The sequence below is a fragment of the Hoplias malabaricus genome, chromosome X2 (assembly GCF_029633855.1).
Source record: "Hoplias malabaricus isolate fHopMal1 chromosome X2, fHopMal1.hap1, whole genome shotgun sequence".
NCBI lineage: Eukaryota > Metazoa > Chordata > Actinopteri > Characiformes > Erythrinidae > Hoplias > Hoplias malabaricus.
In genome coordinates, this window is record NC_089819.1 from 37,219,615 (window position 1) to 37,291,703 (window position 72,089).

At 37.5% G+C, this 72,089-nt stretch overlaps 1 protein-coding gene across 2 annotated transcripts; it reads left to right on the forward strand.

Annotated features, from left to right (window-relative positions):
- The first annotated feature begins 245 nt into the window (after positions 1-245).
- On the forward strand, positions 246-35,524 carry LOC136676970 (max-interacting protein 1-like). Of its 2 annotated transcripts, none has more exons than XM_066654294.1 (6): positions 246-578; positions 3,186-3,288; positions 8,447-8,476; positions 28,889-29,003; positions 31,508-31,688; positions 32,234-35,524. In XM_066654294.1, the coding sequence occupies exons 1-6, from the start codon at positions 374-376 to the stop codon at positions 32,395-32,397; spliced, it is 798 nt and encodes a 265-aa protein (XP_066510391.1). In that variant the 5' UTR covers positions 246-373; the 3' UTR covers positions 32,398-35,524. The 2 variants fall into 2 exon arrangements, with proteins under 2 accessions (XP_066510391.1, XP_066510392.1); XM_066654295.1 differs by lacking the exon at positions 246-578 and adding an exon at positions 2,563-2,985.
- Positions 35,525-72,089: the final 36,565 nt, after the last annotated feature.

A 72,089-nucleotide genomic window follows, 5' to 3' on the forward strand; every position in this document is an offset into this window, starting at 1 on the left:
GCAAGATTTTGAAATATGACACTTTCTTACAGTGATAATATTTAGATTAAAGTGTGAATACCTATTTAATAATAATAGAAAATAATTTAAAAGCACACTGTGCATTGCTGTTGTTTGCAGTATTATAGAAGACAGTGCATTCCAGCTCAGTCGGTTCTAATGATTCACTGATTCAGAGCAGAGTGACTCCTCTTAGGCTGTAAGTATGAGGGGAGGGGCACTAGGACCGCGCGGATGTTCGGGGCTCTTTACCTCCTCCTCATCCCCAGGAGCTGATTCTCCTCATTCACACCGAGAGAGCAGAACTCCTCAGATTCAGCTCAGAGAATTGCAGGACAACCCCAGCTAAAACTACCGGGAAACAGCGGTAAACATGGTGAGAAGTGAGCGGCAGAGGCGCGAAGTGAAGGTGGAGGACGTGTCGGTGCGCGCGGACTCTCCGGTTAACGGCTGCCTGTTCAATGACGTCTTCGGCTCAGGAGACTCTCCCATGGAGGACATAGACACTTTCCTCAAAAACGTCCAGGTACTTCTGGAGGCGGCTAGCTACATCGAGAGCGCCGAGAGGAAGGATGGAAGTAAGTGAGACACCTCTTCTTGGTCCCGCTGCTGAGTTTATTCACTTCCATTTCACACCGGGTCCCATTCACTCCAGCAGCTTCATTGTCAACAGACTCAGACAACAAAGGAGCTGAGACTTCACCCCGAGATAAACACCCGCTTGTAACTGAGGGTACATAGTGTTTCATTGGGTTTTAATGCTTAGATTACCCCGAGGTATCTTTGTGAAGGTGTAACTTTGTGCATGGGAGGGCTTTTTGGAGCAGAATTAGTCCTCTCAGCACTTCTTCCTCCAGTGGGATGCAGCTGGGTTTAAGCCTGAGCAGCTTGTCCTCCCTCTCCCCCTCCCTCTCTCTCTCCCCCCCTCTCTCTCTCCCCCCCTCTCTCTCTCCCCCACCTCTCCTCCCTCTGTCCCAGTTAAAAACTGCCCCAGCACAAAGATCCAGACTTCTTTAAAACTAAAAATAATGATAGTGCATGGACACAACTTATTAAAGTGTGGAAACAAAAGAGATGAGCATGACCTGTAGGGCATGAGACTGGGTAGTTAATTTCTAGTAAGAAAGTCATAACCACGACGAGGCAGGGGAACAAGATAGTCAAGTTCTGTTCATGACTTACTAAGACTGGGGAATGAGATCGGCCTAAGCGATGATAATCAAGTCATGAGAATGGAGTGAGATCATTTGGGAGATAGGTGTAACTAGTTGTTTGTTAACTCAACTCCATGCCTTACTAAATCATAGCTAGAACGGAAGTAATCCTGTGTTCTGGTACTTTCTAAGGAGATGTATGCAAGGGGTTGTGTAGACGATATTTTCCAGGTCTGTTGCCTTTTTGTGCGCACCCAATCTTATTGCAGTCCCCTTATCAGTAGGCTTTTTGGACCAGGCGGGTGTTCAATAACTGTTAAGAAGTTTAAGGTTATGAATTGTTTAACTGGATCAGCTCCACATCAAGGCCAGTGAATACAGTGACTGTATTAAGGCAAGTTGGGGCGTCAAAAAGTAGTTTATTAATGTTAATAATAGGCTACATTGCTCATTTCTGAGGGTTAATGTTTGCAATGAGGCCAGAAACGACTAATATCGTTTGTTAGACGTTAGACAGGGGATGCTGGCTTGCGTTCTTGTCTTTATTAAGCTAATTCAATGACTCCAAGAGAGGCTGCGGTGCAGGTGGTGCTTTTACAAATGTTAAATAAAGTCGTTTGAGAAGTATTAAAGTGAGTGATTTCGCTGCTGAAAGTGTTTTAATGCAAGTAACTTTGGCTGAATTAGGCTTTTCAGCGTTATAAACACTAATCGAAGTGTATGATCCAGATTCTGTAACTTTCCCATGTTTGTTTCCTGCTGACGGTGGCGGGGGGGTGGGGGGGAGAGCTCTCACATGGTTTCCACATGGACACCGCTCTCGATTCTGATTGGTCCAATCTGTCGGCGTTGGCACGGCTGGCCGTGCTGTACTCCAATTAATCACGAGCTTGTCCGTGACGTCACTTGTTGCTGGGCCTGGCTTCACAGTGGCCGTTGAAACCTCAAAGAGTGAGGGCTTATGGGAGTTGAAGTAATTTTTGTTCAAAGATCATCTTAAGCCCCGCGGCTTTTCGTCATTTAAAGTGCGATTGCGTATCTACTGTGTCATGTAAAATTAAAATTTAAAGTATTGTAATAAGCACCCAGTAAAGAACTAACAAATAGATGCAGATATTTTGAGGTTTTTGATTTAATGAACAGTAGCTCATTTGTAACGTAAAACTGATCATTTGTTAGTGATTTTAACATTGTGCATTGAGTCACTGTGCAATAACATTTAGTCTTTGTGTATCAGAATATGCAGATGTGTGTTATCATATTTGTGTGAAAAAGAACCTGCACTGTCACGGGATCTGTCTAGTTAATTAAAAAAAAACTACATCTCCCACATGTCATTGCGTGCGTGGTTTTTCGTGCATGCGCACTGCACTACTCGGTGCTCGGCACTCAGCTGGGTAAACAAACTGGGGGAGGAGAGAGCAGAGAGAGACTTTTCGGCCGCTTTTCGGGGCGTTTTTCTACACTTTCTATTCATTTTATACACTTTTTAGTCGCTCGTTTTCGTAGCTATTTTACTACTTTACTATTCAGGCGTGGGCGGGTTTATTTTTTAACCTGACCGCTCTGCTGTTAAACCGGTTTAAGGAGGAGGAAAAATAAAACAGAATAGTACAGTGTTCCAGAGCGACACTCGCTTCGTCAGAACCAGCAAATATTTAAATATAGGTCGTTTATACGTTGTGTATCACTTTAAACGTACTGCGTAGAAGCAATATCTGCAAAACCCATTTCGGCTATTTAATCTGCTCTTTAAAACCAGTTATGACCGCGGTGCTAAATATCCAGAGGTTACTGGACGCTGCCGAATATATAGAGAGGAGGGAAAGAGGTAGAAATAGCCAGTTTTAAATCTGTTTTATTTGTCCGAGTTGTGATGTAATGACTTGTCCTCTTTGTATTGAACGTGTTTGTGAAATTATTGTCACCCTTCATGCATTATATGTTTATTATGTTTGTTATGTTCAGTATACTTCGTTTTCATATCCATTCTATTGAGCCCCGTTCTTGTTGTGTTTGTGCTTGGCGCAGAGTGTGAGCACGGATATGCCTCGACGTTTCCGTCTATTCAGAGCTCGTCCTACCAGAGACAAAGGAAATTCCGAAATAAAAAGTACAGCAACAGTCACAACAGGTAAGCAAAGCTATTTCTACGACATTTACTAAATTATGTACGCTATGACGAGTGCTGTCCATCGATTAAGACATTATTAACCTGCACTTATCCTTTTATAGCAGAGGGCACAAAACCGTGCTGCGTTATCAGCCTGTCTGCCATAAGAAAGCTTTCACATTTATTGTTTGGACGTGTTGTGGTCATATTTGAAGAAAAACATGCTTGCAGGTGTAAATGTTGGTCTCTTTGACTGTTTTGAGGGGGAGGGGAGTACAGCTCTCATCAGCTGATTGTCAAACGGCTCTGCTGCAGCATGGCGATTAGGGACCGTCTCAAAATTCACAATCTCTTTTCATAGAGTCAAGGGCATATATCTTAGTATTTTGTCCATTTCTTTGCTGCTAATTATTTTACATCTCACAAAAATATAATTGATATGTAATTATACATTTTACGTTCCTTATTCTATGGTACAAATTTGTTGATTATAATCACAAGTCTGTCGTTTTGAGGAAAGGGTACATTTGACCACCTTCCCTAAAGGCGTTTTATTTACAGCCTGCCTAGTATTCAGGCTGCCAAGGTGAATAGACAAAATTAATATTACTGTCTTTGTTATGAAAATAATAAATTAATTTAGTATATTGTACTATCCATATCTACTAGAGTTTACTGATGATGTGACAATTAATGTATATATGCTTATTTGTCATGCCTTTTCCAGCAGGCAGTTGTGCATTTTTATAGCTTTTATTTTACCACAATCTGTAAGGGCATTTTATTTACAGCAGTAATTGTTTTCTTGTTGTCTTGCTGCTGAGACAAATTGACTGCATATTATTGCCTTAATATTAAAGGTTAATATTTACATATCTCACATCAGCATTGATTATTGATGATATTATTACACCGGAAGCCAAGGTATGAATCTCTGTACACTTGTCCTGCCACTACATACACCATGTTTAGAGAGTCTTTGTATCCAAATCATATATATATAAATTGCAAAAACAGAGCTACATTACTGCAGCTGTTTTGCTTGCGATTGCAGCATTGGGTTGTTTTATGTGTGCATGCATGTCTGTGTGGAGGCAGGGCTTCCTTGCTTTGGTTTGTTCTGCATTTGTCTGTCAGACATCTTGATGACTGATTGTAGGCTGAGCACAGAGACGTTCAGAGAGAGAGGGTGAGACAGAGAAAGAATGCATGGCTGCAGTATGATATCTGATCTGCTGGCATACCTGTCTGAGTGTGCTCCAGAGGAGGCTTTAGCTGAAGCTTCCATTCAACGCTACTCACCACAATAGGTCTATAGCCCTCCTAGGTAAACAGCATGATTATAATGATGATACCATTTATTACCCTCTCTCTGCAACGCATGGCCATTCAGGGCTGTCATCGCAAACTGCGTGTGGCATTTTAATCTTCTGTTCTTTTTGATTCTGTCTTTTGCAGACATGCATTCAAACCTCCCTGCTTGCAATCTGTCTATGCATGTTTATCCTCGAATATGTTTAACACCCACCCATACAAACACCTTAGGGTGCTTAATTTTTTAATAGAAGCTAAATGAATAATTAATCGATCAGTATTTCATATCCAGAGTTACTCCTGGATTCTGTACAACCTCACGTAAATTCCCTCGACATCGCACTTCCTGTCACATGATGTTTGGAGCTGGAAAAATAAAACTACCTTCTTTTCTCTGTTTATTTCCACTCCTTTCATCCCTTTTTCTCAACCAGACTTGCAGAAGCACCCAGGTCATTAGTCAAGCTGAATTAGAGGTAGTCAGTAATGGTGGTACAAGATTGGTAATGCAGTTAAATGACACCATATCTCAAAGGTCATAAACATAAACAAGCTACCTGAACTGGTTTATAATAGCTGGAGAAACTGCATAGCAACAAGCAGCGCATTGAATGCTGTCTTTTCCTCATGTTATTACTTTTATTTTCTACTTTTAAATGTGGAACTTCTGGTTTTGTCTGGTCTGATCATTTTGCAAGATTATAAGAAAAATCACAATCAAGTACTTTCCCTCCCTTCAACTCTTATTTGCTTCAAGAAGTGCAGAAGTACACAGGCTATTGGGTAATCCACCTTTGAGGTTAGCCATGCAACGATACATTGTTTTTATTGCATTAAACATTTCTGTTAAGACACGTTGCTGATAATTTGCATTAAGATATACATTTCTCAGTATTGCATGTACATCCTCAATAATTTTAGAACAGTGAGCAACTTCACATATAACACAGTCTGTAAATAACAACAACCACAAGTGTACAGTAACCTAGTAAAGCTCATAAAAACAAGCACCTGATTTGGGTGCATTTTTTTTCTTTTCCCTTGCTGTTGCTTCTTATCTAGTTTATTTTTGGCCAAATACATTATTGTATCTTAGTCCTTTTTAAATGTGGTGTTCCATTCCAGTATGTTCTCAAATTTAAAGAAAAATTATACACTAATTATCCACTAATTATAATATGTCATGAAAATATCTAAAATATTATCAGAATGAAGGATGATCAGGGAAAAAAAAATCTTATTGTGATTTTTCTGAAAACGACTCAGCTTTAAAATATCTATTGCTTGGTCAAGGAGACCATCATATCTGATTTATGGCGGAACGCTGGGCTTGTTGTGCCTGCTAGTTTGTCATGTTTGTGATGTCACGTCACAAGCTGCTTCAGATTGGCTCCACTTACATAGTCAGGTTACAAGCTAAGTTTTACTGAGTTAAATATCTACTGCAAAAAATGTGCAGGTTTATAATTAAAATGACAGGTTTTACCATTTGAAATGTGACTTTTTTTCAGCCCTTAATGTGACGTTCTGTTTTGTGCCATATCGCCCAACACTAAGCAGCAGGATAGCAAAAAACATGAACTGGCCAATATTGCAAAGTGTCCACATGACCCTGTGGAGCAAGTGGCCCCTGCTGGGCCAACGTTTGGTCCAGTAGTTGAGCCAAAGCTGCCGTCCAGCCATTTGGAGCAGCAGCCTGGAGAAAGCCTGCTGCCCTTCAGCCTGTCGCCACACAAAGAGTCTGATTCACTTTACATTATTAACAACACACTGGTTCTCGAGAGATGGGAGGGAGATCCTATAGTGTTGTTGCTGTGGACCGAGGGAAACTCTCTCATGTGCACATATATATAGGGTACAGATTCCTCCTTTGTTTTCCTTCTCTTTTTTGCGTGCTCTCCCTCGTGTCTCCGCAGATCTCCCTGTCATTTTATTCTGCTTGTTGCAGACAAAGCATCTCGATTGTGCAGCCCTTGCGAAAGAGGCTGCAGAAAGCATGCTAATAACCAATGGTGGAATGGAGCTGGCGGGGTGGGTCTTATAGAGATGAATTAATAAATCCATGCCTTCCTTCAACTGCACTGAACGGTCATTGTGTAAATATAGAATCAACCTTTGTGTAATCCAGTGGTTACCAAACCTGCCTGCTGCATTTCTGTGTTTTTTGCTTAAACACACCAGTAAGAAGTCCTTTCTGAGTTAAAGTGGATATGCTGGATTAAGGAAAATACTGAAATATACAAAGCAAACCAAAGCAAACTAGTATCTACTGATCCTAGATCAGACTTTATGTATTGTAGGTAATTATGACCACATCTTTTCATAACTGAGGTGTCATCTCTACTTAATTACACTGATATGTGCTGCACATTTTATAAGTGGTGGACATGAGCTGGAACCTTTAGAAACACTGTTCTGGAAACTGGCACTGGATGGACTTCTGTCTTAGATTTAGAAAATGTAATATTACTTTGGTTGGGATCCTGCATGTATTTGTTTGTTATTCTGTTTTAAATTCAGTACGAAACAAAGTTTTTATTATATCCACTTTTGTTCAGCCAATGAGAAGTCTACAGCTGGGCCCCTTGGTCTCCATGGTAATGACTACTAGCTGGGTGTGTGTTTTACAAGAAAGCAACAGAAATCTCCCAGTGTTCAAAAATCAAAAAGTAGCAATTCAGTTTTGCTATCATTTCTGTGTATAATTTCTATTGCACCATCTAAAATGTTCTGCACTCCACAGATAAAGTACAATTCTGATGTAAATGGGTGAATTATTAGTGTTTATTCAATGTGTTTATGTCTGTAGTGAACATGTCCAGGCATCAAACACATACATTCATTTACATCACTCAGGAAAAAAAGTAGGCAATTGTAGTACTTCACATTCAGCCGAAGTTTGTTAATGTTATTTTCTATATTTGAGCATCTATGAAAAAATCTGTTCTGCTATTGAAATTTCCTTATTATTATTGCAGGAATTGCTCTAGAATAAAGCATTAGAGAAAATAATATGTTTTCATTTAAAATATGTCTGAACAAACATTTTATTCATGAAGAAAAATGATTTTTCAGTCAAATCTTGCCATTTATACCCTGACAATTAGAGGTTTTAAAGTAACAATATCACACCAAAAACATTATGATACATTAAATATATTCTGTATGCTAGTATTAATAAATACAATGCAAAATGTCAAATTAAAGTCATAATTTGACACACAGTGTGCTACAAAACTAAGTTAAACTAATGTTGCTTTCTTTGATTTAAAACATGCCATCTGGGCTCTTTAAGAGTTGATATTATCCAGAATTTGACTGTAAAATATTAAGTGGTAATTTATTAAAAATAAAGACTAAATATTGTCATAAAATCCAGTATTAGTTAGAAGTTAGAGGACTAAATTTGATTTAAATTGTTAGGAGATCACATACTCAAATGCCAACGTCAAAATTAATGGATATGTGTAATGTAAGGCTGACAGGATGCAAAACACCAAATTAAAGAAAAGTTTATTTTTGGCCTGATAATAACTGTACACCTTTTAAAGACATTTCCCAGGCTTAAGCTATATTTCAAATCTTAGAGAGATTGAAGCTAGGCTGAATATCAAACGGTTCATATTCTTATGGCATACATTCCTGAATGGTGCACTAAATATTGGATAGGGAGTTATGTAGCTATGAATACAAATGGCTTATTAGCATTAGAGTGCACTGTTTGAGTGTAGAAGCTGGTATTTTATGATCTACATGGTGCACTACTTTGGGAGTAGGGAGACATTTGAGATCAAATTGATTTAAGATTCATTAGTAGTTATTTCCTTGATTATTTTTTAAAGTGGCATGTTTTACTTTTTTTCAGGTCAACACACAATGAGTTGGAGAAGAATCGGTGAGTACAAACTTTTTTATTAAAGCGTATTGTTAAAAAAACAGCTCAGTCAAGTATGCTGTTGGCTAGCAGTGACCATAAAATCTCCATACCCCAATTAGCATGATGTCATTTGCATAATGCTCACTGGCAGCTATACAATTTCATTCTGTAGTATTTTTCACTGAGCTTTTTCTTTAAAAGCAAAACTTTACAAGCGCAGAAGCTATGTCCCTTCTTAATTCAGACTCGTCCATACCTCACAACAGAGACATAACACATACTTTGCCAGGATTTCCCATTTAAGCCATGCTGTATCAAGCCTTTTCCATCTTTAGTGGCTCCTTTCTCAGCAACAGGCTGCTGAAAATGAAACTAAGTGACCCACTTCTGCTAATCTAAATGCCCTTCTGCTTCCCTCAGCACCTCGAGCTCTGCCTTATGCAACACCGCCAAGGTTTCCCATTACTGCCAGGAGAGCACTTGTGTCTGAAATGTGACACTATGGGCCGTCCTACCTTGAGTAATTTAGCTTGAATTAAATTTTGTTTACATTGATTACATATTATTGCACATATAAAAGTACTTATAGATTTGAAATTTGTTTAACCTCAAAAAACAGTTTTGGCCAGATTTTGAAAGAAGAATATAACTTCACTTAGCTAAAATGGTAATAGATGGTTTCTTAAGGTCGTAATTTTATCTGTACTTAATGACAATTTCTTGTGGTATAGGAAAACACCTTTTTATTTGGGTTAAGTTTTAGATATTCACTTTTTATTTGTTTTATTTTTCTCCTCTGAAGTTTGCATGTAACTTTTGTGTCGTTTGTTAGAATTGTGGGAAACACTGCCATTCTACCCTTCCACCTCAGTTAGGAAAGGTAGACTATACTAATACGATTCCTTGGGCACTTGATTCCCTGCTTCATATGTTTTATTTAAATGGAAATGTTGGATGAGCAGTTGTCCAGAAATTTTGGCCATACAGTTTGTGTGTGCTTCAGAACAATGCCAATTTCCCGAAGTCTAAACAGCATGTTGTGTTCCTCTAGGAGGGAATGTAATGCATGGAGTCCTTTTGAACAGACAAGTGTGTTAGGGTTGCATTTAGTCCGGAACGTCTTATCTGATTTGGGTTAGACCACCGGGTGGGTGGGGGTCCCTTTGGCACGCACTCATGCACACACACACGCACACACATGCACATGTACTACAAAAGCACAACTACTCTATACTTCACTTCAAGGCACATACTATACCAGCCTTTGTAGGCCATACGGAAGCAGTCTAGTGTGTTTTTGCTGTCTAAAGTCCATGAATAATCTGAGTGCTGATCTTGCACTTCTGAACATTTTAAGTGCACTCATTAGAATAAGAAAGTCAAAATAACTGATCCAAGATCAGTACCTTCAGTTATGTAACACACACACACACAATCCTGGGACCTCTTGAGAATCTGCAGTTATCTCAGGAGCTCAGGAAAGGTGTTGTGGTTGTAATGATTCAGAAATCTGGTTATAGGATTGATGTTTTTAAATGTGAAATATTTTTAGGTTAATTGCCACCTTTGCATTTTCATATAGACTATCTAAAATAGTGTAAGACATATGAGATCACATACTTACACTTATGTTTATTGAACATGGTCTGTGTGTGTAGTGTCGAACATGTCTCATTTTACTGAAGTCAAGGTTGCAAAATTGTGTACAGTTTGATTCGCCAACAAATAGAATGTATTGTCCACGTAATGTTAGATTATTTACCTAAAGAATCAAAAGTACTATTAGACTATTGCATAGTTTATCACACTTGCATCTTTCAGTATATATATTGTGCAACAGATATCTGACCAAGCTTATACGTGTCATAGAGCCAAGAATAATAAAATAGTAAACAGAGCCTTCTGTCTGTGTGGATTGTCTTTCTTTTTACTTCCACCCAAATTCAATGGCACTCGAATAGTAAGCCTTTCATGTGTCACTGGGTGTGTACGGGAGTGCGTGCGTGTGTGTGTTTGTCTGTCTGTGTTTGTTTGCTCGGCCGACTGGTTCAGTGAGATAGTAGCCAGACGTTATGTGTCATGGGGACGGCAGGCTGGCGCTGAGACACGCTGATGTCACGATCGCTCCCACACCAGCGGCCCAAACTTCACCACCTCGCCAGCTCCACTTAAACAGGAAACTCAACAAGTTGTTATTGCTTCCTCCCACACACTCCCGATAGAGACGTGACCTTTTCTTTGAAGTCTCTGTGTCCTCTTTGAACCTTTTTGAACATTCTTCATTGGGTGCAAGTGAATCAAATTTAGCTCATCGATGTATACAAATGCAAATAGATTAACCCTTCAAACTCCAGGGTTATTGTAGGCTTCACAAGTCACTGCTCCTTCTTATAAACTGTGCATAAGTATAAAACATGTATAATGCATATTAACAATTATAATTCGATGTTAAATCTTTAAAATGCCATCACTAAATGCTTCAAGTAGTGACTGACACTTTACATTTTTAATTAATATAAATAAAAATGATGAATAACTTTAAGCACAGTTCACTATCCATATAAAAGGCATTATAATAAATAGTGACACACATGTATAACTCATTGTTTTTGTGTCAATTATAGCTCATTTTAAGAGCCTTTTAAGGCATTTTTTGGAGTTTATAAGTATGCTTAAAATCATTATTACCAAATTACAAAGAGGTATAACTGCACTTATAAATATAGGCTTTACAGAAAGTGTTACTGATCATTTTTATTAGAGCTGGACAGTAATTCAGTATCCATATATATTGCAATTTAACATGTTTCTATAAGAATTAAATGATTTTTATACACATTTTCAATATTTCACTATACATTATTTACAGCATCTGTCACTGACTGATGTTCATTACATGGCTCTGCTGTCAGTTCATTGCACTCAATTTTAAAGTTAGTTTAAAAATTTTAATATTGACAAAGCCAAGAGGTTAATGTTTTTAGGTGAACCAATCCTTAGGCTTTAGCTTTTAGCTTCTGATTTCAATTTCCCATACAATAAGGGTGAAGTTTTTGTTCTGCTGCGTCATGAAAGCCTTTGAAGTGTAAAGACAACAGGAACAACTGTTAAAAGAGGAAATTACCACCACACAGTGGTTCCACAACACAATCAGCAGACGCAAACATGCTAAAATGTGGCTTCTGGTGTCCAATCAGTCAGCTGACACACCCAGCACTCAGAAGGTTCGGACAGTTCAGGAAGCGTGACATGAAATATTTGTGCGTCAGTAGAGGTATCACGGGGGGGGGCGGGAAGTGTCACAAAGAGACAGGCTTCCCAGTATGACAAATGTGACAATTTTGCAAAATTTTTGCTAGGTGTTGCATTATGCTTTGACATTACTCCTTAAGGTTCATGTTCAGCTCTGTGGCGATTTCTGCCATCAAAGTTGAGTATATTAAAAAAATATTTTAAGTCCATTTTTGGGTATGGTAATGATGGACACTATTGTCCCATAATCAAATGGGAAATGGAAAGTGAGGAGCTACAAATGTCTGAAATGTTGTGCCCAAATAGTGTCCTACTCCTTATATAGTGCACTTCACCAGTGGAAAAAATAATACTTCTAAACACAGACTGTGCACTAAATGGGACGTGAAACTTATATCAAATACAAAGGGTTTTATTACCTGACATACAATACACCATCCCTTTTATGAGTTACACTGTGCACTACACAGTGTGGAGGAAGATATTTGTGTTTCAGCCTTTGAGGGGAAAAAAATGACAACAGCATTGCAGCTGCAGCTTGGTATGATGTGCATTGTCATAGCAACATTTCATCACATCCTGTTAGCAAGAAACAGTGTAGTGTGTCAATATATTGTGTACTAGCCTTCCCAAAAGGTTAGTACATAGCATATACCGTACAGTATTAGTGTAGTACATAACTGGAATGCAGCAATGGCCAATGCAACATGCCATGTACTTCAACAAATTTAAATAAGCAGATGTATTGGTTTTCTCCTTGTACAGTGGGTGTTTTGATATGGAGATGAAAACACATTTATAAATAAGTAACAAACACTTTGACTGGTTATTCCAGTCCATGATATAAAGTTTTTCAATAACAACACTTCAATAACAATTTATAAGCAGTGCATTGTGCACCTCATGTGGAGTAAAAAGATTTACTGCAATATCCACTGGCAGATGCTTTGTGTTTATCAAGGAATGTATTTGCTGTGTGTGTGTGTGTGTCTTATTTCTTTGTGTGTGTTTCTGTATGTGTATGATGTGAAGGAGTGGTGCAGTCATGATAGAAGAACCCTTCATAAGGCGTCAGGAAGAAGATGAAAGGCTTAAAACCACATTCCGATCGCTCACACGCCACTTCAGACACAGATAAAACACACGTGCACACTCGCAGACAGCCTTTTGATCATCTTCACCTTCTAGAAGCTTGTGTTTTAAGTCTGACCGCAGGTGTGGTATGTGAAACCCAGTCTAGTCACAAGGTGTTTTATGCTTTGGCGTTCATAAAATAAAACAAAATGTTAGCAATACGTGTGCATAGTCAAAATGTATGTAGTATTTAAAGATCTAGTGTTCAATGTAGTTTTCCACTTAATCAAAATGTAGGTGATAAGCAGGGGTGTCACTGGCTGCGACTGATGTCTAGGGTGTAGCTGACAAGATATTGAATCTCACACCTACCAATTAGAACTAAGCAAAGTGTATCTGTAAGTGTTTCTGTAAAAAAAAATAATAAATAAAAAGAATTGACCAATATAATAGGATGATACTGAGTGGGTTATACAGCCCAATCATTTGACTGAGGAGCAGAGGAAGTGGATTCTCTGCAGTGATGGATCTCCATCCAACCTCCTGAGTTGGAATATTATTTTTTTTGTTTCAGAGTTACACATCCAACATCAACACCTGACCTCACTAATTATCACATGGGTGAATATCATAAAATCCTCACATAAATGTTTCAACATGTAATTTAAAATCCATCCCAGAAGAGTAGACAGTAGTGGGTTTTCCATCCACATAGTTAATAACAAAATAATAAATAAAAAAAGAAAAAAAAAATCACAAAGATTTTGGAAAAGTTAGAATATAAAAATATCAAAATATGAAACAGAGTTGATGGAAAAGGGTATTATGAATAAACGATTGTCTTGGCCGGGCCATACATACTGTGCACGTAGTACAGCATGTGCCAGAGCCACGTACTGCGCAACCACAGGCTTTTTTACTGGACTCCCCAGAGTCGTCTTCCTGTTCTCTCCATGCTTTAGGACCACTCTGTTTTCATACCAGCACCAACTGAGCTTCTTATTTTAGTGCATGTGTAGATTATTGTACATATATACAGCACTGTGCGGAAGTCACAGACCAAAAGGCATTTATTTACGTTCCTGTCAAAACATTAAAAACAAATTTTTCTTTATCTTTATCTTTTTCCGAGCCATTCACCTTTTTTTCGAGTCCTTTACCTTTTTTCCAAGTAAACGACCGCCCACCTGTCCGGCTGGACATTGATGGATGACTGTCGAGCTCCTGCTCCACATTTCAGACCAGTTGCCCATGCTTCAGCCACCAACACTTGCCTTGGAGCTGCCTACACTATTCTACACTGAAGTTTTTATCGATTCCAAACTATTATTACCAATAGATTGACCAGAGGAGGATAGGTCTCAAATATAAATACAAATATCAGTTGTAAAAAAGCGCTATACAAATAAATTTGATTTGATTTGAAATGACAGAAAAAAATATGAATAAATAATTAAAATAAATTTAAAATCTAACTTTTTAAAGATAAAGTGTGTTTCTGATAAATATGCATGTTATAATGATTCTGATTAAAGTAAAAACCCACTCAGATCTCTCAATCCCACTTGTTTCGATGCCGCCCCTGATCATGGAGCCTATATCATCTGAAGTGTATTTACAAGATGGTAAAGGATGGAAACATGACTCATTTAGAGCTTTTTTATCTGCCAATATTTCTTTATTGCGCATAACACTTATTATGGATTATTGAATTTTTTAAATGAAATCCCAGTTTGTTACTGCATCAAAGGTGGGAAAAACTCTCTGTACACACCCTTCGTTTAAAATGAAAAGATGGATAAACAGGTGCCCGCTAGCTTTTGGTGATATACTGTAGCTTATTGTCAAATAATATTCATTTGATTTTAAGAATGCACAAATTATGCCATTGTGTTTCTCAAATGTTGAATGTGAACGTAAACTTGAGGAATGTTCCAGTAAAGTCTGTCATTCAGGATACGAAAGTTTTGTGTTTTTTAGCATTCAGTTTTGATTTCTCTGTAAACACGTGTGTAGCAGTGTGCTGGTGCGGGCGTTGGTTCTTTTGTTTAGCATGGATCAGCTGAAGATTCAGTCACAGACCTGTTGTGTTTTCCCCAAGCTTCATTCCTCATGTACTCCTCCTCTTTTGCTTTTGGAAAACCCCATGGTGTAAGCATGTTTGTGATATATATAGTAGCGTGTGGCATCTCTCTAGTTGTGGTTTAACAGGGTGATGGACATGTTTATTTGTCAGCTGCTTGCTGTATTTTGTTTTCCCAGTTTGTGGCTTGTTGGACAGGTTAAAGGAATACTAAGATTTTCAATCTGATCTCTAAATTAATCTGTTACCATGGACAAACTTGTTACCCGCTACTTAGAAAAGAACCTGCTCACTGACTTCTTTTGTAAACCTGTTTAGAGCTGACACGTTTCTTGTCTATTCAGAAGTTCAGATAGAGTTTTACATGGTTTTCAACTGTCTTCTCATCTATGTGGCAGTTTCTCTAGAACAGTAGACACTGAAATATCCAAGTAGTGTGGTGTGTCTTATGTAAAAACTACTTCAAAAAGTTGGGCCCTCATTGCTTCTAGTTCTTGCTTTATAACCTCAGTTGTTAATATACACACTAGAGAGCAATTGTTTCAGGTGTACACATTCATTTACATGCCTGTATGCAAGGAAGTACACCCTGTCCTGTAATATAGGTTTGTGTGTGTTGTTTTTGTTGTTGTTTTATTTTGCTGTGTTAAAGCAGAAGCAGCAGGAGCGTTCCATTCCTAAAGTGGTTTCTGAATGCCTACAGTAGAACTGGGGCCATTTGTTCTCGTGTGTGTGTGTGTGTGTGTGTGTGTGTGTGTGTGAGATGCTTCTTAAGCTTTTCTTTGCCAGGAAAAGCAGCTTAGGGGACTTGATCTTTGGTCCCACTAGCCTCTCTCTCTCTCTTTCTCTCTCTCTCTCACTCTCTCAAACTCACACACACACACACATGCACACCGTTGTACGTGCTAGTGCAAATTAACAACAGAAGCTCCACTCCCTGTAGCCACCAGGATGGTCACAAACACCCAGAAAGCTTCTCCCTGGTGTCTCTGAGCCTCAGAGGTAGGTCAAATAGAGTAGAGGACACTGGAGCATCAGAGGTCATTCATCCTGCATTTGCCTTGAGTTCAGGTGAAAGAACACCTTGTCTCAGACTGCTTTACCGCAACACACCCATTCTCCTGTGGATACAGTTACAGGACCAGCTGGGAACTGCGGACAGAGCAGCTCCAGCTACTCCACTTCAGTTGCCATTTTAACATTTTTTTATTATAAAAGTTGAGAGGCTTTTGTTGTCATTCCTCTGTATACACTGGAATGAAATGTGTTTCCTCAGGCCCAAAACACAACAGCAGCCCATTGCACAGGAACTACTTAAATGTAGATACACATCACTAATTAAATGAGGACAGATTAAACAATAAAAATATCACACAATAAATCCACATGTGAAGAATTAGTGAAGAATGCTAGACAATACTGCACAAAATTAGTTTGCTTTTGTGTTTTATTACATCACTATGCCCCACTATCCGCTTTTCATCATACACAGCTATTAGCTAAGAGCAGGAACACTCTTTATTACTCAGGAATATGACAAGGCATGGAAGAGGTCCCCATTCTGATTAGCTTTAAATAAATATTAATTGAGTGTCTGAAAATAGTTTTTTTTTAGTTGTTTTCGAAAGGCAAATACAATTACAGACACTAGCAGCATTTATCATGATAGACACGTCATTGATAACGTAAAGGAAATTATTTGATTGAACATTTAATGTTGAGACTAAAATGTGTTTAAACGCGAACCGACAGGAAAGCACAACAAATGCACAAATCTCTTGAACAGCCTACCTGATCCCTCCTAGAATAGAATATGCTACAAATGACATGCAAACAACCAATCACCTGTAACATTCTGTTGCATCTTGAACAGTGTGTAGTGGGACACAGTGACAGCAGAGCATGCACTCTTCCTATTAAGAGTGGGTATGAAGTGCTGTGCTCTGATTTGTAGTCAATAAATTGTGGATAAATGATGTTTTGTCAGTAGTGGAATGATCTGTCTGAAGATTTAGATGTACTAATTTAGCGGTTAGTGAATTATTAAAACATTATAACTAATATTACATGGAGGCCACATTACAGTGCTATATGCTAAATAAAGTGATTAAAATGTTTGTAACTGGCAAAGATGGGCACTCTGGACAAAAATATTATTACACAGTCTCCAGAAAGACTGCTTTAGCATAACATCTGTTTATTTATTTTCTAGTATGGAAGAAAGAGTCATAAAATGGATCTGCTTATGTTTACTGTGGAAAGTTGTTTGCTTTAAGAAAGTATTCATGACACAGGACAGAGATTGCCCTGCTTTTTTATGGGACAAGATTCATGTTACAATTTTGTCTGAGTGTCAGGTTATCATTATCTGGGCAGGAGTAGCAAAATGTACATTTTTATAGGTTTAATGAAATGTGCTTTGTGGATTTGAGTAATTTGCATCCTGTGCATGTATAATGTGTTCTGGTGAGTGTCTGAATATTTAAAATTATAATAATGGATAATACATGCATATTAACTAAAACATTAATAGCGAAGAAATTAACCAGGAATAATCAAGAGATAACTAAATGAGCTCAGGAAAAAAAACCTTAGTATTTTAGTCATCCAAGCAGCACACTACAGCAATTCACACCCAACAGCCATATTCCTGAACTGAAGTTTGTCCAATGAGACTCAATCCAGCACATTGATCTGGACCCAGCATGCATTGTCCTGCATGCCATGGCGTTTGATCTCATAATGTGTGTGTGTGTGTGTGTGTTGGGATTATCTGTCCATCAGCAGAGGCTTCTTGTGAACCAGAGGCAAACACACTGGTAACATCTGGCCTTATCTATTTTCTTAAATTTTTATTTTCCTTATTATTATATTATTTTTCTGACTTTTGCCCAGGGCTCAATTTCCCAAAATCTTGACTGGTACAGATACTGTTTTATATAGTAATGATGACCTTAATACTAAAAAAAAAAAAGATAAAACTACCTTTAGCATAGTATGTATGGGTTGGAGTGCGAAAACTAATTTCAGTACCTTACTAATTACATTATTTCATTAATGTTTATGTGGCTGAATGGTATAGAATCCTTACATTAGTGTTCCACTATGTTATAAAGCCTTTCGAGAAGAGTAAAAGCTGGCTTTTCATTAAACTACCAGTTATTACCTTCGATATCAGACAAAACATTGGGCGAGCATGTGTCTACAAATTTTTGGCAGTATTATGTATTTCTTACTGCACCGACTGTCTATTTCTGGGTGTATGAGCTTTCTCTTGTAATCTGTTTGTTTGTGTATTTGTTTTGCAATCACACTACTGTTTATTAGACTCTAATCCAGAAGCTCCTGCATCCCAGGGGTCAACACATCTTCAAAAACTGACCCCAGAGAGAGCAGTCACAGCTTTCCCAAATTTACCCCCACCCTTCTACAGGGGCTTTCATGATCACACACATACACAAACATACACTCAGCGGGCATGTGAGTGGGGTCTGCTGGTCTGGGAAGATTAGAGCTCAGCATGTGAATTAATCCATGTGTTACTGATGGGCCTCTATGGGCTGTCCTCCACCACAGCTGTTACTGTGCATGAGTATTTGTTTGTCTGCCCAATAAGCACAAAATATTTGTTTTGTCTGACGTTGCACGAGTTTGTTCATGTCGATAATCCATCTTTAATTCCCAGCCATGATAATACGATTAATACCTGAAATATTGTGCAACTTGACTAAGTGTGTTTTATTGCCCTTAGCCAGGTTTCCATCCAACTGTTGAAATATTTTCGAGCAAGTAAGTGCAATGTTACAAAATAATTATGCATGGTAACAATCTACTCTTTGTTTAAAACAACAAAACATCTATGAGAGCTAAGGAGCAAGTACAAAAATCTCCCTGCTTCCTCTCAGACGTGTGAAGCACCATCACTATATTTGTGTTGCAGCTATCACAACACCAAAGTCTCAGTTAGTGTTAGCTAACAGACACTGCCCAAAGAGGGAGGGGCAAGTTATGCTCTTTTGGCAGGGGTTGGCATTTCCTATAGTCTGGCTCTCATGCCACGTCATATTTTGGCCACTAAATATGCAAAGAAAGTGGCCATTTGGCTTGGAGATTTTTTAAAATTATTATTGCCTTTTCGTTTTGAGCAGCTCACCAGTCAAGCTTAATATTAGTACATTCAGAAATATCCACCTTTAATAACAAAATACATTCACTATGATCCCACGGAAGATCAATTACCTGTTTTATTAGACATCAAGTAATTATGTAAACGCAATTTCTGTTTCAAACTCTAAGCTTTCCACCACATGATGGTGGAAAGCTCTACAACTCACAATATTTCCACTTGCCTGCTGTGATAACTAGCTTACTGACATATGGCCAGTGAGTATGCTGACAATTAAAATGAATTGGACATCAATGATGACCAAGTAAAAACAAATTGGGAGTATCAGCGTTGAGGGAGAAGATGAATTTTTGTGGCTCGAGTGATATTGAGAAGGATGTGATTTTGTGTCGAGAATGTTGCCAGTTTCCATAACAAGCAGACACTACAAGCTCATTCTTTGTCAGGAAGTACTTGTTCTGGAAACATGATATTCAGAAACATGATTGCAGTGCTTAACCCAAGCGCTGTCACAGTGTTGTAATCTTTAATGATCCATATTAACCAACTACCGTGACCCTGAACTGGATAAGCTGTTACAGATAATGAATGAATGATATTAACCAACTGATCAGCGTCTTATAAAGATGGAGATGAATGGGATTGAATGATTAAAATATTCAAACATTCAGTCTGGCTTACAATACAATAAAAAAAGTGTGTTTTTAAATACACTTAAGCTTGTTTGTTAATTGCATATATAACCCATTCTCTGTTGATGGTAAGTCCAGCATTTAGACAGTAGATTATTAGATGATGTAGACACTAATTTACTCTGTCTCTCTCTCTCTCTCTCTCTCTCCCCCTGCTAAATCTGCTGCAACCGTTTTGGGGCAGATTACACAGAGTTGAGAACTAGCACAGTTAATGGCATTCCATCTGTGTGTGGGTGTGGGTGTGTGAGTGTGAGGGGGGGGTGGAAGCTCATGTAATCTGCCTGTATCCTACCTCCAAAACGTGACTGATTTTGTCTGTCAGTCACCTGTCTCCACATATATCTCTAATAATATTCGCCCAAAAATGTGCGCTTGCAAACCTTTATTTTTGTCATATTGTTACAAAAAAATATGCTTGGCACAAAACCATATTCACAGATTTACTCTAAATACAGTCTCGCTTGCCAGTCATATCTTCTAACCGAAGTTTGTATGTTTTGTTTATTTTTATTCAGATGCAACAAGACCTAACATAACTATCAATTAATATATGTTACTAACAAGGATATATATTAGAAATACCCTAGAAGTTGTTAAAGGGGGCATTCTAGCATACACTTGGCATTTAATTATGTTTTATCTGTTGTAATCAGCACAGCTAGCATTCCTCAGCTTCATTTGTTATTAATACATGTTATTAAAACTCCACAATTATGTATCTAGTTATTTTAAATGTTGGGGAATAAATTGTTCCTGGCTTTTAGTGGCTCATGATTTCAAAACTACATGTGATATTCTGCTTCAAATCTGTAAATCTTGTTATCTTCAATCCTCTTCCAAAACCTTATCCCAAATATTGTCCACCCTATCTCACCCTATTACACTATTATCGTCCTGATGTGTGAACAAGTGAGCAGATGTGTTGGCTACAGGTATAGCAATTTTATATATATATATATATATGTGTGTATATATGTGTATATATATATATATATATATATATATATATATATATATATATATATATATATATATATATATATATGTGTGTGTGTGTATATATATATATGTGTGTATATATAATATTATATTTTATTAGGTTTTTTTTTGGGTTCCTTCTGTAAATAATAAATAATTCAGTGATTTCCTGTGTATGTGCTGGTTTCTATCATACAGTCAGACAGTATATAAAAATGTATTTGTGTTTTTCGTTTGACCTGAAACATTGATGTTTCAAGTGGTTGAAGCTGTCAGCATGCTCTGTTGATCAGAACATTTATTGATCAGCTCCGAATTGGCTTGAGATTCCAAAGCCTGACCCCGAACCATGTCTCTCCCTCTCTCTATAATCCATGCATTAACCAAATCATGTGACCTGCAACACCAAAGCCCATCACGTGAGGAAGTGGAGGAGAAAACACACACACACACACACACACACACAAATACACAGATAAACGGGGGAAGCCGTAGTGGGAAAAAAAAGCAGCCCTCCCCATGACTATGCTGCAGCTGGAGGTGGAATCGAGGTCCATGCATATTGCATACACACACACACACACACACACACACTCCTGAATACGTGCGTTTCATCACGACCGCCTGCTGCATGTTTGATTTGTTTATAAATGAGATTGAGAGAGATTAGTAGAATGCTGCACATTGCACTAGTGTTGAGCATTGCAAAATATTAACATGTCAGGATGATTACTGCAATAAAGGACACTGATTGTTTAGAGGACTCATTTGTCTAGGCCAATATGTGAGAACAAATAACTGCATTTAAATGAACTGAAGCCTGACTTATGATAGTTTCATCAAAAAAAAGCACTACATTTAGGCCATTCCCCTCTTACCACAAATATAATCTGTTATGTGCCTAGCACTGGAGTCTGAGACTCAGAATTCAGAATCAGTAAACTAATGGAAACATATGGCCTAGAAATTTTTGTACAAACTTGTAAATGCCTAAATCAGCACACATTTGCCTCAAATACATTTTTACAGTGTACAAAGTTACGGTTTGTTGCTTGATGCCGATTGGTGGAGTATTTTTGTTACATTGTTTGTTACACGTGGCTCCAGTCCGAATCGGGATTCGGACCCTAAACATGTCTTGGTTAATTGACTACATTTGGGGTATGGGGCAGGGGGAGATTGTGTAAATCAGATTAATTCTGGCCAAGCTGTGGCCTTAACTTGTTTGTTTTTGTGCCCAAAGCTTCTGCTTTCTGTCCTGCTCTGTTTCACGTGAGCAGCAACACTCTGTTGAGGTTTCTGTTCTGCCACAAAAACATCTGGTAGGAAATGATTCCTTTGCAACGCACAGAGCATTTTTATTCTGTTTTTAGGGCTGTGCGTGTGCATGAATGTCTGTACACGTGTGTGTGTGTGTGTGTGTGTTTTTCGTGTTCACGCTTTACTGTAGATCCTGATGCTTCCCTTGCCGTGACGACGCATAGCAACAGTGAGTTCCCTCCACAGACAGGCTTCCCTATGTTCTGTTCTATAAGTAGGTCAGGGGAGGGTGTTACACTCAACAGAACGCATATGAACCACTCACAAACACACATATATACATGTCGATTCTGAAGCATCAAAAATGGTAGTTATCCATTACATTGTAAAAATTATTTGACTAATATATCCAAAAAATGTAGTTCCCTCTTATTGTCATTAACATTACATTAATGTAACTGAAGAGTTAAGAATATGCAGTTATTCTATTATAAACATATCCTTTGTGAAGTGTGTTACATCAGAAATGATGTATGCATAAACATGCACAGCAAGGAATTAGGGTTTTGGTCGGTAGGAGAAAAGCTATACCATTTCTCCATTATCCACAGAGAGAAGAGCTTTGATGGTAGAGTTTGATGGTGAGAATGCAATTTATGGACAATTACGCAAAATTCTTCTTTATCTTAATCTTCATATCCTTTCGGACTCTGTGTATTTGTTTAGATATGAAGCAACAGTGGAGCTTGATTTTCTCCTCCCTCTCAAAGATGAAAGCATCGCAAGGTTTTTATCTGAAAGTAGCGGTTGAGGTAGTCTGCGGGGTCTTACACACTTTTCTGTTGAATTCCTGTTGTGTTTTTTTTATTGTTATTAATTTTTTTTTTATATTTATAATCATGAAACTTATTTACTTAGATACTCACACAATTAACAAAATGCAACAAAATTTAGTGCCACAATTAATGACAGTCTTTGTCGTGTTCTGTATCTGTTAATAATTAAAAAAAATCCTTAAAAAAAGTTGCAGTTTGCATTTTTACATACACCAGGATAGTATGTCTGGCATGTGGAACATTTAATGTTGTCCTTTACTCGCACTCTTTCTCACCTCTCCTCGTGCTGTCACGTCCCACATTCTCCATCTCATTAATTATTCACTCATTGGTAGAACGGAATCTGGGATGAGTGAGGGTGGGTGTATTTAGATGGAGTTGGTTTTTTATATTTGATATGAAATATGTCAAAGATTAAAGAGGACTTACATTATTTTTCTTTAGCTGAGAGTTGATTGATGCATGTGGAACCTGTCTGATACATGGTTTTGCACTATGATTGTACTAAAATTGTGCAGATATATACAGATTAGTCTACCTATAGCATTTTTACATACAACCCCAATTCCAATGAAGTTGGGGCGTTGTGCAAAGCATAAATAAAAACAGAATACAGTGATTTGCAAATCCTTTTCAACCTATAGACTAAATATATTAAAAGACAAGATATTTAATGTTCAAACGGACAAACTTTATTTTTTTATTATATTTTTTTTGTTTCTCTCAAATATTCACTCATTATGAGTTTGAGGCCTGCAACACGTTCCAAAAGAATTGGGACAGGGGCACATTTTCTTTTAACAACTCTCAATAAGCATTTGGGAACTGAGGACACTAATTGTTGAAGCTATATAGCTGGAGTTCTTTCCCATACTTGCTTGATGTACAACTTCAGTTGCTCAACAGTCCAGGGTGTCCGTTGTCGTATTTTGCGTTTCATAATGTGCCACACATTTTCAATGGGAGACAGGTCTGCACTGCATACAGGTCAGTCTAGTACCCGCACTCTTTTACTATGAAGCCATGCTCTTGCAACACATGCATGTATGTGGTTAGGAATTGTCTTGCTGAAACAAGCAGGGATGTCCCTGAAAAAGACATTGCTTGGATGGCAGCATATGTTGCTCCAAAACCTGTATGTAAATTTCAGCATTAATCGTGCCTTCACAGATGTGCAAGTTACCCATGTCATAGGCACTAACACACCCCCATACCATCAGAGATGCTGGCTTTTGAACTTTGCGCTGATAACAATCCAGACAGTCCTTTTCCTCTTTGGCTCAGAGGATACAACGTCCATGATTTCCAAAAACAATTTGAAATGTGGACTCATCAGACCACAGGACACTTTTCCACTTTGCAGCAGTCCATCTCAGATGAGCTCGGGCCCAGAGAAGCTGGTGGCGTTTCTGGGTGTTGATGATATATTTCTTTTGCTTTGCATGTTGTAGACATGTAGATTGAGCGATGAACTGTGTTCACTGACTGTTCTCTTACACAGTGGTTCACTAAGTGAACGTCCTTTCTTGTGAACGACTGAGCCTTTCCGGGATGCTCCCTTTATACCAAATCATGACACTCACCTGTTTCCAATTAGCCTGTTCACTTGTGGACTATTCTAAACAGGTGTTTTTTGAGCATTCCTCAACTTTCCCAGTCTTTTCTTACCCTAACCAACTCTTTTGGAACATGTTGCAGGCCTCATTTAAAATGAGTTAATATTTGAAAATAAATAAATTAAATAAATAAAACAAAGTTTATCAATTTGAAGATTAAATATCTTCTTTTTGTAGTGTATTGAATTGAATATAGATTGAAAAGGATTTGCAAATCATCATATTCTTTTTTCATTTATGTTTTAAACAACGTCTCAACTTCTTTGGAATTGGGGTTGTAGATTCCAATAAGACGTTATTTATTAGATATTGTGTATTTTCTTTTTTGCAGTGATAAAAAACAATTCATTTTTCTTATAACAGCAAGCAACTTTGCTATGGCCCTTTTTATGGAACTTCATACCAATACAAAGCTCCAGGCATTGGATTATAATTTATGTTAATGTAGGAAGCCCGCTGTTGTGTACGGAGCATAATTTTGTAGTTATTTTACTCAAAGTTTATTATATACAATACATAGAATATATTATTATATATTAATATCATGGAATAGAGTGCACAATCTTTGGGCACAAGTTTTGGCAGCATTTTGTTATCCACAGCTAATCTGAGAACAAATTCACCCTGTTTCCCCATCAAAATAAACACCTGAAAGTACACTTTAATAAAGTAGAGTAATCATAACCATCAGCCTCACAGTTTCCTGCACGTCACACACAAAGAGTTACTGCTGTGAATCTGGTGTCTGTTCCCGTGGAAACACATGTACTCAAATGCTGAATACACCTCCCGGTGAAAATCTCTCTCTCTCTCTCTCTCTCTCTCTCTCTCTCTCTCTCTCTCTGATTGACACACACAAAAATGTAAAAATAGTGTAGTCTTGCCAGCGGGACCATTCAAAAGAGCAACGTTAAATACACACACACACACACACACAGGTTTGTATGTTAACTAGCAAGAGAGAGTTATACACACGCACATACATACAGGGTGAGTCAAAATCGCAAGACTTATTTTATCTTAGGTTACCTGTAACAAACAACAAACGTTTTGAAATTTTGTGTTGATAGCATTTGAACCAAAAGAGTCATTGCATATCTGATTGTTGTAATCTATTTCTGAGACAATTCTGGTCTTCTTTGACATGCTACATGACCAACAATCCAGTTGGACAAACGCTTAAAACACTTTTTGTCTCATTTGTCAGTTTCAGTGTCTGTTAATTCATTTAATGTCATGAGAAAAGAAAGCAAATTTCGATGTCATATGTCATGAAAATATAACATTTTGAGCTGTTAGCCAATATATCTCAATTTTTCATAAGAGAGGGTTAAACCTTTCTAGAATTCCTGATTTCTCCCTTCCAGTATATTAGGTTGTTTTGAGTGTGTGTCTGTGTGCACATGCACACACGTGTTTGAGTCACTGGAGGGATATGTCAAGACATGCAATCTGTAAACTGCTTCTTTCACCAGGTGTTTATGTATATGTGTGTGTGTAGTCACTGGACGGACGTGAGGAGGAGGTCAGAAATAGTGTGTGTGGAGTCAGCTGACAAAATATATGTGAAAACCTCACTATGTCTCTCTTCTCAGTAAATCTCTAGGTTGAGTCATATGGAGAATGTGTGAAGGAGTAACTGTTGTACTTTCAGAGGAAGGCCTTTTGGACGTGTTGTCTGTGTCCAAGATAGAAAACATGTCTGAACTTGTCTGGGCAATGAGGATGTGAGTAACTCCACCTCAAAGCATACTCTTTTACATGTCCAGGCTTAACCCGGCCTTGGACTCAGTGTCCTCTGTAAAGAACAGTACAACCCTGGTTATAGTGATAGTCAGATTTACACGAATCCTAACTTACAGTTCAGACATGTTTGGTGTCTTGAGGTTTACTTCTGTATGTACAGGAATATTTGATTAATCCTTAGGGGCAGGCTACTGAAAGTTAGCCATTTGTAGTGTACTTTTAAAGTTTAGTTCTTTTTAGTTTCCCAAGACTACATTCATGGTTCTTAAAAGTATCTTGAAAGTATTCAGACCATAGATGTAGAATTGCAGTTGCAGCTGTTGTAAAGTGTATTTAGCCTGAATATTATGGGAATCATTTCCTATTGTTTTGTTGGCCTGCATTAGAGATGGTAATTCTGTACTACATAGTAGAGTGGAATGGTTCAGCTTAGGAATAATTTGTGGACAATTTGAGCTGTAGTTCAACTGAGATAAACAAGAGGACAGAGAACAGAATGGTCCAGCATACGCCTTAATGCAGGCTGTCCCTGGTTGCATTGCATTGTGGGTAGTTTAACAGAATGTGCCTACACTTTGTGTGTGTGTGTCTGTATGTCTGTCTGTCTGTGTCTGTGTGCACATGGATTTTCGCAAACTGCAGGCCACGTATTGTGTAATCTTGCTACAGATGGAGTGTCATTCACACAGTTCCAGTAGAGGAGTGGAGGAGCTATTAATGGATTCACAATAATGCAGTGTCCCACACCCACACTTGTCACGATACTCCACACACACTCCTATTCAACCACACCATAGACTGGCACTTCCATACAACACAGCTCTTTGCATACAGCTCAAGACCGAAAGCATCCCAACACTCCCTCTAATTATGTATTCAGCTACTCTCAGGGGCATCTATTGCTAAAACTGATGTACATAGTTTGTATAATCTAAAAGTACTGGCAATAGAATGGGACACTCTGGCTCAAGTGTGGACACTTCAAAGATTTCAAAGAGTCAGTTTAACTTATTCAGTTTAATATTCATAAGCAATTTTGTGCAATATTTTGTGGCAAATGTTTAGGTTGAAAATTGCAGGCTATGAGCTTTTCAAAGAGCATTTTCACACAGGAAGTAATACCCAAAGTTGTACCGCACATTCAATTGTGCAGTATTTGTGATTGTATGTTTATTTCAGTTCTAGACAGTGTTTGTTTCCTTTTTTAACTGATCCATTTAGTTCCTGTGTAGTTTGTATCCACACACCCATGTTGAATATTTGGAAGAATTTGAACACACTGATTTGCTGTCACAGGTGTGTTCAGTTTGGTTGGTGCTAAAACTCTATAGTAGAAAACCTACATTTCGCGAGTAGTTCTCCTGCTCTTTTGTCAATTTATGGTTATGGTGGCATAGTATCAAATATGACAAAATAAAATTAACAATTAATGCATCTTTAAATCATATAAACCAAAACTCACACATACGCTTGGATATAATATTATCCTCAAGAATAGAACAAATCAGTGCACATGTTTTGCAGTGCTTTTCCAAGAATGCACAACAAATGCAGTAACGAATACATTTTTGTCATTTGCCATTTTCAAACTACTTAAATTTTAGGTTATTTTGATGAATAAAAAGAAAATAGAATTTTTTAATACTACACACCAGTTACCATAAAATGGCAGGAGCATGTTTAAATTTTGAATTACAATTTTCAAAAAACTTTTGAACTTATTGGTACTCCTAATATACAGGGGTTGGACAATGAAACTGAAACACCTGGTTTTAGACCACAATAATTTATTAGTATGGTGTAGGGCCTTCTTTTGCGGCCAATACAGCGTCAATTCATCTTGGGAATGACATATACAAGTCCTGCACAGTGGTCAGAGGGATTTTAAGCCATTCTGACTCGCTCCTCCAAAACACCCCAAAGTGGCTCAATAACATTTAGATCTGGTGACTGTGCAGGCCATTGGAGATGTTCAACTTCACTTTCATGTTCGTCAAACCAATCTTTCACCAGTCTTGCTGTGTGTATTGGTGCATTGTCATCCTGATACACGGCACCACCTTCAGGATACAATGTTTGAACCATTGGATGCACATGGTCTTACTGGTGCAATGTGCAATTAATGAAGATTGGCCACCAGGCTGGTCCAAGTTAGCCATGAAACCTCCCACACTAAAATGACAGGTGTTTCACTTTCATTGTCTAACCCCTGCATATAAATTTGTTTTATTATTGGTGCCTGTGTCTCTTTCTCTGTCTCAAAGATATATATATATATATATAGATGGATAGATAGACAGATAGACAGTACAGATACTTCTGATAAGATGAAATGACCTGATAAGATTTGTACACACAGATAACAATCTCTCTGCCGCCACCCCCCCCCTCTGTGTTTCACTCTTTCTTTCATACATTCATGCAGGGTCTTCCTGTAGTAGTGTTTGTTCATTTAAAAATATCATTGCCTTTATGCTTTCAAGATGCATCGTAGCCAAAAGCAGCAATATCCATTATAGTAAAGCCTGAACCAATCCACACAAAGTAGGCTTCCAAAAGGGTCCCAACATTTGTGTGAGGGAGATGATGTATGTAGTATTAAAAGTTTGTATCTCAGGCCTCGTGATTTAAGAAGGGACTACAGCTTATTGCACTGTGACACATAATGGATGTCATGTTTATAAACCGATTTTATTCACACCACTGTGGCATGTTTGTGGGTGCTTTATTCTAAGTGTGTGTGTGTGTGTGTGTGTGTTTATAGACGAGCACACCTCCGTCTCTGTTTGGAACGATTGAAGACTCTTATCCCGCTGGGACCAGACTGCAACCGCCACACTACATTGGGCCTGCTCAACAAAGCAAAAGCACATATAAAGGTAACATTAACATAAACACAAACACAGCGGACACTTTCTTAAAACAGAATTCTCCTTGGGTGTTCTCCACTTCCATGAATGATATATTTAAATGGAAAAATTAACATTAACATTGTCATGGAAACTGAAAATATGTCAAGTGAAATAAATGACTTTTGTTGGTGAAACTGTTACATTCCATATTCCCATTCACAAAAAACACATTTGCATACATCTGCCCATTCAAATACAGCAGGTTAGTCTCAACTATACTTGAATAGGATGAATTTTAACATGAATTACATGGCCCGATACATGACAATTAATCAGTACAGAGGTTATCTTCATATGTCAACCTTTAAGGCAGAGTAATCAAAAATCAAATCAAATCAAATCAAATTTATTTGTATAGCGCCTTTTACAACTGACGTTGTCACAAAGCAGCTTCACAGTTTCAAAACAGAACATTTAAATCAAAGCCCAATGCAAGCAAGCCGAAGGCGACAGTGGCAAGGAAAAACTCCCTCGAGGCTGGAGGAAGAAACCTTGGGAGTAAAACCTTGGTAATAAAAGCGTGAACTAATTTTTCCGCATCTTGGAGGGATAAGGAATTTCTTAACTTAGCGAGGTTCCGAAGATGTAGGAAAGCTGTTCTTGTAATGTTACCTATATGCTGATCAAATGATAGATCTGAATCAATTATAACACCCAGATTTTTAGCTGATGAGCTCGGGAGAACAGGGAAGTCAAAATTATGTATTAAGTCTGATACCTTATTTATAGCAGGTTTTGGACCTAGAAGGAGAACCTCGGTTTTGTCGCTGTTTAGCAGAAGGAAATTGTATGACATCCAATGCTTCACTTCTTTAACACAGTCCTCCATTTTCTTTAGTGTTGGTTTGTCGCCTGGTTTGGCTGATATGTATAACTGTGTGTCATCTGCATAACTGTGGAAGGTAATGCCATGCCTGCTAATAACTCTGCCCAGTGGCAGCATGTATAATATGAATAGTAAAGGTCCTAAAATGGAGCCTTGGGGAACTCCAAATCTCATTTTTGTATGAGTAGAAGAAACATTATTTACGTTTACAAACTGATAGCATGTTTAATTGTAGGGAATAAAATATATGTTGTGGAAAGGGTAATTTACACATAAACTTTAATAAGGCATATATTGTAAAAATGATTCATGTCATAAAAGTTGCCTTATTGAATATCCCCAGAATCCCCAGAAGGTGTTAATGAGAGTTGGCACATTGTGGATGTTTCTGAGGGTGTTGGGTAGCATTATGAACATCGACCTACAGCAAAATGTTACCAAACTGTAGTACTAGTACCTTATTCACTAAGCACAAGCACACACAAACACAAAGTGAAAGCTCACATAAAGAATGTGGAAGTAAGGTTCATCGTTGTTCAGAGCGGCTGTAAAGTGCCTTACTCAGTGTATGTCTGTATAAACGCAGATGCACATACACACACACACACACAAAAGCATATGCAAACACAGCTTATTTATAGTCAGTATTGATTATAAACATATTTTGTGTGTGTCTCTCTCTCCAGGGGTCATGTTCCATTACACAACTGTAATGTATTGTCACTGTTCACACTGGCAATGTGTATATATCAATCAGAATTGAACTCTTTAGTAAACACCACACACACAAATACAGAGGCGGATGGGAAAAATATTTATGTCACACTGCTATTCATGTGAAATCATATACTGATATAACCATTGACCTATATATAACCCAATTAATGTTTTATACTCTAGCAATATTCATTCATTCATTATCTGTAACCGCTTATCCAATTCAGGGTCACAGTGGGTCCAGAGCCTACCTGGAATCATTGGGCGCAAAGCGGGAATACACCCTGGAGGGGGCGCCAGTCCTTCACAGGGCAACACAGACACACACACATTCACTCACACACTCACACCTACGGAAAATTTTGAGTCACCAATCCACCTACCAACGTGTGTTTTTGGACTGTCGGAGGAAACTGGAGCACCCGGAGGAAACCCACGCAGACATGGGGAGAACACACCAACTCCTCACAGACAGTCACCCAGAGCGGGAATCAAACCCACAACCTCCAGGCCCCTGGAGCTGTGTGACTGCGACACTACCTGCTGCGCCACTGTGCCACACTCTAGCAACATATACAGTATAAATTTAAATATCGTAATCTAGATTAGCATTTTGAAAAACAATGCAAAAATACATTTTCAGTCTTAGGTGTCTACACACTCCCTGTGTAGAATTTAGAGAAAATTGATAAAAACTCTCTCACACACGCACACACTGTAGATGTTGGAGGAGGACTGAAGCATCTCTCCCTCTCATGCTGATAACAGTCCTGATAGAACTGATGTGTGCTTAAATATCTCACTCTGCCTCTATGTAGTAGTTTGAGGTGGCTGACAGGACTGATATATATCATATTCTGTCTCATTCTCTCTCTGTAGTAGTTCAAAGATTGGTAGGACTCAAATATCCACATGTGTCTCTCTGTAGAAGTTGGAGGAGACCGATAGGAAGTCTCAGTATCAGTTGGAGAGTTTGGAGCGGAAGCAGAGGCGCCTTCGCCGGCAGCTGGACTTCCTGCGAGGGACCTGTGCTGTCGGAGAAACTGAGAGGATACGCAGTGACAGTGTGGGCTCCACCCACTGCTCTGACCGCTCTGACTCTGATCAAGGTACACACAGTAATACCCATATCGCTCACATATATGGATAGTTATTGACAGAGAGTCCATATCAGTATTAGGCTTTTCACATTTCCCCTATCATTGTAATCTAACCATTATTTTAACTCTGGATCATTTTTTGGTCTGCTCTCTTCAGTAATTCCTTATGAGAAAAGATTGGCTTTGTTCTCATGTTTATTTTAACAACAGCATGAATTTTGTTTTTAGCAAAACTTTGGATTGATAAATGTTTTATAAATGTGGAGGACTAGCTGACTCCTAATTGCCCTGCTGTTAGGAGTATATGGCTAGACTTATCCTCTCTTTGTTCATAAAGTAAAAGGTTTAAATATCTATCTATTTTATCAAAGTAAATATTATGCTGTTGCAAGCTTTAGCTGTTAATGTTGGTGTGTGGAACACTGGGATTGCCATTTTATTAGAACTATTTCAGGCACATAAAAAAGATCGAATTTGCTAATGCAAATTAATGCATTGCCTTTGTATGTTTCAAAGCATTGGTAAAATATCTTTGTCTCTTTCTCCCTTTGCAGAGGAGATTGAGGTAGATGTAGAGAGCACTGAGTTCTCCCATGGAGAGCTGGACAGTGTAAGCTCGGCCAGCACCAGCGACCTGGACGACCACAGCAGCCTGCAGAGCCTGGCCAGTGATGAGGGCTATTCCTCCTGCAGCCTCAAGCTCGCCTTCAGCTCTTAAGACACGCCCACATACACACTCGCACACATACTAGTTCCCATAATAACGACTACCAACAAGTACACCCCCCAAATCCATGATTCGACTTCAACAAAAACACTGTCCCGCACACTCCACCCCTGCCTCATCACCCAAACCGTTTGCCCCCTCAGAATCTGTCACATCATTTAGGTGACCAGAGCACAAGCCTTCCAGATTCCTTTTTATTGATTGGTTTGATGTTCCAGAATGTTTTAGCCAGAGTTTTTTAGACAGTTTATAAAAATTCAGTACATTTCTTTGATATCAGATTGAGAGATTTTTTCAATCCAACATTATGTGTTATTTTAATTTCACTCCAGCTTTCAAACAATCAAATTACCTGGTGTACGAAAGGCTTGTGAACTTGTCGCCTGTCGGGACTTTCTCAAGTGACACAACAGCAATCTGAACGTATGTGAACCAATGAAATATGTACGATTTGGACTCCTACTGGAACACTGCTCCCAGCATATCAAGATCAGTGGCCCATGTCTTTAGATTGTCTTAAAATTTTTAGAAGGCTGCTCAATAATCCTGGCACGAACTACATCGACTGGTGCTACGTGAATAGCGCAGATGAGAAAAGCCCTTCAAAAATGTCTGCAGTGTTTCATCAAAGAAAAGAACGAAAAGAAAAACCGATCATTCCCATGTTTAATGGGGAGGTCAATTTTGGTGCATTTACACAGCAGAAACCAATGTTTCTGCACAGCAGCTACAAGCAACTCTGCACTGTCCCGCCATAGAGCTGAACGTAGAAACCAGGCACCATAGCCTTCGAGTAGATGTCCCGACTAGCAGTAACAAGCAATAACTCCTCTAGACCCATCTCCATGTTAGGGCCTCACACTCCCTACCTGCCCTCTTCTCTTTTTTTTTCTCCAAAGGCACTTTCAGTGTCCGTCCAAAAGAGCAAAATCCAACTTGCTTGTGTTTTTTTGTATATAATACATAAATAGTTTAATAAATTAAGACAAAAAAGAAAAAAAAAAGAAAATGGAGTTTAAAAAAGGTAGATACCCATGGGTAGAACTATTGCCTCTGTTGCTGTTTGTCTTGTGTTTTTTGTGCATTTTAAATTATATTTTTGGAAAAATTTACTATCCTATCAGATGCGCTGGCAGAGTGGCATGGAAAGTACTAATATTTTGTTCATGAATATATTATTTTTTTGTTTGTGCCCCCCCCAAAAAAAATATTTTGGAAAACATGCTCCAAGAACAAGACACATATGAGGAGAAAGCTTGTGGTGGGACCCTGAGCACGGACCTCTCGTTTAAGGAAAAAAAATTACAAAAAACAAAACAAACAAAAAGAAACAAAACAACCAACCAAACAAACAAAAAAAAAACGTTTCAGTTGTGCTCTTATTATTTATTAGATAGCTATGGTTTATTATTATTTTTGTGTGTTTTTGTTTAATGTCAAAGCTGTGAGGCATTCCACTATTGGTAAAATATGTCGGCGTTAAGGATCCTGGGGGTGGAGATTATCCACAATGCACCTGAATAGCCCCCTCTTGGTCTTCCGCCTGTTAAAACTCATTCCACTTTTATCTTTCATCAGTGGAAGGAATGAGTCTGAAGTTTTCTTTCGTATTTATTTCTCCTCCCTGATACATCATTGGAGGAGTAGCTTAATTTATTTGTCATCCTTTCTGGGGTTTTTTCCTTTTTTTTTTTTTTTTTTTTTTTTTTTGCTTTTGCTTTTTGGTATGCATTCCTCTCCCAGGCAGATTCTTCAGATCACAGAAGTGAAGGGAGAAGCAAGCAGTAAATTGAATACAGTGTAATTTTAATATATATATATATATATATTGTCGTTTCTTTTCTTTGAACTTTAACTCGTCCTCCTACTTATGGCTGTTGTTCGCCGTCAGGTTCAGTAAATGCTTGAGCAGCAGAAGTAAAGTAACATCAAAACCACAGCCGTTTCCATATGAGTGCAGCTTCAGTGACCTACCAATAGATGTGGACACTCCCCTGGAGGGTAACATTCATCTACGATGGTCATTTTTCAATGTGGAAGCAATGATTTTAAAAATGAGTTCAAGCAGACTTGCTAACTCAGAACAGAAGATAGTGAGCACAAGTTAGCATGATGCTAGCTTTGTTCACTTTCTTTTATTGTTAGTGTTAGCATTTCTTTTTCTTTTTTAGCAGAACTGGACTGAACATGGTGCTGTTTTAACACCAGGCCAAACTACAGACGAACACTGTATCACTCTTTCTCCCAATTTTTTTCTTTACCCCATTGTTGAGAAAGCAACTACCTTTTTTTTCCTTGATCTCTTTTCATAATTTGTCCATTTGTACCTTTATTTTTTCTTTAATCTGCACTTAAAGCCAGGGCCCATATTTGAAAACCAGTGCTTTTGAATACAACACTTTAAATCCCACAAAAACCATCATACTGGCTTTTGGATGGACTTTTTTGAGTGGTGCTTATCTGGGATCAGGAAACTGACCCATGAACGAACAGAGACATCCAGCTGCATCAAGCTTCTCAGAACAAATGACCCAAGAGGGCACACATTTCTAGCACTTTTGTGACATGTTTGCAGATCAGTCTCTGGAGATTAAAAGCATTAAAAAAAAACCCTGAAGGAATCTGATCTGAGATCGGCTCAACTCTGAGTATATTGAATACATGAAATAAAGGGGGTATTTTCCTTCAAGTGTTTTAGCACAGATTTCATTGTCTGCAAACACCACTTTAACTGCTCTGTAATCGTGACTGTTCTGGAAAACAGCCCAAAAGGCTTAGCACTGAGAAGCTTGATGCCTACATACCCTGCAGGCTCTCTGTACAAGTCTGTGAGAATGTGTGGGTTCAGAAAGCTTTGGTTAAGGGAGAATGGGCCTGTGTGATAAAGCTATTCCTATTCCAAGGAGAAGCGAGGTCCTGTTGAACTTTGGGGCCATGCTTTGTGAAACATGCACTCTGATAATAGCTGTAAGTCAAACTGCAATACTTACAATAAACACCAAGATTGTCAAATCTGAAGACCAAAACAAATCCTGTGTCACCCTTTGTTCATTTCAACTGTAACTGTTACCACTGAAAAGCTCTTAAAGGAATAACTGGTTGAAAAAAATAAAAATCTAATTTTCATTGTTAAAACTGTAGCAGCCATTTTGAAGTCTGTACTTTTCAAATTACATTGTGCATTGTTAGCAAGTCTAGTTGAGCTTACTTAACACAGTTTAAGGCAAGGTTGTATCATCTCTATTAAATGAATCATTAATTAATTAGCCTACCCGGAATTGTTGTGCGCACGGCAGGGATACTTGAGGGATGACCTGTCCTTCACAGGGCAACATACACACACACACACACAGCTATGGAAAATTTTCTGAGTCACAAATCCACCTACCAACATGTTTTTGCACTGTGGGAGGAAACTGAAGCACCCGGAAGAAACCCACGCGGACAGGGGGAGAATACACCAAACTCCAGACAGTCACCCGGAGCGGGACTTCAAACGACAACCTCCAGGTTCCTGGAGCTGTGTGATTGCGACACTACCTGCTGCACCACCATATGTGAGATAATGATAAAAAAAATCTGAAATACAGTTTTATTGGGGATTATGTTGCCTTGCAGCACTCTGCATATAACCTGTCATTTGTTGGGAGCTGCTATTAAGGGAACTAGGACGTCTAAGGTCACATAAGGCCTGTAGTGCAAACTTCGTGTGTATACTTCATCAGTTTTTAGTTACAGAGTGATGTTACTAAAAGATGATTTTTACTCGAAGCTATCGCTTTAGGCAAATTTAATCAAACAGGGCTAAATCTCTCTCTCTCTCTCTCTCTCTCTCTCTCTCTCGACCATTAAAGAACAGGATATATCTGAGTTTGTGTGTGTATGAGAGAGTGAGTTACTGGATTGCCCACATTAATCTGATGCAGGCAGCCCACCCGAGTCTCATGTACCAAACCACACAAAACCCAAGGTCATCCTTAAGCTATTTCAGGTCCAACCCATGTGGGGCCAACAGTACTTTGTAAAGACACACTAAAATTTGTAAATGCGCTTATGAAAAGTAGACCACATTTAAATAGTTAAAGATGCTTAACTATGAATACTTTCTGGTTATAGCTCAAGTATATATGCCTTGTTCCCACATGTAGACACAAAGCAAACGGTTAAAAAAAGCTAACAGTGAAATGGATAAAATCCTCTTCTGAACCATTCAGTAATGCCAGATCCATTTTGTTTTATATCTTAATCCACAGGCTTTGTGGGCCGAACTGTTAATGCCACCTAGAGTGCAGAAGTGGTGAAACATACTATATTAAGGAAAGTGCTCTTGTAGTTACACTGTAAGCCGTAAATTTGTATGGGGCACATTTTAGTTGCATATCTTGCGTGGAAGGTTCTAAACGTTTTAGCGTATGTTGTTTATAACCGATAGAAAGTCACACACACACACATTCTTTTCAAACATATAAGATCAAATAGATTCGTACATTTACGCAAAGCAAGAGTTGTGGTTTAGTTAACACATTAGAAATGTTATATCAACACAAGGGAAATGGAGCCCCCTATCACCCCAAAAGCAAATTGGAATGGATGTGGTTCATTTCTAATAACATTTAATCCAAATGCCCTAACAATAAGGGGAGTTCCACTGTGATATATGCATTACCACGGACTCCCCACTAGATGTCAGTGTCAGGCTATAATTTTAAAAGCGTTGTCTGTGGTGTTCCCTTCCCTGAAATATGTGGAGATGTAGGGTACAAACATAACCTCCAACGGTTCCTGTATTGTATTCAAATAGCATTTATAACAAACTAATTTTTAATTTTCTGTCTAAAACCAGATAAACAGAAGAAAGAAAAAAGTAAAAGGACTATTAATGCTCCAAACAGCTAAGTGAAGGCACTTTAAAATATTTTAAGATGTATTAATTTACAGCTTGTATAATCTCCACAGAAAGATGCATTAGATGTTATGGATTGCACAGGAGACTAACACCAACATGTTCCATGCAATGTGTGGTCTAGAGGGATAAAGCCCCCAACATTGGGCTTTAAATGCTTCAATTTTCACAAACCTGCCCATATCGATTATGTAGACACTTAAGTCAGTTATGTTTTCAGCTGTGAGTCATAACCGATAGTTTCTGGTTTGACTGACAGCTCACAGTGTGAAGCTTGCCCCCTCAGGGGCTCTTATGGTCTGTGAGTCATCAGGTGTGCCATCTGAGGATTGTTTTTGCTAGCTGAGACAAAACAGCTATCGCCAGGGTTCAGAAATGTATATGCACAAGGGGTATTCAGGAGCACATAAAATATGCTTCTGATTTCTACTTTGGGGTGCAATTTAAATAAGAAATTTTAGAATCTTAGCCAAAAAAAAGATGATAATGTACATTTGGGTAATATTATATTATAATGCTGAGCACAGAAAAGGACCAAAATAAACATGTAGTGAGGTTAGATCAATAGTAGTAGAAGTAAATATTTTCCTGTTTTACGGATGCTTAGATTTGTTAATGATGTTGAACACAGTTCTTTGAAGAGTATCTCAGTGATACATTCACTTCTATGTTTGATCCAATGGCATTGCTGGATTATGTATCACTGGGTATCACATTAAGGCATGTTTTATATATATGGATGATAACTTAGCAAGTCAAATAATTTAAATCTAATCATTCATTCAGTCATATTTAGCAATCACTTTGTCCAGTCCAGGGTGGACTACAGATACAATCGCTTAACACAAGTCAAATGATCAAGAAATCTTACAATGTGCATATTCATAAGAGGTTTAGAATTGGCAGGTATATTTGCAGTGCATTGCTTTCAAAACTCTTTTAGTTTTGCTTTAAATATCAACAAACCATGGACCAGGATGACCAAGCTTTTGTGATTCATTAACTGTGGCCTGGACACTGCTGCTCTGTGTCCTTCATCAGGGTGGCTCAGTTACTCATCATGTCCATCATCTTCAGCAATACAGCTGACCTCAGATCAGCCTAGAACACTCTTACACATTGTTGATTCACATTGTGGGGGATACAGATATAAACACAGATCCAGGGTCAGCTTGGTCAAGCTTTTATCACCTTGGGAAACTGAGAACCACTGACACCAGAGCAGCCTTTGAGACCCCCAGTGACTCAGGGCTTGGTGCGTGGACACTAAACGTTCAGTTCCTGAGAGAGAACGGAAGTGAGGCTTAACACACACCCACCAAGAAAGAAATGTGCAGCATAGAAAATAACACTTTTTCTTATGTAAATGATTCTTCATGTTATGAAATAGCCATTATATTGACACCTTGAGGCCTAGTTGCATCAGAGATTTTGCATTCAGAAAGTCAAATGAAGCATTTAACAACAGAATTAATGTTATGGATATTTTAATGTTAAAATATAAATTATTGTTATATTGATAAATACACAGATTACTGATATACTACTATTAATATTAATGACAGATGTAATACATCAGATGGGAATACAATTAATATATATGTCATTTTGATAAAACTATTTCAATTATTTGCACTTTCTGTACATGTAATGAACTTCTTTACACGTAATGATGTAAAGTATGATTCAGATTTAATAGTCACAACAAACACTGTGAAGACATAATTAGTTATATTTAATTAATAATTGGGAGATATATTTTTTGTGGTGTGGTGTCCATGATTAAAGTCCCATTGTTAGAAATTGGACACCATTAAGTGTCAGACCTGTTGTGCATCTCCAGTAACCTTGTTATTGGCTTTTTTTTCCACTCTAACTCTGGCAATAAATGAGCCTCTGCTTTAAAACCATAGTAAAATGCAGCATTGGGTGCCTTTGTTCCAGTGCAGCCACAAAATTAGAGTTTATAACTTCATTATTTCAAATGGCCGTGTTTAATCCAGAGCTGTTTAGCCTTAAAATGTTACTAGAATCCCACAGGAGAAATCTCTTTTATTCCTGTGTGTGTTGACCTTTATGATGTGAGCTGAAGGCAAGGCCTGGCTCTGTCTTTTTTACTGTTTGCCACTCCCAATTTTTTTTTGCTATAACACTTACCTTTCTAGCACTAGCGCGACCTGCTCATAAAGGTATTGTACAACCCTGGTCGTAAATGATGGGGAAGCTCAGTGAGTGATTTGTGTGTGTGTGTGTGTGTGTGTGTGTGTGAGCAATGTGAGCATCTTCTTCCTGTGTGCTACGTAAGGAGACAGATGGGTGACTATGACAAATCACACTCTCACAGCTCGAGGTATCTCTCGATTCAAACAGAACATGATACAGAGACGTCAGCATAGTTAATGCTTAATGTGCAATAACATGCCACTACTTCACACTCACACACACACACACACACACACAAACACACGAGAGAAATGCAGTGAAAAACCACCAAGTCTGGAGCGTTACACACAATGATGCCTACTTTTTCAGACTCTAACGTCTTGCTTCCTGCGTGTTAGTTTGTTTGTGTGTACATGTATGACAGACACTCTTACTGTCCACTCTTATAGACACACCTACATTGTTGCTTCACATTGTAGATGTAAAGAGAGAGAGGGCCTAGCATACCAGACTGAGACACTTTGTTTTTTTTTAGTCTTTTACTGATGCCCTTAGTGCCCCTTACTGACACAGGGGCTTTGTAAACACATTAGGCCTGTGTGTGGCTAACAGACTGGAGAGCTAGCATATGGTGAAGAAACATCTTCAGAATTGTATAAAAAAGTTTGTTTTACTTAAAAATGTGAACGCCATATTTAAGTCTGCTTTTATTTTTATTCAAGATCCATTATGTAGGACGGATTTAACAGTTTGTAGAAAGGTGTAAAATAATCTCCAATTAATATAATAATGCATAGTAGTGTAAAAAATGTGGGCGCAAATTTTGGGAAATAAGCCCAGAATGTCATATATCAAGTGATCCATATATCCATACTGGGAGAGAGAGAGAAAGAGAAAGAAAGAATAGGGATGATGTGATGAAAGGAGATATCAAAATGAATGTGAATAAATTGTGTGTGGAATGTGTGATGCACTGGCTTTCCGAGTAATAGGTTACACACCTGCATTTGCCACGAGACATGGACACACTCACTCCGTCTCCTGTAACACTCACTCATGTCTTGTTATTAGCATTAAAACAGAACTGCAGTGGGCCATGAATGTGTGTGTGTGTGCATGTGTGTGTGTGTGTGTGAGAGAGAGAGAGAGAGAGAGAGAGAGAGAGAGACTTACACACAGAGAAGATCATCAGAGCCATTGTCTAAGTGTTTAAGTCTTTAATGTGTGGTACTATACCCCCTTTGATTGGTATATGGTAGATTTGATACATTTGATTGGTGAGATGCAGTCATGTGACAGAGCCTCTGTTGGAAGTCTCAACAAAACAAAACAAAGAGATAATTCATTGGACTGATAGATATAAATAAGTAGCAGAATATAAAGAACAGGGGCGGCACTGTGGCGCAGCAGGTAGTGTCGCAGTCACACAGCTCCAGGGACCTGGAGGTTGTGGGTTCAATTCCCGATCCGGGTGACTGTCTGTGAGGAGTTGGTGTGTTCTCCCTGTGTCCGCGTGGGTTTCCTCTGGGTGCTCCAGTTTCCTCCCACAGTCCAAAAACACACGTTGTTAGGTGGATTGGCGACTCAAAAGTGTCCGTAGGTGTGAGTGAATGTGTGTGTGTGTCTGTGTTGCCCTGTGAAGGACTGGTGCCCCCTCCAGGGTGTCTTCCCGCCTTGTGGCCAATGATTCCAGGCAGGCTCTGGACCTACTGCGACCCTGAACTGGATACAGATAATGAATACAGATAATGAATGAATGAATGAATATAAAGAACAGAATGTAGCTCAATGTAACGAAGTATCACTTCTTCACAAATATACTCAAGTTAAAGTAAAGAGTATGCTAATTACTGGGTAAGTACAGAGTAAGTACTTGTTAAGTAAGCCGTAAGATAAAATAAGTACTGTGTAAGTAAAGGGTATGATACTAGAAATATGTGGTTATTACTGGGTATCTTACAAACATGTTACAAATAAGGAAGAAGACCAGAAGAGAAACACCCATTCCATCATTAGTTAGTTATGTTCCTATAATGTCTTAATACATATGGGCAAAACAGAGTAAAATATCTCAGAAGTACGTGATAATGATTATTGAGGTAAATTACATTTTCTGAACCTAATGAGTACAAAGCACCTTGAAACCAGTGGCGGATGCTGGTCTTTCAAGGAGGGGACGCTCAATTTCTGCCTACATCATAAAATATGTCGGTTTATTTATACGTAAATTCTACCCTCCGTTCCTTTTTAAGAAAATGATCTGTGACCCTGTCGTACCAACAAGACGTCTTTTCCAGGGACTTGACTAGTGTCCTCTCAATGGCCAGCAGAGCTAGCCCAGTAAACATTTAGCCGTTGATTCAACGTTGAAATAACGTAATGACTGCCGTCTAATCAACGTTCTCTTAAGGTTGAAAATGAAAGTTGAAAAGACGTCCAAACACAGACATTGAAAAGACGACTATTAGACATATTTTGGACGTCCACTGACGTTATCGATTGGTCACCACTTAACTAACTTATTAAGATGGATTTTGGACGTCCATTGATGTTTAAAATATGTCCTTGACGGACAGACTATTTTTAGACCTATTTTGAACGTCCAGGGACATTCCTTGTTTACTGGGAGGCTGCTTAAACGGCCTTGGCCCATGTGAAGTGTGTCCGCCTGTGCTCCCACGGATCTTTACACCAAAGGATCGCTGATTCGCTAATTTCGCTGCCAATCAAAAAGGAATTCAGCCTCAGACAGATCATCCAATCATCATGCAGAAGCTGAGCGTCCGGGCCAGCCGAGGCCAGCCCACTGTCCCATAGACCCCCAGAGACGCTGAGCATCCGATGGGCGGGACAAAGCCCAGCATTTATCCAATCACTCGTCTCGTTTCGCTGCCCTTCGCTATTGAACTATGTGGACCAGCACTGTAGAGCTGCGGGAATGATTGATAGGAATGCCGCGTCTCTACCAGTTATTAGAAGATGATTCTGAACAAAAGTTGAGTGCATTGTAGTGCATATTTATTCAATGACATGTACACACAACAGCATATATTTGATCTCTTATTTTTGTACATTTTAGGGGAAGCTGAGCTTCCCTTGCAGTCTTAGAGCAATCGCCACTGCTTGAAACTCTGATAGTGCCTGTAATGAATGTAATTGACCATGTCCTTCCCTGTATGTGCACTGTAAATAATTTTAAGGGATCTACAACCCCAATTCCAATGAAGTTGGGACGTTGTGTAAAACATCAATAAAAACAGAAAACGATGATTTGCAAACCTTTTTCAACATATATTCAATTGAATACACTACAAAGACAAGATATTTAATGTTCAAACTGATAAACTTCATTGCTTTTTGCAAATATTCACTCATTTTGAATTTGAGGCCTGCAACACGTTCTAAAAGAGTTGGGACAGGGGCATGTTTACCACTTTTTCTTTTAACAACTCTCAATAAGCTTTTGGGAAGTGAAGACACTAATTGTTGAATCTGTGTAGGTGGAGTTCTTTCCCATTCTTGTTTGATGTACAACTTTTGTTGCTCAACAGTCTGGTATCTCCGTTGCCTTTTTTGCGCTTCATAATGCACCACACATTTTCAATGGGAGACAGGTCTGCACTGTAGACAGGCCAGTCTAGTACCCGCACTCTTTTACTACAAAGCCACGCTGTTGTAGAACACTTGCAGAATGTGGTTTGGCATTGTCATGCTGAAACAAGCAGAGATGTCCCTGAAAAAGACGTTGCTTGGATGGCAGCATGTGTTGCTCCAAAACCTGTATGTAAATTTCAGCATTAATGGTGCCTTCACAGATGTGTAATTACCAATGCCGTGGGCACTAACACACCCCCATACCATCAGTGACGCTGGCTTTTGAACTTTGCGCTGATAACAATCCGGACAGTCCACTGACAATGGTTTCTGAAGTGTTCCTGAGCCCATGTGGTAATATCTGTTACAGAATGATGTTGGGTTTTAATGCAGTGCTGCCTGAGGGATCGAAAGTCACGTGCATTCAATATTGGTTTCCTGCCTACTTGCAGAGATTTCTCCAGATTCTCTGAATCTTTTGATGATATTATGGACTGTAGACAATGAAATCCCTTGCAATTGTATGTTGAGAAAAAATCTTCTTAAACTGCTGGATGATTTGCTCACGCAGTTGTTCGTAAAGAGGGAAACCTCACTCCATCCTTGCTTGTGAATGACTGAGCCCTTCGGGGAAGCTCTCTTAATAATCAATCATGACATTCACCTGTTTCCAATTTATCTGTTCACCTGTGGAATGTTCCATACAGGTGTTTTTTGAGTATTCCTCATCTTTGTTGCCCCTGTCCCAACTTTTTTGGAACGTGTTGCAGGCCTCAAATTCAAAATGAGTGAATATTTAAAAAAAAAAAACAATTAAGTTTCATTATTATCAGTTTGAACATTAAATATCTTGTGTTTGTAGCATATTCAACTGACTATAGGTTGAAAAGGATTTGCCAATCATTGTATTCTGTTTTTATTTGTTTTACACAACGTCCCAACTTAATGGAATTGGGGTTTTATAATTACATTCAGAAGTAATGTAAAATAGAAGCTGTATTCCTTATTTATAAAAAAAATGACAGTAATAGTCACTTGCATAAACTGTCATACTTGTAATTCAATTTTGTAATCTATAATTATGCCGAGAAGTTCAAATGATTTAGAACATAATTACGTGCCTTATTTGTAAAGTATTTGTAAGATACTTTCAACTATCATACCCTTTACTTACTCAGTCCTATTTTTATCTTACACCTTACCTAACAGGTACTTTCCCTGTACTTATAGAAACTGGAGCACCTGGAGGAAACCCACGCTGACACAGGGAGAACACACCAAACTCCTCACAGACTCCCAGAGTGGGACTTGAGCCCACAACCTCCGGGTCCCTGGAGCTGTGTGACTGTCACACTACCTGCTGCGCCACCGTTCCACTTCTTATAGGTACAATTTATCCAAAAAGTTACTCAAGTAAATGTAATGGAGTAAATGTAGTGCATTACTACACACTACTGACCAACACACATATATATCAAGCACAATGCATAGTTCATACAGCAGGAGAGAAATGGTAAGCAAGACCTCCTGCTGTCTCTGCACTATGGGTGTGTGCATGGGTGTCTTTGTGCATGCAAGAACATGTCTGTGTGTGGGCTTGTATTTGTGTTTACTGTGCTCAATATCAAGTTTTGTCTACGCCACTCAGCGTTTGATTATGGAGCAGTGCAACTATTTTTCCTCTGGTGAGATGGAGCTTCCTTTTTCATATATTTGGAATGAGTTTGAGTGGCAGAACTAATCATTCAACATTACTACCTGACCTTAGTAATGTTGATATGGTTGAATGCCATCAAGCTGTCACAGCGATGTTCTAAAAGCTATTGCAAAGAAAAGCAGACAGACAAGATCGTTATAAGACTTTATATATCATAGCTCTATTTGTGTGTGTGTGTGTGTGTGTGTGTCCATCCCCATTCAAGAAGTGTGTTTGTTTCTACTTGTCAGTCACTATCAGCATTCCAGATGAATCAGTCTTAATGCATAAGTTCGGCCTAATATCAAACATATTTCCCCTTACTCCAAGTGTAGTTGATCTTCCACAACATGTTTGGTGTCAGACATTTGATAGTGAGTGGACACAATGTCAAAAAGCTTCAGCATCACTGCTGTGTCTTCTCCACTCATACCAGCACAACACACACCAACACACCACCACAACGTCAGTCTCGCTGCAGCACTGAGAATAATCCACCACCCATTCTCATATCTGTCCTGTGGGGGTCTTGACCATTGAAGAACAGGGTGAAAGGGAGCAAACAAATTATGTAGAGCAAAACGAACTTCAGTCTGTAATTGTAGAACTACAAAGTGCTCCTGCCTGGTCAGTAGAGCTGAGAGAATGGACAATGAGTGTTGAAACAAAGAGATGATTATAATGTTATGGTGGATCAGTGTATATTTCTATATAAAGTCTGACAAATTATGTTGCATGTTTTAGCTAAGTCCATTCACAGCCTCATTAGATACTTTGAATTATAACATGCTCGTTTGTGTTCTGGCTTTAATAATCTGGAGATTATTAAATAATTAGATAATCTGGAGATTATCTCAAACGGTCAACACATTTCTGTTCTAGCATCAATCAAAACATCATAGTATTGAGCATTAGTGATGTACACAGCTGAAGAGATGCAAGGCGAAGTGTGTCCCAATTCTGATCTCAAATCTCCAACCACTTGATCACTTTAAAACTTGAACCCTCCTCTTTTGCTCATTCTTCAACGTCATTCAATGCCATCAAATACACACTTCAAGGAAGGCCTTGGGGTAAGAATTGGGATGGGGAAAAGTTTGCAGACAACAAAAGCCAAATCTAAGATATTTAGACTATTTAAGCAATTTAGAAATCCCAGCCAAAAGAGTCCCCAAGAGGAAATGTGTGGGGAGAAGAGGACATATGGTCACTCTAAATGAGGATGTCCTGGAATTTGGTTCACCATTTTTTTAAATACTGAGGCAATGCCAAACCTCTTTTTCAAGGAAGGGTTTCCAAATTTCTCAATGGTTCCAAAACGTTTTCTACAGTGCCTCCATTTTGTAGATGAGAATTTTTTCTCCCATGTCACTGGAATTTATTTTCAAAATTGTAATTCATACAAAATTGCAAAATCGCAAAATTGTTTCCTTTGTTTAAGGAGCAACGGGCAATTCATTAAATTGTAGGAAAATGTAGTGTTTATCTATTAATAAACCCATTTATCTCTCGTTTATATCCCTCGATGTTAAACGACACTGGTCTGAGATAAATACACAGCAAATGAAGCTGAAGCAGAACATGTAGCGATTTTTTCTGTAAAATATAGTTTATAGGGGAGTGCTATTGAGATCTGTTCACTTCCGAAAGCTACTATTATGGTTACTAATATAGTCTTTCAATTTTCCGCAATCACTGACTTAAATGATCACTGTTTATTTTAAAGATAACCATTATGTGTATTGGGTGTTAAATACTGTGAGGAGAGCACACCGGAGAAAAGACAAAGACGAGGAGCAGAGAGAGAATGTTTGTTTAATGAATGAAGTTCAATAAACTACTCCAATATCTACAGTCATCCTTGGGTTTTTGTGGAAAAAATTAAATGAAAGGCTGCACTGATTATTTTTACTATAAAAAATAACCAAAAGCAAGCATATAAAGGTGTTATAACAGTAAACGCAGCAGGAGAACATCCAATCAAAAAGGCTAAATATGTTTCAAATTATGATTTATTTATTTTTCACTGAAATCCACTATAATAATCCCCAGCTGTAATGAATTGAGAAAGACAATTAAATAAAGTTTCTGGCTTGGCCTTTAAGGCGCAGGAGCCGCCAGGAGGAGAAGGCCGGTACTGCAGGTCCCAAAATCCATAGGGAGGAGTTGGATGTGATCCAGCTCCTCCCTCATTCTGTTTTCATTGGCTTAGACTACAACTGGCTCCTCCCAGTAAACCTAACCCTAACCTCCTATGAAGGAGTTGGATGTGGGTGGAGCCGGATGTGATCTGACTCCGACCAAGTGGATTTCTGGTTCTACAGAGAGGAGTACTTGGGCCAGGAGGGGCTTATAGAAGTGTGTGAGGAGTTAAGCCTGTAGTCTCCTTAATGCTAAATTGCCAGGCCATACGCTTCCATTACCTGTTTTTGCTGCATTGTAGCATCAGACACCAGCTGGTCCAAACTTCCATCATTTCCATCACTTCCAGGATACTGAAGTCAGGAATGGCTGTTGTTCTGTGATTCTGAATGGGTCATTCACTTGAAATAGTTTGACGTCAAGGTGCAGCATGTTTCAAACTGTAGCCATCCCACATCACTGCATCATGCACACACACGCACACACTTCAGGAAGTGAGATAGGGCTGTTATTGTGTGTGCGTCATCTGCTTTTTTTAATAAAACCAGCTACTCATGTTGATAAAATATATGGGCACACAGCCTTTCACACTTGCACTGCACACATAAGTGTTGTATGTGTGTGTGATTTTGTTTATGTGTACTTTCACTGGCTACGTGAATGACCACACAAACAAACAGCTCTTGTAAATAGTGATTGTTCTCTAGGTTTTCTCACTAAATCTCTGTGTCACAAATTCCATGTTGTTGCATTGATGCGTTGTTTGTGTGAAAATTTTAATCAAATAATATATATACAGGGGTTGGACAATGAAACTGAAACACCTGGTTTTAGACCACAATCATTTATTAGTATGGTGTAGGGCCTCCTTTTGCGGCCAATACAGCATCAATTTGTCTTGGGAATGACATATACAAGTCCTGCACAGTGGTCAGAGGGATTTTAAGCCATTCTTCTTGCAGGATAGTGGCCAGGTCACTACGTGATGCTGGTGGAGGAAAACGTTTCCTGACTCGCTCCTCCAAAACACCCCAAAGTGGCTCAATAATATTTAGATCTGGTGACTGTGCAGGCCATGGGAGATGTTCAACTTACCCTCTGCTAATTGAACCTTCACACTCTGCTCTTACTGGTGCAATGTGCAATTAATGAAGATTGGCCACCAGGCTGGTCCAATTTAGCCAACCCCAACAAGTTTCATTGTCCAACCCCTGTATGTGTGTATATATATATATATATATATATATATATATATATATATATATCACGATGGAACGGATATGCAGCTGCTTCAAAGTGCCCTATTTTATATAATGTGCTTTAATCGGTCATAAATAATGATATAATTTGTCATAAAATGGCTGATTGCTCCTTTAAAATCTGAAACTGGCCTTCATCAAGGTGGAACTGTAAGAGAAGAGTTTCTAATGAAGTGACCTTTGAATGTATAATCATAACACATGGACTAATGTGATGTCTGAAATTTCCAAAGCATCATGTGGCTCCTTTGTAAACAAGTGTCAGCATGCAGGTGGCACATTCTAAAGAACTGATGTGTTTCTGAGCACACACACACACACACACACACACACACACCACTTCTTTCCCAGAGCCTGAGGTGAGAGGTGTTTCGGTGCTGTTATGACTGTACTAGTTTCACTCTCAGTAGACCAAAAAAACTCCAACACAGAACAGAAAACACACCAAAGCCAATAGCTAGTAGCCAGGAATAGCTTTTATCTCAATCAATATTACTACAAGACCCAAGGCATGACAGAGTAAGAGAAGCTGCTATTTCTCAACTGCCTCAGTGTGAGACCTGATTACAGACAAAATTTTAGAAACATTAATGTACTGTACATACTGTAAATTACAGTACAGACATTCACACATATGACATTTGGTAGACGCTCTTTCCAGAAGAGCTTTTACTTTAATTAGGACTGTAAACTGAGCTTGGAAGTGGTGGGTTTAGGACACTGTTGAAATTTCTGGAGGTGTTGTGGGTTTAAATCAGCGAAACAGGAGAAGGGAGGTGCCTACTCGATGACCCATGTAAAAATCTTGTGAGGTAGTGGTGCTTAATGATGTTTGGAGATAACGTGTAACACCACTAATTAAGTGCAGGATATTGTCACTCTGTATGATGTCAATTCACAAAATGTATTACTTTATTAAGTGCTGTTTATTTATTTATTTCTTTATGTATTTATTTATTTATTTATTTATTTATGTTTATGCAGTGTTCCACATACTGTCCCACTCTTTTGGGATTAGGGGGTTGTACAGTAGTAGTGTGTGAACAGTGCATGAGAGAGTGGGTAAACTTTTTGTGGTGGAGCTATTTCCTGCAGCCTGTTTCCCCTTCCTGCTCTCTTGCCGTCACAAAGCCCAGTGGGGATAGTCACTTCCTGTCCGACAGGAAACGGGAGCAGCTCTGGGCTGAGCTGGACGACAGTGCGTGGCCAAAACAATCCACATCCTTCACACAGTGTCCTGAATTCAGCTCTGATGCCAGGCAGTCGCTTTAGAGTGTTTACCTTTCCTCAAAGCCCAGGAATCCACAAAAAGTCTAAAAAGTCACTTGAGAAGGCATGTTCAGCTGTGTTTTTTTTCTGTATTTAGTTGGGGAGGTACACTCTCCATCTATTCTTTTCTGGTTAATTTCCCAAAAGAATGAGTATGATATCAACCAAAAAAATGCCTGAAGCTTAAAGAGCTTGGAGCTAATTAAAAATAGATTATCAATACTATAGGCTATTATAGATTTCCGTACTAGAAGTCTTCAGTAGTCAATAAACTATATGGAAGTCTGTTGTATATTACATAGAGTACTGTATCCTTGCCTTTATGTCACATGATTTATTTTTTTGCATGCAGTTGCCATTTTGCGGAATGTGTGTCTAGCTTTGCAAAGCAGTGCTATGATAAACCAATGTGAAAGATGGATATATTTATCTCATACACAGCTCCTCTCCCTGCACTGGAGAGGGTCTCATAGTATTTAAAATTAAAGAAGCCAACTGACACTTTGCATCAGATGTTAAAGGGATTTTGCGGTTTTATACTGAGGAGGAAATGTCGATATCCACTATTAGCCATATTAGCATTTTCATCCTAGAGTCTAATGAAAAACTGTTAACACTTTAGTCCTCAATGCATTTTTATACTCTTGTGACCCTACATGACAATTACACAAATGAACATCTTCTCTAAGCTTCAAAAATCCATTTAGTATACATGTGATTTCTTTCAGCGTGTAACAAAAGCCACTTTTTCCCTTCACCCAGTTTACAGAGTAAATATTCTGATCGTTGCTGACCCTGCACGCTTAGAATGTAAATAATTTTGTCTGCCTAAATTATGTCTCTGATTTGGCTTAAAATTTAATAAATTAGTTCTCCTTTTCTGAAAATATGAGATGATCATGAAACTGAGGTGGAATCTCAAATGTCTTCCTACACCCTATACAGTGCACCTTGTGGGTCATAAAATTACTTCACTCATGTAGTGCATTGTATGCCATCTAATAAAACCATTTGTATTTGGCTACAAGTTTGACATATCCTTGTCAAACTACTGCACTGTTTGGTTGAAGTAGTTTTATTGTCTGAAGTGCAATATATAGGGAGGTTGTTGCAATTTAGGACAGAACATACGCTCCTGTTTACTTATTGAAAAAACTGAGTGGAACATAGCTCAATTTACAAAGGCAAGGAGGATAAATGCCCCATGGTTCCACATGTGTTTGTGTGCTTATACACACATATGCATACAATAATGGCATGTAAAACACAAGGATAGTGGAAGTCTATATCACTTTGCCATGAATTTTGTTTCCTTCCTTACTTAACACATCAGTAATCTGAAGGAACAATAATGATAACTTGGACCATAGGCCAGATTACAAAAAAAATAAAAAGGGAAAGGAATTTGAATAAAAACTTGTATACTGTTAAATTCTGGTCATTTATGACTGTTGAGATACTCCTGTCAGTCCTCTGAAGTCTTAGAATTTGGTTGAAATTTGTGCTTCTTTCAATCTAAGGAAATTTCAAACACTTACAGTGATGTTAACATCTGGGCTCCAGGGTGGCCAGTCCATTGTTCTGATAAAGTCCAACCGTTTTTTGTTTTATTCTTTTCTTTTTGCTACCATTTCTCAGTGTGGACTCATTGACAGCTCCTCATCTTTTCACACTCATGGAGAGGGTTCTTCACACTGTGAAAGAAAGTTACCATTTGGGAATTTTAGGTCTTATGGGTGAAGATAAGACTATATTTAAATATACTAGTTAAACATGGTTAAATAATGATTTAGTATAGTATAATGTAAAGTATACTAATCTAATAAACTATTACAAAAAACTTTTTTCAATTTTTGATTTTCAATATTTTAAAGAGACAAAATGACATAATAGTGATAATAGTAGTAAAGCAGTAAAACTACAATAGTAGTTTGTTTCGTTGAAGTGAGATAAAGCTGAAGATAGATTGAATTTGAAAACATTATAATGTTTTTAAGGTTTTTTTCTTTCCCTCCTTGGGTATGCTTGGTCAGTTCCTTGTAACTCAACTAGTTCATGTAATTTTTAAAGGGAAGTAAAGCAGGTGCATGAAAATGCACAAAAACTTCATTCTTCTGAACTCTCTCACACTCAGACACACACACACACACACACACACACCAGCAGTCTTACACTTGCTCATGCATGGAGCAGCACTGCATACTCCCACATACAAACACACTGTTTTTCCTGCATTATGGGGCAATTACAAAGACTTCCATTCATTTTGTGGAACCTTACCAAAACCTTATCAAGTGCTACTATTTTCATCATAATACACAGACACACAGGCAAAAGTCTTGCTGTCCTCCCATAGACAGATCCCCTGATCAGGCAAACATACTATGTCGCATCATTAAGAGTTTTCTATCATTAAGTGTTTTCTACCATTAAGACTTTTCTAGGTGAATATAAGTGAACACATCCTCTACAAAGGGCACTTTTACACATTTTAATGAACTTTTTCCTTTTGTTCTGAAGTTTACAGTTAAAATAACATATGGGTATAAACAGCCGTTATTAAAATCTTTATATATGACAGTATTCTACAACTATTTTATAGGTGGTACTTTTATGGTTTTATTCTATTAATGGTGTACTTATTGTGGTATTTTTATTAATAATTAATAATAATATAATTAATAATTATATTATGGATTAATCAAACCTTTGGGATTGTGTCCTGCTGTTAATCATGGTATGACCATCTATGGATTGTCTGTTTGATTTTCTATTGTTTGTATTTTTTGTCATCATGCTTGATGCATGGTGGTACCTGAGCTTCTACTGTGGGGTTTATAATAACATTTCTATTAAAATTTTCTAGAGATAGTCTTAATTATAGGTTCTGTGATGGACTTCTGATTCAAATTTATAGGGTTAAAGGGTTTCCATTTTAGGTAGTTTCTGATCTTGTAAAATACACAGAAACGTACTGTAGGGGTCATTGTCTGGAAGAGTCTCAAGCAGAATAATTATGATGAACTCTCCAACTTCTACGCTTCTATCTTTTGCCCCTGTTGTATTTCTGTTCTCTTAAGTATAGTTTGCTGGTCATTTACAGTAAGTGTGATTTAGAAGTGTGTGTGTGTATGTGTGTGGGTGTATGTATGGGTGTGTGTGTGTGAGGGAATGAGAGAAATGACACTAATGTGTGTTTGTGGTTTTTACTTAAGGGAACTTGAAAACCTCCAAAGCTGAAGTCAGCTGTGTTTTATTTTTCCGAAATAATACAATACAATGAGAGCGTCATCAGGGTCAGCGTTAAAAGCTTAATCAAAATAGCTGATATTGTACATGTGTGTGTGTGTGTGTGTGGGTGTGGGTGTGGGTGTGTGTCTGTGCTGCCATTCCAGGATACAGTAGTCCTTATTCATCAGAGTTGGGTAAAATTGAGCTTTGAACATGTTGACTGGAAACAAGTGGACATTTCAACACAACTAATTTATCAGGTCTCAAATCAAATGCAGCCTACCAATATTTCATTTACATATGTTGAGAAATATATATAAATTACTGCATGAGTAAATAGTACAACAATTAAGGAAGAATCTTTCTTAACTTACAATAGTGAAGAACGTTAGGGACTGTCCATCTTATTATAAGTGCTCAGTTCAAAAGTCAGCATCTGTGATGTTATGGGAGCACACTATTGAACATGGCATGGGTCACTTTCACATCTCTGAAGGCACTGTTAATCGTGAATGATATATACAGGATTTGGAGAAACAGGCTGCTATTCAGAAAACTGAATTTGCTTGGAATGCCTTGTTTATTTCAGTAAAAGAAGGCCAATCCACATTCTGGATGGATTACAAAAGCATGGCTCTTTAGTAAAAGAGTAGAGAATCTAAACTAATCCCGACCTGTTACCCACTGAAAACTTGTACATTATGAAACAAGAAAACACTGTAACAGAGACGCAGAGCTAATGAGCAGCTGAAGTCCTCTAACCAGCCAGAATGGGAAAAACATATATCTTTCAAAACTACTGCAATTCTTCTTCATAGTTCCCATGTTTTAAAAGCAAGAGCAAAGAGAAACTATGCAAGTCTAGTTTTGCCGGACCGCCATTAGCCATATAGTCATTGTCACAGAGGTGTTTCTGGCATTTCAAAACCAGGAAAGCCCAAAATACATACCCTTGACATTGGTGCTTCATATCAATGTCAACGTGGTTTTAATTATGTGATTGTGTTTTCCTAATGTGGAAACATGTGCAAATTTAATTGTGATTCTTTCTCATTTAAAGGAATGCGTGCTGAAACCAGTCATTCTTAACATTACTGTTTAGATACAAGGAGAATGTTGCTGTATTGTTTGGTCATTGTGGTATTTTTAACAAAACATGTTGTGTCAGAGATATTTCTTTAAGACCCAAAGGAGCTGTGTTAACTTGTGGAATGGGGTGAAATATTAAATATTAAATTTGAGAAAATTAGGATCCTGTTTTGCCCTTATGATATGATATTAAGGGAAAGTCTATTTTAAGGAAAAAAAATACTTTTTCTGCACATTTTAATGTTAAGTTTCAGTTAATATATCACAAACAAACCACTTATGCTGTCAGTCATTTATGAAATGGGAAGGTGTCATCTGTAACTATGGGTCCAATTTTTAGTTGAGCTCTATGAGTGTAACACTGCCGCAGTGGACATCCGGTCATGTTGGAGTTGAGCTGTTAGTCATATAGTTGCTGTGAGTCAAGGTTGGTATTTACTTATGGGAGGCTGACTCAGCCTTTCTCATCATTTTTCATATGTTTAACAAGCTCCTGTTTTTTTATAGACACATTCCTCGCCCTCTGCCTCAACCTGGTCTCCACTCTGCCTCAGATCTGCCTCCAGTCTGTAGGACTGGACTTGCTGTCACATGGAAAAAACTTGAGATGTTTGCCATTTACCAAAAATAACCTTCCAATATTTAAAAGATATCCTCATAATCATAATTAATACACCTTTGCAGGTTTGTTTTTTGATATTTTTTAAATTAAAATAACACATCATCTATGGGTGGCTTATTTCCCCCCCAAATTTCAGCAAATAATAATAATTATTGTGTCATTATTTTGCACAGGTATTTTTTATGATAATTTCAGCAAATAAACAGTAAAATGTGCCTGTTAAGTTGTCACTTAAAACAGGTAAAACGGGTAATTTTGGCCAGTCGTGCCCAAACTCTAAATCCAAGGACAGGAGATAAGTATTAACCAACCAAATCATTCAATAAACCTCCTGCATCTTCATGTTTGGTATGTAACAATAGCTGAGTTACAAATCTAATAAGTAATGGGAAAGGTGTATATCTTCCTTGGGTGCTATGTTATAGTTCAATATACTGTTAACATGAATTAACCCTCCTGCTGTTTTCATTTGAAATGTGACCAGTTTCAAGTTAAAATACATCAAAAATATTATTCTGTTTTTAACTACATAACAACTACATAATCACTACAAATTAACCTTTATGGTGTTCAGGGTTAAATTTACATAGATAAGTGTCTGGGTCCTTTGGAAACCATATTACACATACGTGATACACGTGTCTAATATTAACCTTCCTCTTCTGTTAGGGTCTTGACCAACCCGTTTTTAGGCTTTAAACGCATACAAGTACTCCATAAATTTGTTTATTGCATCAAGACCGTTTGACATTGTCAGGAACTTCTATTTAAACAAAATAATTTTAAAAAATGTTTTTACTAAATTATAAAATGCTCTTGTAAAAAAATATGACTTTTCTGTTGTTAGGGTCAATTTTAACCCAGGTATAATTTTAAATCAGAAACAAAAACAAGTGCTAAATCTGGACTCATAAACACCCTATACACCAACAGACTACAGCTATTCCTACAAACACTTGGGCTTCAGTTAGGGGCTTCTATCTTTGTCTGTTTCACAAAACAAGGAAAGACAGACATGTCCAGACATGTAACACCAAGTCAGATTAGAGTTTGTGTTTTGTAGAGTATACATCTCCAGTTTACAGTATGCAACAATGAAAAATTAAAACCAATCCTTTCATGGATAAAGAAGCCTAACAAGGTAAACAAAAGGTAAGAAACAAATTGGTTGATAATTCATTATTTTTAGGGTATCTTATGGCTGATTTAAGACACGGGTCAAAACCGACCAATTAACATAAGAGATAGTAACAGAAAACTAACACAGGAGGAAGGTTAAGTAAATACAGAGCTGAGGAACATGTTTTTCAGGTTCCCATTATGTGTTGTTCAGAGTTGTGGAATATAGGACCATGGGAACAGAAGAAACCTCCTTTTGTACATTTTTATAGATATAATTGTATCATATTGTGCCTATACACATTATCTGCTGGCTACATTTGCTTGGTTGCCAGAAATCTAAAGAAGGAATAATTCTGATATTTCAAATGAGAAAGTCCATGACAGACTGTGTGTGCATCTTTAGAAGAACCATTTGTATTTACACACACCTGCTATACTTCCTTTAAAACTCTGATATTTATAAGATAGTCTAGTTACATGGAACTAACAAAACTTGTCAGTAGGCAAATGCTTTCATGCTGATAGCATCTAGGCTAGCTCTTAAGCTGCCTTCAAATGCACGCTGGATGATCCTTTTTAGAAAAATATATATATATGCCTTCATTACCACTTCTTCTGGAGATATACTTTCAGTTTCTAAAGAAATCTGCAGTTGCATCTCCAAAGTTCAGTCTGAAAAAAAATCGTTGTTCTGGGAAACAACAGTAGTTTATTTTGTTTTTCTTTCACATCAATTTCCTTTTCTGGACAGCTCCACATCCTTTCAGACCTACAGTTGGACTTGTTCTTCTCACAGTTGTGGTTTTGTTCAGATCGGAATCGAGAGTGGAACTTGAATTTCTTCTTTCTCTCAAAGATGAACATTTTAAGTGATGGGCATAATTGATGGTGCAACACTGGGTCTTGCACTGTTGTTAGTAGTCCATTTTTCTCCGTAGGCTTTAATCATTTATTCAAATTAAATATTTCCGGTTCACTATGTGCACTGACACACATAAGTGATCTCCATTTCTCAACCTGCTTCAGCACAAAAACACACAAACACTCTCACAGAATCAGTTCCACCCCCATGCTCATATTCCCCCTGATGAGTCATAAAAAGCCCATGTGATGGTCAGAGACACAGAGTGGTAGGTAATGTGCTAATGTGTGTGTGTGTGTGCATGTGTGTGTTTGTGTTTTCAGTCCACCTGCACATCTCTCTCTTTTTTTTTTTTTTTTTTTGCTGTTTTTATTACTGTTCCTGTATTTGTTGATATTCAGTAATGTAAATTTTGAGCTGGTCTAACTGAAAAGTGCTGTATAAATATATTATTCTTGTAATAGTGTGTGTGTGAGAGTGTGCAGAACGATCAGTGGAGCATGCTTTAGCTTAAGGAAAAATCAATTTGTGCTTCCCATTGCATATATTAATTTTAGTGTTTATGTGCACAGTCCTCTGAAGTCATACACCATTCTTTAGTCTTTGTCTTGCCCATATTAGGAATACTGAATCTTAGCTGTTTTACTTTATGAGAAATATGAATACCAGGATACCCTGTATGTACCAAAACATTTCCATAACCCATGATTTGGGTTGCTAGATCCCATGAATTCCAAATCCATTGTTGTATATATCCCACTCAAACCAGCAAAATTTGTCAAATGTGGGGGTTAAGCTGCAGTAGTACCTACAGGTTAAATAGCTGGTGTTATTATGTTTAATTATATGTCATTGCACATATACAACGTAATGTGTTTTTTGCATTGTACCCATTTGTGGCAGTGAACCCACACAAACACCAGTGTAATAGGGGCTGTGAACACACACCCAGAGTGGTGGGCAGCACTCTCCAGTGACCATGGAGCAGGTGTGAGTTCAAGGCCTTGCTCAAAGGCACCTCAGCCATGGATTGAGGGAGAGGGCAGAGTGCTTTTTCTTCACTCCCACAGCCCCCAACATTTTACTGCCAGTCATGGGAATTGAACAAATGACATTTCAGTCCTAAGCCCTCCTCTCTAACCATTAGGCCATGGCCCCCCGCCATTAGGCCACAGATAATATAGACAGTATATTATATATACTGTAGTCACAGTATAAATTGGACGACACACATACCATTTCAATATTCAGATTTGATACACCAATACATATATTGGATATACTGAATATAATTAACTCAATATCCTTAACAGCGGAGCAGACTAGCCAATCAGCATGCTATCCACTCACTAACCGATCAGAACACTGCCCACTGAGTTGGAAGATCAAGCCATTGTTAGGTGTGACGCCATGCGTGACGTTTTGCCATTTTCAGGTCCAAATTCTTCTTCAGGTCTTGTATCAAACATTCATAACACATGTATTTACTGCTAGAATTAAGCTGAATATCTCAATCAAATATGTGATTTCAGTTCAGGAGTTTAGAAAAATTAAATAAAAAGAAACATATTTTGAAGCAAATGTGTCTCTGGGAGCATTTTTCGCATTCTCTTCAATGACAAGTAGCTAGGGCTTGTATAGAAAGATGCTAAATTTGGTGCTAGTCATATTTAGAGAAAAAAAAACTCTCTAGAGGGTCTGAAAACCACTTTTGGTTTGTAATACTGAGCAGCAGTTTTTTTTTGGTCTCCCTAATTTTTTGTCTTTCATTATTTAATGGGAACATCTAGGATTTTGATGAAATATAGCTCTAAGCTTCACATCTTTTGTGGAACGGCATGTTTACATTTACTTTTACAGGATTAACAGATGCTCTTATCCAGAGGGACTCACAAAAGTGCTTAGTGTTCAGACAGAGTTTGAGGGGAATTAAAAACTGTTGTTTGTAAGTGGGTGAATTTTAACTTGTCTATAAGTTTTTATTTACTGTTTACCAGAGAAACTAATTTGTAACTCAAGTTTTTAGTTTTGTAGCACTTTCGATCTGTGTTTATTTTCATGCATTTAGCTGTCTCTGGAGCTTGGAGACATTTCCACATTAAGTGATCTGAAAATAAGTAAATATTACCTACCTACGGAGCAGGAATAGAGCAATAATCATTTCGGTTTGTGCTTTTCAACATTTGGAGTTCTCTCCAATGTCTAAAAAATAACCAAATGCCTCTGTCATGACCAGAGACAAAAAGAGAAAGCTTAGTATGCCTAACTAAGACACTTTGTTTATTAATTCATTTACACTGGGGCTTCGTAACACATGAGCATGCACACAGGGGCAGAGATGAAAATGGTGAGGAAACGTAAAAACTTATTTTAATTACAATTGTTAACTTTGCCTTTAAGTACTTTAAAGGGGACATCTGTGAATGTGGGGAAACCCAGTTCTCTCTGATTGTTTTATGTTGGTCTGTGTTTTTTTAGAGTGGAATGGCATGTTAGAGGGAAAAAATTACTGTTGTTTGTATGTGGCTGGAATTGAATTTGTCTAAGTTATTATTCACATTTTAAATTACTACAGAAACTAATTTGAACTTACGTTGTTTTTGTTACATTTTTTTACACTTAATTTTTGTTTTGGTTTTGTAAAACCTTCTGCAATGCAGTTAGCTGTCTCCTGAATTTGGAGTCTTTCCACCTTATGTGATCCAAAACAGCAAAAATATATCAATATTGCTCACCTATGTAGCATACCGGACTTAGACAGTTTGTTTTTTTAGCCATTTACTGACACCAGGCACCTGACACCATTGTGAGTTGGTTTGGTCCAGTGTTTTGAATTTGATTTAAATATTGTCTTTGTATTATTTTCAGTTTCATACAGGTGTTAAATAATTGCATATAGATTACTGTTGCAGCAAATTCCTGCAACTTCTTGTATACTCAGAAATACATGTGACTATGGTGGCTATATTTGCACCCTCAAGCGTGCTCTTTAGATATCTAGAGAATATTAGAGAATATTAGAAAACACCATTGTTCTAGATTTAATATTAGGTGAATTTTTAAAAAACACAATGTTTATTTCTTTGTTGTACTTCTAAATATAATCAGTTGAAATGAAAAATGACCTGGCATTCACAAAGACATGACTTCAGAGGTCTGTACCAGACAGAGTGTTTGTGTGTGTCAGATGCAGTCCCTGTTGTAATGAAGGCAGTGAGTTACTGGGCTAAATTTAGCTTGTCTCTAAGCTGGAGGTGGGGGGAAGTAGGAGAAAACCTCCACCTGAGGATGGGACATCGCTTTCTCTCTCTCTCTCTCTCTCTCTCTCTCTTACTCACACACACACACACACACACACACACTCTCTCACTCTCTCTCCTCCCCCTGTCTGTCTTTTCCTTCTCCATCACTTTCCTTTATTTTTTTCTCTCACTCTTTCACTTTCTCATTCTCACTTTTCCTCTCTTCCTCCCCTGAAGGGCTACATATATTGAGGAAATTCACCCCCACCGCCAGTGGAATAAAGTACAGCTAAGATCAAGAACACAAATAGTGAGTCACTCACCTTCCTTCATCCTTTCAACCCCCACTTCCACCTCCGCCACTGTCTTTCTTTTAGTAGATGTCAGCTCTCTCGTCCTCACTCCTCCAGTTTCAGACGGATCACGACTTTGCAGGTTCTCCATTATAAAACAAATTGTTGGAGTTTTTATTAAGAAATGCACTTTTCCATTGTCTTGCATTACACCACATTCAGTTCTGTCAGTTGTGCCTGCAGTAACTTAAGCAATAGTTATAAAATATCTGTTTACACAACAGATATTCCTCATTCCTAATGCAATCAATCATCCTAAAGATATTTTGCATCTGAAGATTACATTTTCCCATTTGCACTGGAGCTGGGAGGCTCATATATCTAGCAAGCATTATTAGAATTGTATTATTAGAGTGTAACTGTATTATCTGGAGTGCTGGAACACCAAGAGATATCTTTGAGATAAGGTGGAATGTCAAAAGTAATTATTCAACATCCTGAATGCAATCAAATTCTCACAGGACTGTCCCAGCACTGGTAAAAACTTCCCAGAAAAGTGTATATGCCTATAGCCTGAAAAACTGAATTTTGGAATGAGCAGGTGTTTACAAACCTTTGGCTCAATAGTTTATTAAAGCCAATTAAACTCAGGTACAAGGACTGCAATCTATTACTGCTAGAGCAAAGTAAACATCAAATATAAATGTGACATTCATATTTTTAATCAAAACAAGACTAGGTAAGCCATTAGCCATATAGCTATTGTCGCAGAGGTGTTTCCAGCATTTCAAAAACAGGAAAATCCAAAATACACACTCTTGTTATTGGAGAGTCTGGAGAAGCTTTGGTGCTTCATATCAATGTCTTTGTTTACATGTGGTTTTTATTATGTATTTGTTTTGTACAGAAAATATGGAGGACAGGACTAATAAATTCAGAAGTGAAAAAAGTAGTTCATAATATATAACACAGTGTTTTTCTTATTCATTTTATTTAAAAATAAATGCTAGATTATCTACCACCAAAGAACAAAGAAGACCAAGATTATTTTGTTGAATTTAAGAATTACATTTACTTATTTATTCAATGGAACAGGTTAGACTAAAGCACATGAAGATTAAGGTGGCTGTGCGCAGCTATATGGAGTTTTATAAACACACTTACACCACAAAATGTCTCCTCACCATTTCCCTTTACAATATTTCAGGCAAAGACACACTCTCTCTGTGAGATATGTGTGTAAATGTTGCAGAGATCTGAGCCGTCCTGCTGAAGTTGTGAACAGCAGAGTAATATAACTAACGCAGAGCCAAACACAAACAAACGGAGCTTGTTCCTGTCTTATTTCCTATTATTTATTTATACGAAACTTTGTAAATGACCCCTTCCAGCTTTATTTGAGCTCTTTCTTGAGTTACTGAACCTCGACAAGCCCACGGACGAAGCCATAGTTCAGGCTGAAGAACCTATTCTTCTTTGGTTCCAACCGGGAATATTTCTGATTCGCGAACTAGTTTATGTTCGTGGAAACATGCCGAATGGTTCCAAATTCAGTTCAGTTCCTCATTGGTGAAAAAGCACTATGTGATATATGGCTGATCTAACAACTGAAGGTGTAGTAGCACCACCTTAAGTTCTCTCTGTGAAATAATGTTCCTACTCACGCATGCATGTTTCAAAATTAGGAGTCAGTCAGTCAGTAAGAGAAAATGCCTCTTCTAGGCTGGCCCAGTACCAAGTAGCTTTTTGCTCTCTTTCTGCTCTATAGGTGGGTAACATTGACTTATTTTTACTGTTTTGGGTTATTTAAGTTGGAACTGTCTCCACAGTTGGGAGAGGGCTAACTACATGACAATAAATGCAGACTGAATGTGCTACAAAACTAAACAAATTACTTCTTGTGGTAATTCAAACAATGTATAAAAATGTACAAACTGTTTAAACGTCAATAGTCATTATATAGACAATAGTCATTTTTTTTACTTATACATAATATTCCACTTTAAAAGATGTGGAGCTTCTGAATGTAAAAACAAACCAAAGAGAACAGCATTTCCCCACAGTCATAGACATTCCCTTTAGATCCCCTATACATATATATATATATATATATATATATATATATATATATATATATATATATATGTATATTTATATAGAGAAAAGGACATATCCACATATCCACATTTATATAAATGTAAAAGCTCCAGCCACAGCAAATATTTGTATTAATATATATGTTGATTCCAGACTTTTGACTGTATTTCAATACTGATTAAGATGATGATATCATCACTGGAGCTTTTCCTTCAGAAGGAGCTCTGTGTGATGTCATCATGGGAGAGGAGGAGAGGAAGAAGAAGAGGAGGAGGGAGGAGGATGTGGGAGACCATCCAACTCACCCCCTCCCATTCACTCTCTCTCTCTTTCTCTCTCTCTATTATTCCTTGCTCACTCGCTTTCTCACCTGTGTGTGAGTCACAAAGCTAAATCTGCTCAGCTGGAATTAAACGCAGCACAACATGAATAGAATTTAGATAAAGAGAGTGAGAATAGAAATAAAGAGAAAGTGGCATATAATATGCAGAGAGAAAATGGGGTGAGAATCATTAAGTGAGGGAGAAGTTAGAAAGATGATAGAAAGCTAAACAATGGAGAGAGCTAAAGAGAGAGATACACCATAAGACCAAAAGTTTGACACCTGCTATTTCTACATTTATTCTGGGGTGTTAGTGGTATTGAAATTAATTAAAAATTAATTTAATAGTGATTTTGTTCCCTTTCTTGCATAAGTAACAGCCTCTACTTTTCTAGGGAAATTTACACTAGATATCAAAGTACATTTGTAAGGATTTGAATGCATCCATTAGTCCATCTAGATCATCAGTAAGGTCAGATACTGATGTGGAATAGATTGATTAGTTCTGAATCACAAACAATCTGTCACTATAGTGGTACCCTCAAGGGTATATATATTCTGTACCTTTAATTAGAGAACATAATGGTATCTTATTTATTTTATTTGTAGAATTTAAACCAGTGTTGGTTTCATACGCCTCCTTTCATCTCCGGGACTAATGTTGTTTAATTTTACACATATCTGTACTGAAAGATTACAAATATTCACCTCCTTCTGGAGAAGAGAATGTAATTAACCTTTAGGTAACACAAGTGGACTTTATCACCCATAAATGGTATTCAGCATGGTGACCTTGAGCTCCTGTACAGCACATCTTATTTCCTTTCATGTCTTTCTTTGAAAAAAACAGTACAAGTGGTGTGTGCACAGTTCATTGTCTGTTTTTGCAATGGGTGCAGCTTTATGATAATGCCTTCCTTATAGTGAGTGTTAACAAGCTTTTGGAGAAAAGATGTTGCAGATGATGATGTGTGCTATTGCAATAGCTGCAAACGTCAGCAGAATTAACAGTAGAACAATGTGTGTGCTGCTTGTACACAGAGCAACTTGGAACAGACACAATGGGAAATCCCCAAAACCTGCAGCATTCCAGAAAAATGTGTTTAACATATGGCCTTATTGTTTTTATATCACACAAACACAAAAGCAAAACACAAACCATAAATGAAAACACAGAACTAAAAGTTTTGTTTCAATGGATGAGCATGCTTCAATGACAAATAAAATCTTTGAGATTGATAAATTAATTGATCCGAACACGCCGGACTGAAACAGACACTGGGGCTTTGTAAAAACAATAGACACAAACAAACTGGAGAGCTAGCAAATGGTGAGGAAACAACATCTGAATTTTATAAAAAGTGTTTTTGATTACAATCATAAACTTCACCTTTAAGTGCTATTTATATGCACTGTGAATTATTTAGGTACAGATGTAACTAGAGGGGGAAAGTTTGTGAACAAACATTGAATTTGGCTTGTCATGTATTGATATCATTATTGAAACATTAGCTTATATGCTTCTTAATAGCTATGATGTTAAATATATTGAACAATATATCCAATACTACCTTTAAAATACCACCAGTTTAAAAAAGACTGGCAATATACATTGACTGCCACTTTAATAAAAATTCCATCTGAAAAAATGTATTTATTTATTAAAATTTTTATTTAGACTTTCACCTCAAATAAATGACCACTTCAAATAATCCTTAAAAATGGCCATTATTTTGACTGACATTCCATCTTAATTTAAATTAGACTTCCACTTTAAATATATGCCCACTTCAAATAACCATAAAAACCTTTAAAAACTGCTAAGATATTGAACACCAGCTTTAAAAAATCAGCCATTTTTTAGACTTCTACCTTAAGTAAATAGCTACTTCATAGAAACTGACATATTAAAAAAATACCACATTAAAAATCTCCAATCATATTTTGCAGGCCACCTTTAAAAAATTCCACATTAACAAAATCAGCCATTTTATATAGGCTTCCACCTTAAATAAATGACCAGTTCATAGAAACAGTCATAGAAAATTCTGCCATTCATTTCCTCTGAGAGGACCATGTCCTGTTGGAATGAGCGCTGTATGAAAACCATACTGCACATCGCAAAACTAATCATATTGTATGACAAACAACCCTTTGGCAATCGATTTGGTGCAATAATTGTGCAGACTCAGCAAGACTTGTTTGTGTTATGGCAGTGTAAAAACACACAAAAATTTTAAAGAAATGGTGTGCTCACCCAGTCAAAAAATACATTTAAGTCTATGGGAACTGGGACCCTCCCTAGTGCTGAACAAACACCCATAACTCAAGATCTCTACAGTGAAATGATTTCATATGTTTAGGTGTTAGAAATTGGAAATTTACAGTTTAAATGAAGTTTCTAGGTGAAAGTATAAGGATTTTAGAAGAAAATGTTTAGTCGAATAAGGCCTTTTCAGAAAGCCATTTGAGAGTGGATTATGACATCACCCACTCTAGCCGTCCCCATTCAAATGAATGGAGGGATATTGAAGGAGGTATAAAATGACACAGATGAGTTTGACATGACCAATCTCTGTGTGCCCTGGTCTCACCATGTGGAATTCCATGACTGTAGCTTACAAATTTACCAAGTTTCAACAGGTTGAAATTTTGGCCAATGTATTCCTATGGGAAAAATTCCCATTTTGGAAACTCGTATTACGAAATCTGTAAGTTGGATCACTCCAAAAAGCACAAGTAACCCGAGCTGGTGTAGGATCTATGATCATGTGAAGTTTCGTTGCTGTAACTTGAAAACCGTATAGGAGGAGTAGCGTTTAAAAATCGGGGCAAGAATAATAAAAATACAAAGATTACCACTTAACTTGTTTTGTGGTGGGTCTGGGGAATAACAGGTATAATGGGGCACAAGGCAGGAACACCCTTTGAGAGAGTGCCAGTCTGTCACAGGGCACCACACACTTGCATGCTCACACCTATGGATCCTTTGCATGGCCAGTCCATCTACCAACAGTTTTGGATTGTGGGAGGCAACCAAAGCTCCTGGTGGAAACCCATGTAGACACAGGGAAAAAACACCAAACTCCCCACAGCCAGTGACCAGAGACCATGTTTAAATAAACAGAGTTTGAACCCACAACCCCTTTATGACAGTGACACTTTTTAAATTTAAGATCACACAGAGCAAACACTCACAAAGCTTCATGCCAAACCAAACTACAAAATATTTCTCCTGGGGGGCTATGAGAACATGCAGAGCACCACTTTGCATGGGTCTGCCTCCTTTCCGACCTTAACCACTTAGGGTTCCAAACCACCCTCTATAGCTAAAATTCTGTCCACCCACGTTGGAAAGTTGAACTTACACAGCTGCTGGAGTGGGCTCTGGAATGTGTGGGTGCTCTCAATGGTTACTTGTAATACCACTCCTTGTGCAGACACTGCTTTGTCTGACTGCAGATGCTATCACCATTGCCAGTGTTGCATCCCTGAAGCTCCCTGCATTGTCCAAAGCACTACTGAACCTCTATTCACTGCCACTGCTAAACCACACTGTGCTGTAAGTGGTGAAAGTTCTATGAGCTCCCCAATAGACTTGGCATGGGCCTAATATAGTCAAACACTTTGCTCTCCATCAGCACCTACACATAGCATGTATATTTAAGGCAAAATCTATGATTGTGAGGAAATTTTGTTTTCTTTGGTTTGTTTACATTCAGAAGCGCCACATCTTTTAAAGTTGAACAGTATGTTTATAAGAAAAAAACAACTGTTGTTTATATGTGGCTGAAGTTTAACTTTTCTGTAAGTTTGCATTACACAGAATCTCATTTGTAACTCGTGTTTGGAGACATTTCTAATTTAAGTAACCCGAAACACCAAAAATATGTCAATATTACCCATCTATGGAGCAGGAAAAATGCAATATCCTTATCTCGATTCATGCTTTTCCACATTTGGAGTAGACACTCCATTTTCTCCATTTTTTTAAAACCTCTCTCAAGTTTTAAATTTTTGCTTGTGCTCTTTTAGTAGCTTTCTATAAATTTTATCATGTATATTTAACACCACTAACATGAAATAGTCTTACGTTTTGCCAAAATTCTAATGCGTAAGCCTACACAGGTAGACCCTTGAAAGCCTAATAGTGCTTCTGTAAACCTGTACTATTTCTCACAATATGTTTTAATAATACGTGAAGAGGATGTATTTTTTCCTGATAAGCCACTGTCCACTCTTCCTATTCTAATAATATATATGATGCACAAATGCAGATTCAACAATTTACAAATGCACTTTAAATTAGAGACTTAAACTTTACAAATATATGCAATGTAAATTTAAACAAATGTATTTATTGATATATTTATGTATATCTATGAAAACCAAAAACATGTATTTATGAATGTAACTGTATTTGTACAAATTGCAGACCATGAGACACAGATTGGGATTAATTCATTTGTGAATACAGAAACATATTTGTGACTTGTGTTTCATTTATAGATTAACATTTATGCATTTGTAAAGTATTTTGAGACTAATCTCTCTCCATAATATACACACATAAGCCACTCGAGATTGTGTGTTACTTCGATTTATCATCATGGAAAGGTTTTTTGGCACTCTGCTTTGCATTGCCAAAACCAATCTTTGCAGCAACGAATGGCATCCCATGGCTTAGTTCTTTATTTGAAAAGACCTTTAAAGTAGGGTGACCTAAAAGAGGACATATGGTTAACTACCCTTGTAATAAGTTCACACTTCTCCAAAATTAGAATATATCCAGGGCCCTTTACAAAGAACACACTTCTTTAAACAGCTGAGGGGAACCTTGGGAAAGTACATTATGTCACCTGTCACCTGAATGTCATTCTCATATTTTCACAAAATCAGAATTGAGAAACAGGAATGAACTGAACCTTTCCATTCTGATGGCCACAAGGAAGTGAGAAATGAATAATGTGATAAGGTCATTCCTGCAGTAATTAACACAGTAGTGGTATACCGAGCGTATTTTGGTTTAGAGGATTGTGGTGTTCTCTTCATGGGCCAGACTTTATAATGCTAATCCGGACGGAGCCTTACCAACAGTGTTTCAACAATCCACATCTACTGTACTCCGCTCTCATTTAGCTGTTTATTGACTGTTATTTTTTTTTATTCACAGTGTCTAATTCTACTGAATAGATTGTAAAATTGTCCTTGTGTCTGAATTTGGTTCTTTTCACTCTACTACAACAGAGGTTCCGAAAAACCATACTGCTATTACCAGGCTGTGCTGCATTGGGCTGTATTATGTATTCATTCATTGTTCATTCATTCACTGTTTGTAATCACTTCCCATTCAAGTTTGTGATGGGTGCAGAACCTACCCAAAATCCTTGGGCACAAGGCAGAAACACAACCTAAACAGGGCACCAGTCCATCACAGCGCAGCACACACTCACTCATTCACTCAATCATGCACAGCTATGGACAATCCACCTACCAACATGTTTTGTTTGGTATTTTTTAATTTTTTGGGCTGTGGGAGGAAACAGGAGCACCCAGAGGAAACCCACACATACACAGGGGGAAAACACACCAAACCCCTCACAGACAGTGACTCAAGGCAATTCGCAATCCCAGACAGGGATACCTGTTGCACCACCATGCCACTGGCTATTTTTTATTGTTATGTATATTAATATATTTTTAATTAATAGAATACATTTCATTTAAATTATATAGCAGTACATTTTTTATCTATAGCATAATTTAATTTCATGAATTTTAAATGTTTGATGATTTTAAATCATCACATAATAAATCTTTGTTTCCTCAGTAAAATATATTGCACATAAAATATATGTACATTTGTACATTTGCAAACATTTTCTAACCTTTTAGCCTTTCTTTTTAAGTCCATTTAGTGGGGCAAGATAATTGGCACATGGTACAGTAAATTGCCCCAACCTATACCCACCACCCCACCACTCCTACCCCTTTGAGAACCCCTGGAATATTGGCACTAGACCTACAAATTTAAAGGTGATATTCACAATTTTATTCTAATGCATTTTTTTTATAAAATTCAGAGAATGTTTCCTCATCATTTGCTAGCTCTCTTGGATGTTTGTCCACTGGAAAAAAGTCTGGCTCAGTAAATAGAAAGAAAGTGTTTCTGTCCAAAGTGCCACTGGCATTTTCTCACTGCATCCCTAGCTCAGCCATGGTCAAGAAAAGGTATATGGAGGCCTTTGGATGGTGAAGAGACCTCTGAAGTTTGAAAAGTATGTAAATAGATGAGGAAATTGCCATATTCCTGCTCCATATGTGGGTAACATAGACTTATTTTTTTTCTGTTACAGTTACATTATTTAAGGCAGAACTCACCCTATTCAGGAGGCCACTAACTGCATTAAAGTAAAATCACTTCGAAAGTGCTACAAGACTCGCCAGCTAGAGTTACAAATCTATTTCTGGGGTATTTCAAACAGTGAATAAAAGCTAACAAAAAGTTTAATTTCAGCCACGAATAGCCTTGCCAAAAAAAGTATACTTGAATTTCATTTTATAAAGTAAACTTAAGTAATTCAAGTATATTTCCCAAGTATACTTAATGTAGTAAGTATACTAATATCAATGTACTAGTAGTAAACTTGTAAGTGTACTACTTCAATAATTCTTGGGACTAAACTGGCCCACCTTTTAGTTTATAAAGTTATATTTTTAAGTCTACTATAGGTGTAAGAGTAGCCAACAAATAGTTACTTCCAAGTTTTAATTTGTATTACAGCTATACTTTTAACTTACATATATACTGTTAGTTTACTAGCTAAGATAATCATTATTAGGTTAAATAAACATTTTGTAAAAGATAATCAATTATTTGTCATTTTTTTATCCTAAAAATGATAATTTATGTTAAATATGACTTTAAGATTGCTTTATGATCTGTTCATCCAACATTATTTTTTTTGTTAGAGAATCAATATCAATATACAACCAATTATTTTAAACCAACATTTTTTTGTTGATTATGTTTAATCAACATGACTTTGCATTAAAGATAGTTATCTTTTAAAGGACCAATGTATAAATTGATAAACTGGAATACCTGATAAATCAATTACATATTGTGACATGTTTCTTTTGTACATGTTGATGTCTTATTTAAATAACATTTTGAACATCCCTGTTTGATCCACCTTAATATTTTACCTACACTGACTTTTTTAAAGAATGGAGAAATGGCAAATAAATAAATAAATAAATCTGCCTATATGACAACATCTGTTTTTTGTAACAATAATTTCATTCATTCTGTAACCACTTATCCAGTTCATGGTCTTGTTTGTAACAATACAGTCTGCATTTAATAAAAAATATGATTTCAAAAAACACATTGTCCTTAAAAGCACTGCCTCAAAACACCAAGAAAGTGCACAGTATTCATAGCACCTTCATGCTGGTACCTAATATAACACTCAATGTGCTGAAAACATCTGCTTTGACAAATTATGAAATCAATGGAGAATGCTTTACAGAAACTCAATGTCCGACTGGTAAAATTTTAATAAGCAAAAAAAAAAACTTTCCCATTCTCAACACAGCATAACCACAAAGCATTGCCCTTACAATTAAAACAGAAAACTACAAGTTTTAAGCACCAGTTGCAAATTAATAACACACTGTTGGAAATTAATAAATGCCCCATAAAAATGCAATTGCTCTGGAACTAGTTTCTCCCCATCATATTTAATAAGTCAATTCATGAATTAATCCTCAAAGTTACAAAATATTATGCCAGGTAAAATATAAGAAAAGTTAAAATTATAAAGGCACAGGCATGCAAGTGCTTCATATTCACAAATTCAAAATGGTGATTCTGGGTTGGTTCCAAAAAAAACATCACAAACTCAAATATGTAAAAAAATGGAACTAGGAAGAAAACGTAACTCTCTTTAAAACTGGAAAAAAGGGGATAAACTTTAGAATGGACAGATCTAAAGCCAATCTACTCTTCAGTGATTCACTTTCAAAATAGTTTACTCAAAGTCTCTTTTTAACCTGGGTTTTCTTAGTGTCTGCCTTCCATCTTCATGATAATCTTCTGAAGCATGTAAAATGTATACTTGAGTTCATAAAGATTGTTTTTGTGCATACAGTTATAGTACACTGAATATATGCATTCACAGATGTCATAAGAAAAAATAAGGATGAAAACACTCCCATTCTTGTGTATGTTTTAAGCTCCTGTAGTATTTATACAAGAACAGTGAATGTTTATGTATTTACATATTTTGTTGGATCTTTAAAATGTCTTCCTATAACATAGTCCTCTAATCCTCTGTTATTCAGTCTAAGTATTTGGTTATTGTAGAAACACTTCTATTGATGCGTTGATTCAAATTCACAGCCAAATTGGATGCTATATTTCTGGGGCTCTTAAAATAAATTTTTTTATTCAGAGGGATATTTATATTTAGAATGTTTATGTTATATATAAAACTGCAAATATTTAAGAGGCCAATTCTTGCAGGTCACAATATTTTAAAAAAAATAAATAAATACAAATCTTCACCCTAATGAAGATTTGAACACATCAATTAAATCAACAACTGCTTTATTGTCATCAGGTTTAATTTGATGAAAAACATCCCAGTGAACTATAAAATTTAGTTTCAAAATACATTGTTTTGGATATTAAATATCTGTGCACGTTTAGGAGGTGTCACCTCTGCTGTGATCTAAGAAACTTAGAAAAAGATTATCCTGTATGGACGAAATATGAACACAGCAAAAAGGAGGGCTAATATTACATTTAATCATTTATGTTTAAAGCAGTCATTTCCTCGATATTTCCTGCAAACACAATACTAAACCTGATAATACACTGCGTGAAATCAAACGACCTCTGATTATGACTGATATTTCATTTACACTTGTCGTGCAGAGTCCTCCAAATCTACTTCGTTTTTCTGCAGAAGCAAGTTGAAAAATGGTGCTTACGAAAAGTCAACAGCAGCCATTTCTCTGTGCTGGAGCCTTGCCAAAGTAGGTGGAAACATCCACTATTCATCATTATAACATCATTGATTTTATTCTTCATAACATGATTTAGAGTAATAGAACTTAAATCACTCAAGATTGAAATAATTTGCTAAGATTTAAATATGTTCAGAGAACAAACATAAAACAAATATGTTTACTTTACAAATTTCATACTTGTAATTTGAACAACCCCCAATCCATTTTTTCAGTGTACTAGGCTATATGTGGTAATGAATTATATCAGTCAGTATGAATCAAGCCTGTTACAACATTCTCACAGCTTGGTAGAATATTGTCAATAAAATGAGCCAAATCTTAATCTGTGTCTGCATTGGTTAATGACAATGTGTATGTAAAAGATCAAGTTCATCTTGCTTGCTCATGTGCCCATGTTTACAGATCAGTGTGTCATGCAGCATCAGAAGTTACAGAAACAAGTGTGATGATGTGTGATGTGTAATGATTTAGACCTGGAAAAATACTAATCAGAATACTATATTTGTTAACTATATTAGCTGGTTCCAGTGCAAATCTAAAGATGCAAACTTCTGACACCAAATATGACATGTTTACATTTTGGTGAGGAGAAAAATGGAAAAATTTGCAAATTTTTGTATTAAGCTGATAATGCAGCAGGAAGTGGATGTTTTGGTCTAATATATTAAATAATATTACTTTGCCATGTTACACATTCATGGCCAAGGAGACAACTCTGTCAGGATTTACAGGCTGGGA

Excerpts from the sequence above, each read along its gene's own strand:
- LOC136676970 (XM_066654294.1), top strand. The coding sequence starts at position 374 with ATGGTGAGAAGTGAGCGGCAGAGGCGCGAAGTGAAGGTGGAGGACGTG. Across the intron at positions 3,289-8,446 it reads TACAGCAACAGTCACAACAG|GTCAACACACAATGAGTTGG; the intron begins GTAAGCAAAGCT and ends ACTTTTTTTCAG. Across the intron at positions 31,689-32,233 it reads CCGCTCTGACTCTGATCAAG|AGGAGATTGAGGTAGATGTA; the intron begins GTACACACAGTA and ends CTCCCTTTGCAG.